Raw genomic sequence first — 72,089 nt, forward strand, 5'->3', positions numbered from 1 at the left:
TTTACCAGGGGATTGATGAAATTTGCAACGTAGGTCAACCATGATGTTACTGAGTGGCTGAGCAGGATTTGAAAGGCCTTATTGTAAATTTGCATTTTCTCTTTCACTGCAGTCTCTTTAAAACGCCAGCAATAGCTTGCACCTACAACATAATAAGCTGCTCAAAAGAGTAACATTTTCAATTCCTCACAAAGATAGACCACATCAAAGGGCATGTTTCTGGTTTTGAAGTTGTCCTGCTCCACTCATGAAGGTTTGTGGAGGGAGGAGCAGCTGCTTCACTTGGTTCCACGACGGAGAGTGGAAGAAAATGCCCTGAACCCACACCTCGTTAATGGGAGGAGAATTCAGGCCAGTGCGCCTTGTGATTTTTGAAGAGAGAGTGAATCCCTTCTCTGTTAGTGTGGTCCTGACATTAAGCCTTTTTCCTCTATATCTCACGCTGTGTTGTAGCCTCTGAACTGCACCTCGCACATCGTGAATTCATTTCTGGAAAATGCAAAATCAGCCACTCAATTAAGGATTTTCAAAAATGTGGGTAAAGAATCATAAAAGGAGTCTGACTCATAGTTTTGCCAATCTGAGATTCATTTCAGTTTCAACCTACTTAACTCAAAAAGAGCAATAGTGAAAGTTTTATTATTAGTAGTCTGGAAGAATTCTCACGAACTGTCCTGAAAAAGCTAACTTGAAAGCATACTCAGAAAGCTAACATACAGAAATAAAGTGTCTTAAAACAGAGGGAGTAAATGCTGTAAACCACTTCTTTGCTGATACTTTTTCAGTACAGTTCATGGGATTTTTCCCCCATTTGATCCTCACTCTAAATAACCCCACAGTGAGAAATTTTGTGTATCGGTTTAGTTTATTTAGACCAGTGTCATTATCTTCAGAATTGCTCTTGTCTATGGTTGGTTTTTTTAATCAGCCTGTCCAGAGGTATCATTATACAATTCTCGAGTATGTGGGACTTGAACTCGTCTCCTGATCCATGGACAGGAACAATATCACAGTATCACAAGAACCTTTATCAGTGGTTTATGTTCAGTAGTTAGTGTGAGATCATTTACTGAGAATGGTAGCTGATGAGTAGCAATGTGGCATTGACACCTGAACTAATTGTCAGCAATGTTAAACAAATAAATAACCTGTAATAACATGTAGAAATGAGACAAACCATCTGGAAGGCACCACCTAAGTATGTGCCGAAGGCAGATTCAACTGGGGCTTTTGAAAGAAAACCAAATCTGAACTGAATCTTAGGTTTGAAGGAGCTAAATGTTTGTTTAAGTGGGAATACGTTGACTGTCTCTGTCATACATTCCCGTCCTTCCTGCTCTTCTAATTTGCCCAACACATCCCTGTCCAACTCTCACTAGCTGCAGGAATGGTGCCCTCCACAGTCAGGCAAGGCCCACATTACATTGTAAAACTTGCACTTGGATTCTGATTGGATTTTCACTCAGAATCTATGCTCCAAAACACCATTAAACGTTAGGAACAAAAACTGAAGCTGCTGCAGCATCTCAGCAGGTCCGGCATCATCTGGGAAGAGGAAGCAGAGTTAACATTTCGATTCCAATGACCCTTCCTCAGAACTAATTGTAGCTAGGAAAAGGTTGGTATTTATGTTAAAGAGTGGGATGGGTAGAGATTAGATTGCCTACTGTATGGAAACAGGCCCTTTGGCCCGACAAGTCCACACCAACCCTCCGAAGAGTAACCCACCCTCTATTTACCCCTGATAAATGCACCTAACACTATGGGCAATTTAGTATGAGGCCAATTCACCTAACCTACACATCTTTGGATTGTGGGAGGAAACTGGACCACCCGGAGGAAACCCGCACAGGCAAAGGGAAAATATGCAAACTCCACACAGAGAGTCACCCGAGACAGGAACTGAACCCAGGTCCCTGGCAGTGTGAGGCAGCAATGCTAACCACTGAGCCACCATGCCACCCAACATACCCAAGCCAGTGCAAAAACTATAGGGATTTCCAGCACAAATAGCTTGCAGTAGCTTCAAACAAAATCATCCCAAAGGTCAGGCTGCCCACGATGATTTAATCACTACTCCGAGTTTTGCCTACTTTTAGATTGGCGCTGATGAGCTAAAATTCAATGTAGTCAAAATACACCTTTAAAAATCTTTCAGTTTTTTAAAAAAAATTACTTGTACAGCAGGGCAACTGACAAATGGTTCTGTATCATTTTCGAAGTGCTCTCAGTTATCGTAGAATGGATCACTCAGAGGTGGTAGATCAGGCAGTCTGATTAAAAATGTTTTTTTCTGTGTGTGAGACATACCCATTACTCTTCTGCACCAGATTAACATCTTTAAGCACATCAAGGGGTATTTTCAATGTTGCATTCCAAAATGCTTCCCACCCCTGGTGATTCATGCAAAACTTTTGTGAACGAGATTGTAGCTCATTGAAAATCCATCCAGAGTTAACTAGATTAAGCTGTGTATATCCAGCAAAATGCCATTAATTTTGAGCAGAAACTTTAGGAAAATAAGGAGTGCAAATTTGAGTACCACATTTGCATTGATTGCGATCAGAGCGGAAATTTTTTGGTATCCAGTTTGTCTTGCGAAGCATTGTTTTGAATTGTGATGTGTAATATGGACATAGTTTCATAGTAACAGAGCAGGAGTAGGCCATTTGGCCCATCGAGCCTGCTCTGTCATTCATTAAGATCATGGCTGATCCATCCATTGTCTCATCTCCTCCTGCCTGCAATATTCCCATATCCCTTAATTCCCCTAACATACAAAAACCCATCCAACTGTGTCTTGAACATATTTAATGAAGCTGCCTCAACTGCCTCCTCAGGCAGAGAATTCCATGGATTCACTATTCTTTCAGAAAAGCAGTTCCTCCTTATCTCTGTCCTAAATCTATGCTCCCTAATCTTGAGGCCATATCCCTAATCCTAGTCTCAACCATCAGTGGAAACCACTTGCCTGCCTCTATCTTATCAATCCCTTGCATGATTTTATAGGTTTCTATAAGACGCCCTCCCCCAATCTTCTAAATTCTAGCGAGTACTGTCTCAGGCGTCTCTATCTATCCTCTTAGGGTAACCCTCTCATCTCTAGAATCAGCCTGGTGAACCTCCTCTGCATTGCCTCCAAAGCCAGTACATCCTTTTACAGGTAAGGAGACCACACTGCGCACAATACTCCACTTGCGATCTCACCAACACCTTGTACAATTGCAGCAGATCATCCCTGCTCTAAAATTCAATCCCTCTAACATGAAAACCAATATTCTGTTTGACTTCCTGATTACCTGATGCACCTGCAAATCAACTTTCAGTGATGCATGTACAACAGCATGCTGCAATCTTTCACCATTTAAACAATACTCTGACCAATTATTTTTATTTGCAAAGTGGATAATCTCACATTTACCAACATTGTACTACATCTGCCAGTCCCATGCCCATTCACTTAGCCTATCTAAATCTCTCTGCAGACCCTCCTCATCCTCTGCACAGTTTGCCTTTCCACTCAATTTAGTGTTATCAGCAAATTTGAATACGTTACACTCGGTCTCTTCTTCCAGATCATGAACAGTTGCGGGCCCAACACTGACCTCTGCGGCACCCAGCTCACCACTGACCTCCAAAGAGAGAAACACCTATTTATCCCAACTCTCTGCTTTCTATTGGTTAACCTGTCCTCTATCCATGCTAGTACATTCCCTGCAAATCCATGTGTTCTTATGAATGAGTCTTTTATCTGGCACCTTATTGAACACTTTCTGGAAATCCAAGTATTCAACATCCATCTGCTTCCCTCCATCCACTGCGCTTGTTACATCCTCAAAGAGCTCCAGTAAATTTTTCAGACACGACCTTCCCTTCCTGAATCCATGCTGCGTCTGCCTGATGGAACCCTTTCTATCCAGATGTCTCACTATTTCTTCTTTAATGATAGCCTGCAGCATTTTCCCAGATGTTAAGCTAACTGGCCTATAGTTACCTGCCTTTTGCCTACACCCTTTTTTGAACAACGGTGTGACATTCTCTATCTTCCAGTCCACCAGGGCCTGCCTGGAATCCAGTGAATTTTAGTAAGTTACCACAAATGCATCTACTATAACTTTGTCATTTCTTTCAGCACCCTGGGATGCATTCCATCAGGACCAGGGAACTTATCTACCTTTAGACCCTCAAGTTTGCTCAATACTACCTCTTTAGTGATAACAATTGAATGGAGGTCTTCACCTCCCATCATGTCCTTAGCATCATTCTTTGGTATGTTAGACACATCTTCCACTGTGAAGACTGACACAAAATAGTTATTCAAGGCCTCGATTGTTTCAGCATTACCCAATATTAATTCCCCCTTCTCATCCTGCAAGGGATCTATGTCCACTTCAGCCACCCATTTCCGTTTTCTATATTTATAAAAAACCTTTCCTATCTGTTTTTATATTCTGTGCTAGTTTGCATTCATAATCTATCTTTCCTTTCTTTATCTCTTGTGGCTGTACAGGACATTGGTTAGGCCACTGTTGGAATATGGCATGCAATTCTGGTCTCCTTCCTATCAGAAAGATGTGAAACGTGAAAGAGTTCAGAAAAGATTTACAAGGAAGTTGCCAGGTTTGGAGGATTTGAGCTATAGGGAGAGGCTGAACAGGCTAGGACTGTTTTCCCTGGAGCGTCAGAGGCTGAGGGATGACCTTATAGAGGTTTATAAAATCATGAGGGGCATGGATAGGATAAATAGACAAAGTCTTTTCCCTGGGGTGGGTGAGTCCAAAACTAGATGACATAGGTTTAGGGTGAGAGGGGAAGGATATAAAAGAGACCTAAGGGGCAACTTTTTCACGCAGAGGGTGGTACGTGTATGGAATGAACTGCCAGAGCAAGTGGTGGAGGCTGGTAGAATTACAGCATTTCAAAGGTATCTGGATGGGTATATTAATAGGAAGGGATTAAAGGGATATAGGCCAGGTGCTGGTAGGTGGGACTAGTTTGGGTTTGGATATTTGATGGACATAGACGAGTTGTACTGAAAGGTCTGTTTCCGTGCTGTACATCTCTATGACTCTATCTCTTGCTTTGTGGTTCTTTGTTGTTTTTTAAAGATTTCCCAATCTTCCTGTTTCCCACTAATCTTGGCTGCTTTGTAAGACTGAGCTTTTAATTGGATGCCTTCCTTTATTTCCTTGGTTATCCAAGGCTGGCTCTTCCTACCCTTGCTATCCTTATCTTTGACTGGAAAATACTTTTTTTGAGCACTGTGAAAAATCTCTTTGAAAATTCTCCACTGTTCCTCAACTAACTTGTGTCCCCAGTCTAATTTAGCCAACTTCTTCCTCATCCCATTGTAGTCTCCCTTGTTTAAGCATCTAAGTTTGTAGAAAGCTCCAGTTCAATCAGAAATGGAGCATCATATCTAATTTTGAGCCCTGCACTTTGGGAAGGATGTGGACTTATTACAGAGGATGCAGAATAGATTCACTTGGATGGTTCCAAGGATGAGGAGTTTCACTAATGCAGATAAATTGGAAAAACTGGAGCTGTTCTCCATGGAGAAGAGAGACAAGGAGGTTTGATTAAAGGTGTTAAAGATAATGTGTGGTCTGGAAGGTAGATAGAGAGAAACTATTTTAGATCATTTTTCATCTACCTGTTCAGAGATTTTATTACACGCTTCTGTACTAGGTGGGATTTGAACCCAGGCCTCTTGGCTGAGAGGTAGGCACACTGCCACGCCACACAAGAACCCCTAGAGCATAGCTGTATTGCTTCTTGGAAGTGCTCTTACACACAACGTCATTTATCACCAAGCCACTGTGGGGGTTTTTTTTCAATTATTAACCACCACCAGTAAATTATCATACTCTCCTCTTGATTAATTTACATGCAAAAGCCCTTAAGGGCAATGCAGGCCATCAAAGATGAGGGTGAGAGAGAGGGGGCACTAAATCAAAATGGAGTTGGAATGTCACGGGTGGAATGCATCTTCTATTTCCATCTGTGGAAAATCCAAGATGGAGGATGGAAAAAATTGTGGCTGTAAGAGCTGCTCTTTATTTCAGCTATTTTCAGTGTTAGACCTGGTTCCTCGAATTCCAGGAGCAATCACTAAAAGCTGTTGCATTGTTTTGGAACTTTGGTGTAAGAAACGATCAAAACAACGGCACTTTCAAAAGGAGGGAGAGAGTCAAAGGCAGAGACCACATGGTCAAAGAAAAAAACCTACACTGCCGTCTGACACAGCAATGAATCTGCACAACTACTGCCTTTGCTGTTTGAGTTCAAGTATTTCTTGACTTCAGAGTGCGCCTAAGAAAAACAAACAAACAGTGAAAATCACACTGACCTTGGAGGAGCCGGTATGGGTGAGCTCACAGCATAGGAGCTTGGTTTTTAAGTGTAACCTTGCTGCATTTTTTTTTCTGTAAATCTACAATAGTGAGTAGAGTGGATCCTTTTTGATTATATGTTTAATTCAGATCTCTCTTGATTAAATTTTTTAAATATAAAACGTAATTACTAAGTTAGCCTGGAGCAGTTTTTTTTTAGAGCACTAAGACAGTGTTACTTTCTGGATCTGTAGATTGTTAAGGTGCAAAGATGGCCTTTAGTCGAGTGATGTACTCTTCCTGTCAGATGTGGGAGATTAGGGAGAGTTGATAATTATGTCTGCACTAAGTGTGTTTGGTTGCGAATCCTAGCAAATCGCATGGATCGGTTGGAGCGACAGTTAGAGGCAATCAGGAATTTACAGGAGCTAAGGGGTGTGATGGATGGCAGTTATAGGTAGGGAGAAAAACCGCAAATACAGTCAGGTAGATGGGTTACCTCCAGGAAGGATCAGAGAGGGAGGCAGGTAGTACAGAATCTCCTGTGGCTGTACCCATCTCAAACAAGTATGTTGTTTTGGAAAATGTAGGGGTGATGGACTCTCAGAAGAATGTAGCACGAACAGCCAAGTTTCTGATACCAAGACTTGCTCAAATGTGACAAAGGGTACATCGGATTCTAAGTGTACGAGTTGGTGAGGGTAAGTCTGGGAGGATAGAGCAGATGAATGTGTGGCTGAGGAGCTGGTGAATGGGAGCAGGATTCACATTTTTGGATCATTAGAATCTCTTCTGGGGTAGAAGTGACCTGTACAAGAGGACAGATTGCACCTGAATTGGAAGGGCTCTAATATACAGGCAGGAAGATTTGTGAGAGCTGCTAGGGAGGATTTAAACTAGTAAGGTGGGAGTTGGGATCCAGAGAGATAGTGAGGAAAGAGATCAATCTGAGACTGGTAAAGTTGGGAAAAGAAGCAAGTCAAACAGTAAGGGCAGACAGGAACAGAGCAGAAATCAAGGTAGGACTGATAGATTTAACTGCATTTATTTCAATGCAAGAGGCTAACAGGGAAGGCAGATGAATTCAGGGCATGGTTAGGAACATGGGACTGAGATGTCATAGCAATTACAGAGATGTGACTCAGAGATGGACAGGACTGGCAACTGAATGTTCCAGGATACAAATCCTACAGGAAGGATAGAAGTGGAGGGGGGTGATTGCGAAATAGGGGGAATGGTGTTTTTGTTCATGGATACTTAGGGAGGATATTCTGGGAATACACCCAGGGAAGTTATTTGGATAGAACTGAGAAATAAGAAAGGATGATCACCTTATTGGGATTGTACTATAGCCCTCCCAATAGTAAGTGGGAAATTTAGAAACAAATTTTAAGGAGATCTCAGCTATCTGTGAGAATAATAGGGTGGTTATGGTAGGGGATTTTAACTTTTCAAACATAGACTGGGACTGCCATAAATGTTAAGGGTTTAGATGGAGAGGAATTTGTTAAGGGTGCACAAGAACATTTTTTGATTCAATATGTGGATGTACCTTCTAGAGAAGGTGCAAAACTTGACCTTCTCTTGGGAAATAAGGCAAACCAGGTGACTGAGGTGTCAGTGGGGGAGCACTTTGGGGCCAGCGACCATAATTCTATTAGTTTTAAAAGTAATGATGGAAAAGGATAGACCGGATCTAAAAGTTAAAGTTGTAAGTTGGAGGAAGGCCAATTTTGACGGTGTTAGGCAAGAACTTCCAAAAGTTGATTGGGTGTGGATATTCACAGGCAAAGGGATGGCTGGAAAATGGGAAGTCTTCAAAAATGAGATAACAAGATTCTAGAGACAGAATGTTCCTGTTAAGGTAAAAGGCAAGGGTAGTAGGTGTAGGAAATGCTCAATGCCTAGAAAAGTGAAGTTTTGGTTAAGAAAAAGAAGGAAACATATGTCAGGTGTAGACAGCAGAGACTGAGTGAATCCTTAGAAGAGTATAAAGGCAGAAGGAGTATACTTAAGTGGGAGATCGGGAGGGGAAAAAAGGGGACATGAGATAGCTTTGGCAAGTAGGATAAAAGAGAATCCAAAGGGATTTTATAAATACATTAAGGACAAAAGGGTAACTAGGGAGATAATATGACCCTTCAAAGATCAGCAAGGAATTGCAAGAGATGGGGAGAAACTGAACGAGTATTTTGCATCAGTGTTTACTGTGAGAAGGACATGGAAGTTATAAAATGTAGGGAAATAGATGGTGACATATTGAAAAATGTCCATATTACAGAGGAGGAAGTCCTGGATGTCTTGAAATGCATAAAGGTGGATAATTCCCCAGGACCTGATCAGATGTACCCTAGTATCTGTGGGAAGCTAGGGAAGTGATTGTTGGGCCCCTTGCTGAGATATTTGTATCATTGACAGTCACAGGTGAAGTGCTGGAAGAGTAGAGATTGGCTAACGTGGTGTCATTATTTAAGAAAGGTTGTAAGGAGAAACCAGGGAACTATAGACTGGTGAGCCTGACATTGGTGGTGGTCAAGTTGTTGGAGGGAATCCTGAGGGATAGGATTTACATGTATTTGGAAAGGCAAGGACTGATTAGAGATGGTCTAATCATGTCTCGCCAGCTTGATTGAGTTTTTGCAAGAAGTAACAAAGAGGATTGATGAGGGCAGAATGGTGGGCGTGATCTATATGGACTTCAGTAAGGCATTCGACAAGGTTCCTTATGGTAGACTGGTTAGCAAGGTTAGATCTTATAGAATACAGGGAGAACTAGCCATTTGGATACAGAATTAGTTTGTAGGTAGAAAACAGAGGGTGGTGGTAGAGAGTTGCTTTTCAGGCTGGAGGCCTGTGATCAGTGGTGTGCCACAAGGATCGGTGCTGGGTGGATTTCATCATTTATATAAATGATTTGGATATAAACCAAGAGGTATACTTAGTAAGTTTGCAGATGACACCAAAATTGGAGGTGTATTGGAAGAAGGTTACCTCAGAGTACAACGGGCTCTTGATCAGATGGACCAATGGGCTGAGGAGTGGCAGATGGAGTTCAATTTAGATAAATATGAGGTGCTGCATTTTGGAAAGGCAAATCAGTACAGGACTTATACACATAGTGGTAAGATGAAAGTGAGGACTGCAGATGCTGGAAGTCTTGAAAAGTGTGGCTGGAAAAGCACAGCGGGTCAGGCAGCATCCAGAATGCTGAAGGGCATTTGCCTGAAACGTCAACTCGCCATCTCCTCAGATGCTGCCTGACCCACTGTGCTTTTCCAGTGCCACACGTTGCGATTTAATGGTAAGGTCCTGGGGAGTATTGCTGAACAAAGCAACCTTGGAATGCATGTTCATAGTTCCTTGGAGTTGCAGGTGGATAGGATAGTGACGAAGGCGCTTGGTATGTTTTCCTTTATTGGTCAGAGTATTGAGTATAGGAATTGGGAGGTCATGTTGCAACTGTACAGGATATTGGTTAGGCCACTTTTGGAATATTGCATGCAATTCTGGTCTCCCTCCTATCGGAAGGATGTTATGAAACTTGACAGGGTTCAGAAAAGATTTACATGGATGTTGCCAGAGTTGGAGAGTTTGAACTACAGGGAGAGGCTGAATAGGCTGTGCAGTTTTCCCTGAAGTGTCAGAGGTTGAGGGGTGACCTTATAAAGGTTTATTAAATCATGAGGGGCCTAGATAGGGTAAGTAGACAAGGTCTTTTCCCCAGCATGGCGGAGTCCAGAACTGGAGGGAATAGGTTTAGAGTGATAGGGGAAAGGTTTAAAAATGACATATGGGCCAACGTTTTCACCGAGAGGGTGGTGCGTGTATGGAATGAGCTGCCAGAGGAAGTGGTGGAGGTTGGTACAAACACAATATTTAAAAGGCATCTGGATGGGTATATGAATAGGAAGGGTCTAAAGGGATATGGGGAAAATGCTGGAAAATGGGACTAGATTAATTTAGGATATCTGGTCGACATGGATGAGTTGGACTGAAGGTTCTGTTTCCGTGCTGTACATCTCTATGACTCTATAACTGACCAGCAGAAGAAACCAAACTAAGATGATAAGCATGAGGCAAAACATATTTTAGGCAGGGAGTGATTAGGATCTAGAATGCTCAGTCAGATGTTGGGTTGGAAGCCAGTTCAATTAAGGCTTGATTGGGCTGAAAAACAAAGGGATTCAAAAGAGAATTCAGTCATTATTTGAAGAGAAATAATTTGTAGGCCACGAGGAAAAGGAGAGGGGGGAGTGAGATCTGCAATATGTTTCTTGGTCGGCAAATAGCTTCCTCATACACCATCTGTAATAATTGTTTATATAATGTTACTGCTACATGTTACAACAAAGATATTCTGAACTTTTTATTTGTTTAGTTTTCTAATTTTTTGTTTCCTGAGAATTTGAATTTGAGTATCTGTATCGAGGTACCTTTGTACCGAAGATGCGCTGTAATGTGGTGACTGTAAACTTTTCACTGTACTCATTTGAGTACATGTGGCAATAAAGCTAATTCAATTCAGCTAACTCAGATTGTGATTGTGAAACAAATGACACAACAGTGAGTCCAGTTCACAGATTTATTGTCAACATACATACAAATACACGAGTGATTACTTGGAATTCTTACAAAGTATTGAAGAAAACGTCATTAAAAACAAAATTCATTTAAAACCAGAATGAGATGGTCAAACGAACAAAATGCCGATGGTATGCAAGCTTACACTGATGAAATTTCCTCTTACCTTCTGTAAGAGAATTGCTGAAAGGTAGTTAGTTCAATTCCTTACTGTACCTGTCTATACACATCTGACCCATGTTCTGACACCAGATTCAATATTACATGTACAATGCATTTTTAAAAGTCACAGTATGTATCACCAAACAAAACGTTTAAAAATAACTTCCTTTCTGCCAGTGGACAAAGATTGCTACAAGTCATTGGCATGTATGCGGAAAGTTTAAAGTATTAAAATAGTTAAAAATCTAACTTCCTATTCAAGCATTTAATGCTAAAAAAACTAAAACTCGCAATGAATAATTAGTAAATTTCAATGCACGAGTAATGGCCACATTACTCTGAATTTTCTTATTTTAAATAATAGTCGACTTTTGACTTTTCCCCCGTCGCTAGCCAAGAGGAGCTTTTGTGAGCGTTCAGCTCCCCAGCCACGAATTTATCCTGTGAAATCACTTTGTGTGTATTTTGCTGATAGTCATAATGGGGGACTCGTCATAATGGGGGAATTGCAAGTGCCAACCAGTTTCTTTTCTGTTCACCGTTCTGCTGATTCAGTCCTGAAGCAAGTTGTCACCACACCCCTGAATGGTTTCTTTCTGCAAATGAGTTCCAGGGTTTGAGGTTTGATTGAGACTTTAACAAGAGCAATGATTTTCCCCGTCCCACTCTAGTTGTCTCTCTGAAAACTGCTTGCCCAGATCTAATTGGTGAACATTGAGTCACGTTAGAAAAAAAGAATTAAAGCAATACTCTTCAGCTGTTTTGGCTTTTCAGGTGCAGATGTTTTGATTCAACAAAAAGGTGAATTCTGTAAATATTTGTGCTCCTGACTTGCAGCTTCTTCATGGTCTGTGAATGGTGTTTACAAGGACAATGTCCCTGTTGTGTCTGTTTCTGAATGAACAGAGCTGCGTTTCCATATCGTCTGTTGTGGTCTGCTAGCTCCCCTGAAATGCCGTTGGCCCATACAGCCTATATCTTTCATAATTCTCAACAAATCTTGTCGGAATCTAACGCCAAGAAATGCATAGAGGAACGGGTTCAGGCAGGAGTGCAGGAAGGCTATGCTTTGTGTGATCTGGGTGGCAATGTCCACATTCTTAAGCGTGCCGCAATCGGTGATTGTCATGTTGGCAGCGTCCATGGCTTTCACTATCATCATGCTGTTGTACGGTAATTGTGAAAGGACAAAAACACTCACCACTGTCCCTATCAACTTTATAGCTCGGTGCTTTTGAAAGCTCTTGGCCTGGAGCAGTTTCCAAATGATCGTGGAGTAGCAGAACAGCATGACAGCAAAAGGCAGGAAGAACCCAACAGTTATCTGCACTGCCAGCCCTGCTACTTTCAGGATGCTCCCGGGATAGTCTGTTGAACAGCTCTGTTTGCTCTCATTTTTCGAACTGTAATGAAAATCGGGGAGCGACAACAATATTGCAGTCACCCAGACTACTAGAGAGATTAGTTTGCTGTGAAGAAATATTTTCTGCTTTGAGACGCGTGCCTTTATTGCTTTTACAATGGCGATGTAGCGATCGATGCTGATGCAAGTCAGCAACAGCATGCAACTGAAGAAGTTTATTTTGTAGAAGCCCCTGACAGTTTTGCACAGGATGTTTCCAAATATCCATCCGAATTTTGCGTCTAGAGCCCAGAATGGTAGAGTGCAGAGGAAAAGGAGGTCAGCGATGGCCAGGTTCAGAAGATAGACATCTGTCATGTTTCTCAATCTCTTGTAGAAAGCATATATCACCACTACCAGAATATTCCCTACAAAACCTAACAGGAACACAATGGTGTAGAAAGGTGGTGTGAAATGCTGGGCAAACTGTCTAACATCTGATTTCCTGCACATTCCACTTGATTCATCGTCATAGTCATACGCATGGCTGTAGTCAGGAATTGATGCCGAGGGAAAGTCTTCGTAGCTGCCATCTGCAGTTGTTGAAGCCATATCTGGTGTTCTTTTCTCCTGCAATTGAACAGACTATTGGTTAACTAGAGTAGCCATCGCAGTTAGACGATTAGGTTCAAGGACGGGTTTATTTAAAAGAAAACACAGCAAGGTTTATTCACATGGGAATAATTTCTTAAGATGACTTTACAACCAAAGCTTGGGTTACCAAGGTGTAGATTCAAATCTTTGAAATTTGCCTAAAATGAAGTTCTACCTTCAGCAAGAAAAGGGGCAACTTAGATCTTGAAAAGATTGAAATGATGCTGAAATTTAAGTCAATCAGTCACAAGCAAAATAGACAGCAAGAAGGCAGCTGGCCACCACATTCTCAAAGACAATTAGAGGTGAGGAATAAATTCTGGCCTAACCAGCAACACCTACATCACATAAATGATTTTTTTTTAAATATCATGTAAGTATCCTTTCATTATTACTCGTTCCCAAGATATTGGCTGACAACGCCATCATTTATTGCCCATCTGTAGATATCCAGAGGGCAGTTAGGAGTCAGTCACATTGCTGTGGGTTTGGAATCACATATAGGTCAGGCCAGGTAGGGAAGCAGTTTCCTTCCCTGAAAGACATTAGTGAACCAGATGGGTTTTTCCCTGACAATCGATTCATTGGATTCTTAATTCTATTGAATTTTTATTGAATCCAAATTCCACCATCTGTTCCCAGAACCTGACCTGGGTCTCTGGATTAATCATCTAGCAATAATACCATTAGGTCACTGCCTCCCCTAACATCATAGAAGATCATACAGTGTGGAAACAGGCCATTTGGCCCAACAAGTCCACACCAACCCTCCAAAGAGTAATCCACCCAGTCCCATTCCCTACATTTACCCCTGACTAATGCACCAAACCTGCACATCCCTGAACACTGTGGGCAATTTAGCATGGCCAATTCACCTAACCTGCCTATTGTGGGAGGAAATTGGAGCACCCAGCGGAACCTATACAGAAACAGTTGCCCGAGGCTAGAATTGAACTCAAGTGCCTGGCGCTGTGAGGCAGCAGTGCTAACCACTGAGCCACCAGGTCTCCCATATTGTGAGGTCCAATTGACAAAGAGTCCATTAATTAAACAGAGAGGGAGGGTCAAGAAAAGAAATCACTTAGTCCAGATATCATGTCTCTTTGGGTCATGAAGGATGGTGGAGAATGAGCTCCTGATGAGCTTCAATAAACAATCTTAAATTTCTGGGAATATAAGCAGGTGTTACAGCGTCCATAGAGATTCAAGACTCCAAAGAAAAAGTATAATGGACTCAAGTGGACAAACAGTGGAGCTGGAAAAAGCACAACAGGTCAAGCAGCATCAGAGGAGGAGGGGAGTTGATGTTTCAGTTCAGAACCTTTCACCAGTGACCTCATCAGGGAGGATGCAGCAGCAGATTTGCTTAACAATTTACAACCATCTTATTTGTTCATGGTATATTAATTAAATTGTGATACATGGTGAAGGGAATTTACTTACATACTGGGGTACACTTTTGAATGGCTCTTGTAATGCAATGGTAGTGTCCCTACCTCAGGCCTGTGTCCCACCTGCTCCAGTGATGCATATTAACTTTTCTAAATAGTTGGGTTAGAAACTATCAAAAGGACTTACAAAGGGAAACTAGAATGTGTTATTTCTTGATAAAACCAAATTTTAATTTGGTTTTGTCAATTTCCTTTGGAGTTTTATCCTGAGTTACAGTGTTCCTTTAAGGGGCTTTCTGGCTTAATTTGGGACATACATTTTCTAACTAACTACAAAGGAAGACTATTAGAGAATGATGGCCACAGCAGAGGCTGGAATACATAATCTCCCCAAAGTACTATTTTAATCTAAGTTTAGTCTTTAATTACAGTACTCCTGTCATCTTTTAATTTGATCCTATTTGCTTTATTTGAGCTTCTCAAAGTGGAGGTGGTTTTATGGTGCAGTGGTAGTGTCCCTACCTTCGGGATAGAAAGTTCATGTTCCAGTCCCATCTGCCAAAGGGTGTGCCATAATGTGTCCAAACAAGTTGATTCAAATAGCTATAAAATCCTCAATGGTCTTGACATGGAGGATTTGGAAAGGATCTTTAGGGGTAAGTGGGTTCTTATGGTGTTGTGATAATGTCCCTGCCTCTGGGTCAGAACACCTGGGTTCAGATCCAGTCTGCCCAAGGATGTGTACTAACGTGTCTGAGCAGGTTGAGTTTTTTTTTCAAGTCTATGAAGAGAGACTGATGTGTTGGGTCTATTGGTTAACATAGTGACTAGTATTCCTGTTTGTTACATGAAAGACCGGATTCACTTTCTGGACGGGATGATACTGCACTCTTTGGGGTTACCTATCGGAGGTGGGTATGTTTCCCTGTTTTAGTTAATTTAGTTTAATTGGTTAATTTAAAGTTATTCAAAAGAGTACAAAATGAGATTATCCAAAATCAAATTTATGTTTCGTTTGAGGATTTGGTTTTGTTGGAGCATCCCTTTAAGGGCCTGCTGCTTGTTCATTTAGTTGTCTCATTAGTTTTTTTTAACAAGTCTTGAAAAAGAGATAGTTAAAAATCATACAACACCAGGTTATAGTCCAACAGGCTTATTTGGAAGTACAAGGTTTCGGAGCATTGCTACTTTGTCAGGTGGCTAGTGGGCCAGGATCATAGGACACAGAATTTATAGTAAAAGATTAAACTGTCATACAACTGATGCTATGTTTTGAACAAACCGAGATTGCTGTTAACTCTTAATCACTTTGAGTGGGCTGCAGGCTTTGATTCATTAATATGTAAATCCATGAACCTCTTTCAAGTCACAGTCCTGAGATAACAAGGTTTTACGAGAAAGAGGTAACATCTCATCTCAGACATTGCATTAAAAGTGTGAGGTCAGAGTCTGTCTGTATTCCAACCTTGGATTAGACTGGTTCTATTTCCAAAGTAGGAATTTATAACATGTTACATGGAATGACTGCCTATAGATTGTGTGCTCTTTGAACAAAATAGAACGTATCTGCAAAGACAAATCTGCAAATGAAAATTCACCCCATAGACTTATATGTGTGTGTATGGGCGTGAGGAAAAGTGAGAGAGACAGAGAGAGGGAGAGACAGAGAGAGAGAGAGAGAGACAGAGAGAGAGAGAGAGAGAGTGTGTGTGTGTGTCAGAGAGAGAGAGAGAAAGACAGAGGGAGAGACTGTGTGAGTGTGTATGGGTGCATGCTTGATAAAGTATGATGGAGTTTATGCCTGTGAGAGGGTGTGTGTGTGTTTGTGTGTGTGCCTGAGAAAGCGTGTGTATGAGAGAAGGTCTGCGTGAGTGTGTGTGTATAAGAATATGTGTGTAGGTGTCTGTGTAAAGAGAGAGACTGTTGGGACACCGGGTTGGGAGGTGGCAGACATGTGGTAATGCTATGCTCTCTGAATAAACCCTCTATCCAAAGAAGCATACATGTCTGGTTTCATCTAGTTTAGAACTCAATTAATACAATTCTCACTCATGTTTGGTTTTTTTTATCTGCACAATGTGTATCTCAATCAATAAACTACTGACCAACCTCCATTTTTCCTATAAAAGGCCGATTTTTGACGACACATTTGTCAACCTAATCTCCAACCTTATCTTGTGCAATGGTTCAGATTTTCGCCTAATGCTTCTGTCCTGTGTTTGTAGCAGAGGTACAATTCTGCCATATTGCTAAATTTATTTCACTATTAGCAAAAGTTATTTTTAAAAATGAATGCTGTAAACCATGGAGAGGCATAGGAAGCTAATAGCTGAATTATTGGACAACAGCTTAATCACTACCCAATTTTAATCTAAAGTATTGGAAACACTCATCAAGTCGGGCAGGATTTGTAGGGACAGACAGAGAGTTAACCTTCAGGTCAAGTAATTTTCAACAGAACTGGAGGCGAGGGTACATCTTAGGAGACATTGAGAGCATTGATCAGAGAATTGCTGAACCTACGTCTACAACAAGGAGGAATCCAAAATGAGAAGGGTTAGTTTTAAACTGGAATCCATATGGAACAAGTCAGAACAGATACAGTGGCTAAGAAAAGATCTGGCTGTGGATTTAGTTTTAGCACACCCACGATCAAACATAGTACAATAAAATAAAAGACAAATTAAAAGATAAATTAAAATCTTGTAGATGAGAAGCAATGGATACTCGTCAGGGAGAAATGGCAGTAAAACTGGAAATCTGAAATAAAAACAAAACTCTGGGAACAGTCACTCGGTTGGGCAACATCTGTGGGAAGAACACAGGGTTAATGTTTCCGATCATTGACATTTCAGAGTCCTCTCAAAAGGTCAACAACCAGAAACGTTATCTTTGTTTCTGTCTCTTTCTCTATGAATGTTTCTAACTTGCTGAAGATCTTCCGCATTTTCTGTTCCCTCTTGCACATCTGCAGCATCTAATCTACAGTATTTTAATTTCGGCTTTATGAAGCTGCTATGTTCTCTTTGCTGTGTCTGAGGTGGGGGACTCAGGCGTAGCAACTGCAGTTTGATGTTGGCTACCATTACATTTTGCACAGATAATAGAATAGATTAGAATTCCTACAGTGTGGAAACAGGCCTCTCAGCCCAGCAAGTCCACACCGAGCCTCCGAAGAGTAACCCACCCAAACCCATTCCCCTATTACTCTACATTTACCCCTGATTAATGCACCTAACCCACACGTCCCTGAACACTTTGGACAATCTTGGCATGGTCAATTCACCTAGCCTGCACATCTTAGAGCTGTGGGAGGAAACCAGAGCACCTGGAGGGAACTCATACAGACACAGAGAGAACATGCAAACTCCATACAGACAGTCACCCGAGGCTGGAATCAAACCCAGGTCCCTGGCGCTGTGAGGGAGCAGTGCTAACCACTGAGCCACCATGCCACCATAATATACACAGCTCTGTCTGTACTCCTTGAAAAAAGCACAAAACGTTGTATTGTCAGCTCAATGTGGCTAATGGATTTAGAAGTACATTTAGGATAAAGTTCTTGGCAGTTTTCACTCTCCATGAGTCTGCATTTTGGTGCAGAAATTAATACACCTGATGTGAACTTTATGTCCATTAATTTGAAGTTTAAGCAATTTGGGAGGAAATGCAGCAACCAAAGAAGAAAGCCTGAAAGATCAGAATGGGATAGTGATTAAATTGTTGCTTTTGCCCTTCATCCACTAACCATCCCATTCTGTTGCATCTTTCCCGCAAATGAAAATGAGAAGTGAGAACTGCAGGTGCTGGAGAGTCAGAGCCGAAAAGTGTGGTGCTGGAAAAGCACAGCAGGTCAGGCAGCATCTGAGGAGTAGGTGGGTCGACATTTGGCATTAAGCCCTTCATCAGGAATGTGGGGAGAGGGAAGGGGCTGAGAGATAAATAGGAAGGTGGGGGTAGGGCTGGAGCGAAGGTAGCTGGGAAGGTGATAGGTTAATGCAGTTGGGAGTAATTGTGATAGACCGGTGGTGAGGGTGGAGTGGATAGGTGGGAAGGAAGATGGACAGGTCAGGTGAAGAGGGTGGTGGATCTGGGATAGGGGGAAGGGAAATTTGGAAACTAGTGAAGTCGATGTTGATGCTGTGTGGTTGAAGGGTCTCAAGGCAGAAGATGATGCTTTCCCAGTACCTTAAATGAAAATGTTTTGTTTCTACTGGTTAAAAAAAAATAAGTTGAATCCATTGTAATCATTTACCATAGAATAGTCCAAATATAATAATAGTTCCTAAAACCAAGAACTTTTCGTTATTTTCAGGGGAAACCCAACTACGATCGAAATGATATTTTGACATCCAAATTTTTGCATTGTGCTAGTACACCCAAAGAGGTTCTGATGCACTGGCATTTCCAAATCACTGAAGCATGTGATATGAGTCACCTCAAGAATTATCAGGTCCCATTGCATGAATTCATTAGCAGATCAGTGGGTGCCAATAATCTGTGTATATTTTAAGTAGGTTTCCACAATAGCTGTGGCTACCAGTCAAGGGGACCTCTAAGGAAATTCATTCCCTTTAACTGAAAAAGAGAGACATATTGTTGAACTTTTCATCTTGCCCTCATCAGGATGAATGCAAGAATGACAAATTTCAAGCAATCACAATAATTTATACAGCTGGAGAGATCTCCCTTAATATTCATGCAGAATAGTTTGGCTTTGCATTGATAATCTTGCAAAGATGTAAATCTTGTGTGAAGGTTTATTCTGACTCTATCAAAGTAGAGATTATCTCCTCCAGGCAATCTCACTCCTGTTGAGTGAGTCTGCATTTACACTAAAGCTGCAGAGTCAATGGAAATTGTTTCACATCTACAGTTTAGCAACACTCTAAGTACACTGTAAATAACCCAGGTCTATACAGGTAACTGATCAAATTAAATGGCCAGAGAACATTATCAATGACCAGAACAAAGGCAATGCCAAACCAAACTATTACACGAACAATTTCTGTATACTGTTTCGAAATATCAAATTTTCATCATGGCATTGTGCGCACGCTTATCTTAAACAATAGATGCAGACCACTTTAGTCTACATCATCACTGCCGTTAAATGCTACAGCAATTTCTTTTTGTACATTGGTGCTCAGTTAGGGTGGTTTTCAGTTAAACGTTGCATTTTTGTCATTCAAACCACTGTCATACAAAGATTTATAACCAGTCAGGTGCAGAGTTTGTGAGAACAAACCACAGGTTACCCACATCCTTAATGCTCTCAGTCACTCAGATCACCACATTGCGCATTGCATAACGTAAACAAGACAACAGGCTGAGTCCAGCTATGGAAATGATTTTTTTTTGTCTCATCTTTACTGTAATTACATCTGTCTTCAGGATGGTACTCAGACAGAAATTGTAATTTTGTAAAAAACCTATCCACTTATTGCTCTTTCGAATTTTCAGATCTTAATTGAATCTATCAGTGGGCCAATGAAAAACAGATGGGGCATTATAGGGCCATTATAGGAAATTTCAAGCAATCACAATAATTTATACAGCTGGAGAGATCCCCCTTAAAATTCATGCAGAATAGTTTGGCTTTGCATTGATAATCTTGCAAAGATGTAAAGCTTGTGTGAAGGTTTATTCTGACTCCATCAAAGGAGGAGGGCATTCAATCCAACAAGCTCGATCTGCCGTTCAACTAGATCATGGCATCTTTTACCTGAACACCATTTTCTGCCCAATCCCCATATTCTTTGATTACTTTAATATCTAGAAACTGATCAATCTTTCTCTTGGATATACTCAATGTCTGAACCTTATCAGCTCTGTGGGCTAGAGATTTTCAAAGATTCACTAGCTTCTGGGTGAAGAACTTCCTGCTTGGTTCAGTCCAAATGGCCTGTCTGACTATGCCCCTAATTTTAAATACACTATCAGGTCTAAATGGTGCCAAAGAGATGCCAACGTTATAGCTTTATATTTCTCCAATGCCGAAATAAGTTTGTCCATGGATCCATAGTTTGTTTCAGCTCTGCCCTGTTGGATTTTCCAGCCCTCCATTGGGTGAACCACCAGCAACTATTTCAGTTACGCAGCTGAACAATCTATTTCCTTTGTTGACTGTGCCTCTCCAGTACTTGGGCGTGTTGATGATCGAATGTAAAGCACCTTGATAAGGCATCTTCAACTTTAGCACCACTCATAGGTTACACTGTGGCAAACATTACCCATTTTGTGTGCATCACTTTATTCCTACAGACAACACTAGTCATTGTTGCTTCCACATGCAAACTTTGCCCATCTCATTTCATATTCCTTGAGCCATTTCTTCAGAAGCAAAATGCCCCTCCTTACGTTTTTTTTTTGCCATCTACAAATTTGAAGAATTCTCACTGAGACTCCAAAATGTTATTGGTATAGTGCCAAAATGGTATTGAGGTAAATGCTTGGGAGTTACCAGCTGAACAACTCTTCCAGTTTGATCTTGCCTCATGTTGAATTGTTATGAGCTGGTCCTTTACCTTGTTATGATGGTAATATTACCATCCTGCACAAGGTACTTTTTCAACATTGCTATACATTGCTATATATTGTCTGTTGTACAATGAGGTTTACTATTGTAGTACGCCAGAGTCAGGGCAATTGTATATAAATGACCCAAAGTGAGGTACAAAGGGCTTAATTTATAAGTTTATTTACAGTGCAAAATTCAGTGAACAGTGAGAAGTAGGTATCCTGAGGACAAAGTCAGAAATAGAAATACAAGACCAAAGGCAGACGAAATTTAATAGAGAGAAATGTGATTGAAGATTTTAAAAATAAAATGAGCAGAATTGTCATGAATACAACTGTAACAGGGTGACAGGGACAGAAAGACCTGAGACTGGATTGTACGCAACCTGTCACAGCGGGAATCATGGTGACCAGCCCCTTGGAAATGTAGGAGAGAGGCCCCATGTCAGTTTCCTAGCAATGGTAAAACTTGACCTCTGGCCCCAGTCCCACCTTCAGATAAGTCAGCGGGTGAGGCAAGAGCTGACCTGGGATTCGCCACCACGGCCTGTGGGATGTTGATTAGGTTCATTACCTTCTAATTGACATGCATTAGACCCATGTCCTCCACAATTTAATGGCGGTTCAGAGAGTAACTAGAGGCCATACAGTTCTCTCACACCCTTAGAGGGCCATCCAGCAAACCTTATTGGGTTCTCCGGTGACTTCTCTAAACAAATGATCAATAGTCCTTTGTAATTGGACACTCAGTGCCCAGTTGGGAGACCCAACATTGGGCAGGTAGGTAGCCAATGACAAGCCACCCTCCGCCATTGCCTCATGTCCTACCTTTTCTCCCTTTCCTGCAACTCCCCTCATGCCTTCATTCACCTTTAGTCCAGGCTCCTATGATGACCATGGGCACTGTGCCCCAGTAACCTTCACTCCTGTTGGCACTGGTGCCATGAGGAACTACCATCGTCTGATTAGCCAACAGCGCTTGGAAGACAGCCTAGCACCTCAAACACGAGGGATGGCTTGATGAGACCACAAGGACATTGTTTTGCCATGCTTTGTGCACAGAAACAGTTGGAATTCCTCACTAATTCTCTGACCAGTGGGCTAGGCCGCTGTCAGCCCAACAGAACCCCAGTACCTGGTGTCACCAACATAAACCTTTGGAGGTGACAGGACAAATTGTAAAGGCTGCTTAAAAAGAAAATGCTTAATGCCTCCTGAGCTTTATAAATAGAAGCATCTCATGCAAAACCTTTAATATCACGAAAAGGTTATATTCAAAGTTAATATTGATTTATCATTGTTAAGTAAATTTATAGAACTGGGCAGTCAGATGGAGTTTAAAACGAAAAGATTGCTATGATTTAATGGAATAGCAGATCAGGTTCAAGGGCTGAATAGCCTGCATTAGTTCCTCTATTTCAGTGAGGATTCCTGGCAGAGAAGGCAAATTGTAAACCATTTGCCATGTAAATAAGATTCTTCAAACTTCTTTTATCTCAAATATTTTTTTTTCCTTTTAATGTATTCAGTCTATCGAGTTTTAATATACTCAATCTACCAATGTTTCCCAGACTATAATTTCGTAAACTTGGATTCCTCAATAGGAATCTCCAGTTCAGTGAAAAAGAAGCAATCTTTCAAAACACTCTTCATAACATCAGCCCTACCTCAAGATAACTTCCAACTAAATCTGTTCCATGGCCATTTTATTTTGGGTTTTTTTCAAGTATGTCATAAAAGCCCCATTTTTTTTGATTATCTTTCTTCCGAACAACTGAAAGTACTTTGTTACCAGATGGTTTCAAGAATGAAAAAGACTAATCAGTGATTTTTGCTTCATGAGCATTTTCACGTACCAAAGGGGTTTCAATATGAGTGTTAATCACTGATTTTTACCATTGGTGACACACATTGCCCCAAATATATCCCTATCCCAACCAGGAGAGTCAGCTACAATAAGATCAGGTAGTAATGTGCAAATTGCAAAACGCACCTCAAAAACCCGGACTTAGGTTGACCTGAACTCTGAGAAAAGTTACTTGACTTAACAAACAACTTTGACTGAGAACCTCAGCAGGTCTGGTAGCATCTGTGGAGAGAGAAAGCAGTGTTAACTGCTTTGTTCAGACCTGTTCTGAAGGAGGATCACTGGACATGAAATGTTAATTCTGCTTTCTGTCCACAGATGCTGCCAGACCTGTTGACTTTCTCCAGCAAGTTCTGTTTTCGTTTCAGATCTCCAGCATCTGCAGTTTGATTAGATTAGATTAGATTCTCTACAGTGTGGAACCAGGCCCTTCGGCCCAACAAATCCACACCACCCCTTCAAAGAGAAACCCACCCAAACCCATTTCCCTGCCCTATATTTACCCTTAACTAACACACTTAACACTGTGGGCAATTTAGCATGGCCAATTCACCTGACCTGCACATCTTTGGATTGTGGGAGGAAACCCAGGCAGACACAGGGACAATGTGCAAACACCACACAGACAGGCGAGAATCGAACCCAGGACCCTGGTGCTGTGAGGCAGCAATGCTAACCACTGAGCCACCATGCTGCCCCTTTGTTTATTCAAAGTGTTTTTGATTGCTCTACTGAAAATACTTGACCGTCTCAGCATAACCCTCAATCCAGCAGAAATGTATAGAGCTGAGCTAGAGATCACGGGCGAAGAAGAAAAGTCCGCTGATGACAGATATCAAATAGCTAACACAATGAAGAATCAGGCTGAATAGAAAAGATTGATTTTGATTTATTATTAATGTCACATATACCTAAGTACAGTGAAAAGTTGTGTTATGCAATGTTGTAGAGGCAGATCATACCATACAAAGATCATAGGGTCATAAAACAGAGTGAAGAATGCACAGTTCCGGCGGCAAAGAATGTTCATAAAAAGCAAGATCAACATTAGATTTGAAATTTGAGCGGTTCACTCAGAAATCCAGTAAGAGGAAGAAGCTGTTGGTCAGTGCTTTTTAAGCTTTTGTATCTTCTGCCTGACAGAAGAGGTCGGAAGAGATTATAACCAGGGTGGGAGGGGTCTTTGATGATGTTGGCTGCTTTTCCAAGGCAACAAGAAGCATAGATGGAGATGGTTCAGAGGACAGGTCAGAAAGCAAATAAGTAAAGAAAAGGCATGAGTAGAGACTAGCATAAAAGAGAATACTAACATAGTGGGTGGACAAAGAATGTGAAGAGGAGGAGTAGGGTCAATAAAGGGCCAAATGGGACCTTAAGCATGAGGCCAGGAGAAATAGTGAGGTAGAAAATGAATACTTTGCATCTAGGTCCACCAAAAAAAAATGTTGTCAAAGCCACCGTAACAAATATAAGAAAACTACGCGAGAAGGATCTAAATTTGATAATAGATGATATTGGTAGGATGTCTGTACATAATGTTAATAACAGCAATAGGATGAGCTGCATCCAAGGATGCTGAGGGAAGTGAGGGTGGAAATTGTTGAAACATTTATCATAATTTTCCAGTATTCCTTGGACTTGGCGGTGTGGCAGCTCTTGTTTAAAAAGAAAAGTGTACAGATAAGCCCACCAGAGACAGGTCAGTCAATTTGGCTTCAGTGGTCAGGAAACTTCAAAGAACAATAACTCAGAACAACATGAACAGCCACATCGCCAAATGTGGGTTAATTAGAGAAAATCAGCACACATTGGTTAGGGGAGAAAACGATACCAGAGAGGGTTGATGAGGATGTGCAATTGATATGGTTCTTGTGTCACCATAATCTTACCAGACCATAGGGCCACTTCATTTGCAAGAAGTGACTGGTGGTGATTTAACCAAGGGCCACCAGACCTCGTGTGAGGGAAGAGGTTGAGAAGGAAAATCCTTCATGGTAACCTCAAACCAGTGATGGGAATTGAACCCACACTGTTCTATAAACCAACAATCCATCCAACTGAGCTAAGCTAATTCCCTGACATGGTACATGGACTTTAAAATATGTTTCACATAGTGTAGTGAACTTGTGAGCTAACTTATAAAAGGGACAGTAACAAGATGGGTACAAAATTGGCTGAAACAGTTAAGTATTGGTTAATGGATATCTCTTGAGCAGAAGGAATGTCTGTCGTGAAGTTCCCTGGGGATTAGTGTTGGGTCCCTTGTTCTTCCTGTTACATATATTAGTGACTTAAATCACAATGTACAGGACACCTGTTCAAACATTGCAGATAATATGAAACTTGGAAGCATTGTGAACTGTAAGGAGGACAGTTTAGAATTTCAAAAGGACTGAAACAAATTGGTGACAAGTGACAGACTGAATTCAGTGCAGAGAAATTTTGAAGTGATTTGTTTTGACAGGAAGACCATGAAAGGATTGTATAAAACAGAGGGCATTCGACAGAAGCAGATAAACCAGGAGGGGATTTGTGCATAAGCCATTGAATATGGCAGGACAGATCAAGAGAGCAGTTACTACAGCTACAATGTCCATACTACAGCTACAATGTCCTAGATTGTTTGGTTCATAGAAGCCCTACAGTGTGGGGAAACAGGCCATTTGGCCCATGAGATCTACACTGACCTTCCAAAGCACACCCCACAAAGACCAACCCCTACCCCACCCTATCCCTGTAACCATGCATTCCCATGCCTATCCACCTCACCTAAACATTCCTGGATGCTACAGGGCAATTTAGCATAGCTAATCCACTCACTCTACACATTTTTGCACTGTGGGAGGAAACTGGAGCACCCAGAGGAAACCCACACAGATAGTCACCCAAGGGAATGGCACCTAAGGTCCCTGGCGCTGTGAGGCAGCAGTGCTAACCACTGAGCAACCGTGCCATCCCTACGGGTATAGAGTACAAGAGCCAAGAGATTATGTTAAACTTGTATTAGACACTAGTTTAGCCTCAGCTGGAGCAGTCCATTCATATCTGGGCATCCCACTTTAGGCAGGTAGTGAAAATATCAGAAAGGGTACAGAAAAGATTCACAAGAATGATCTCAGGGATGAGAACCTTCAGTTATGAAGGCATATTGACGAATTGTGTCTGTTTTTCTTTGGAGAACAAAAGGCTGAGAGAAGATTTGATAGGGGTGTTCAAAATTAGGAGGGACCTGGACAGAGTAAATAATGAGAAAACATTTCCACTCTTGAAAGGATTGAGAATGCGAGAGCACAAATTTACATTGATTTGCAAAACATAAACCAAAAATTATTTGAGGAAAAAAAGACATTTTGCACAGCGATTAGTTCAGGTCAAGAGTACACTGACTAAGAGTGTGGTAAAGGCATGTTCAAGTAAGATATTCAAAAGGAAATTAGATAATTATATGAAAAGGAAGACTGTGTATTTTAGAATTAGAATTAGAACCCCTACAGTGTGTGGAAATAGGCCCTTTGGCCCAACAAGTCCACACTGACCCTCCGAAGAGTAATCCACCCAGACTTAAGGGTTATGGGGAAAAGGTACCAAGTGGATTACTCAGAGAGCTGGAGAAAACTAATGGGCCAAATGGCCTTACTCTGTGTTGTAACAATTCTGTCTTGTTGTTGGAAGAAGATATATTTTGTCAAAACATTTCATCTTGCACTCATCAGGACATTTCACAAGAGTGCCAATTCAAGAAGAAAACAAACATAAGAAGAGTGAGCTGATTAGATGGGAAGCAAACAATGATTGGTAGAGACATTGCCGTGGAGATCACACCCAGTGATGGGGATTGACAAATAACTTCCAATCTTTCTTTAAATTGAAACCCAGTAAATTGACTGATTGATTTGGGTACTGTCCCAAAAAGTGAACCAGCGAACAGCTATCATCTCAATTATCAAGTTGAAATAGGCCCAGTGAGCTTGCATCTTTTTGTCTGCAAAGAACAGAGTCCTATACATTAGTCCCTGCATGTGTAACACACTGCAGGCCCACCTGACAGTCCTAATTTGGCTGTCAGCATAATTCTTTGCACAAAAGTGTCCAATTGCAGAATTACATTGAACATTGCATTGCAATTCTTTGCAGGTTGGTACAGTTACATGTTGTGAACAAGCCTAAAGGATATGCTGTTTGACACAATTTGCCAGTATTTGGGACATACAGCATCCATATCTGGTGTCCCATCAGCACTAGAATTCCTGTACTTTATCAATTTGTGAGATAATTATTGGCTTTCCCCTTGAATTGTTATTCTTGCAAAGTATTCTGATGAATGCAAGATTCAACATTTCAACAAAATGTATCCTTTCTTTTAAAAGCACAGAAAGTGTGTACCACCAAATTTATTACTTTATTCTGTCACATTATTGAGTAATTAATTTCATTCATTGAATTACACAGAATGTGCAGCACAGAGACAATGAGGTTTGTGTTAATGTTTATGCTGAAAACAAACTTCCTCCTGCACCTAACTCCATCGGTACACCCTTCTGTTCACTTTGTCCTTACATGTTGATCTAACTTCTTCTAAATGAATCTGTGCCATTTGTCCCCCTATTGTAGTGAGTCCCTGATTAAGGGGGCAGAACTTTCTCTAAATTCTCAATGGTTTTGTTCAGGACTACCTTAAAATTATGGTCCTGATCATTGGTCTCTCCCATAACCATCTTCTCAATATTTCCTCATTAAACTCTTTCACTTAAACTGTTGCCCTCTATTCAATCACCCCTTCAGTCCTGTTCTTTCCACAAAAGAAGATACCCAAGCTCTTCATTTTCTCCCAATTGGTATAACCACTCAGTTCAGGTATAATCTTTAAACATGTTCTTCGCCTTACAAACAGTGAGGGAATCAGCTCTTACGTGTGAGACAGATCTGACTGAATTGACACTTCATCGAAAGTTTTTCTGGCTTTTACATTTTTGTGTGAATTGTTGATTTTGATGAAGCCCATTCCATTTGTTTTGGATTAGATCAAGTTGTGGAATAACACTTAGCCCCAATATTCTGCATCTTCAGAAGCCACAACCAACTTTCTTTCTCTACATAGATTGGAAGCTGTTAAGCTCCTCAAGCTTCTTTGACGATGCAATTCATTCAAGGTGTCTCACCTCTATCCACCTGCCATTATCTTTGATACTCTTTCCGACAGCCATTATCTACTATTTTGGGTTTTACCAGGCTCCTATCCCAGTCTATGCTTAAATCAGGTGGAAGAATGCAGGGGGGGTTAAGCAGTCTCTACCTGGGATTAGGCTAGTTTTATTCCAACATACTTGATGGAAGATTGGAACCAACTCTTTCAAGTTAGAAATTGAAAAATGAACCAGGTATCGAAGGAGGTATTGACAATTGGCTAGCTCATTAATGTCAGAGAGGGCTAAGTACTACCTGCTGGACTACAAGCAGCGAAGCAGTCAGGGGCTGGAGATGGTCCATGCTGGTCATACAACAGGAACCTTAACACTGCTCAATGTTAGTTAGCTACAATTTTACCTGGGTACTCCCAAGGAGTAATTCCATGCATATTTGAAACACCCTAAAACCAATTGTTGCAGACCTGTCAGACAATATGAAATGGGTAAGAAAATAAGTGGAGAACAAGTCACAACGAGTCCATAAGGCAACATAGATAGGTTAGTTGGCTATAGTGTGGCAGACGGATTATTGAGTCAGAAATCATAAGGGTTTCACTTTGGGGGAAGGGTAGAAAAGCAGAATAATATTTAAAAGGAGAGTGACTCCTCAGTGATACAGAGGTATTTAGGTGTTCCCTGCATGCATCAACAGAAGTCAGAATTTAGAATGTAATTCTGAAGGCAAATACAATGTTAGCTTTTATTGCAACTGGTACAACGGTAGAGGGCATTCATGAGACCACATCCAGAGTATTGTTTTTGGATTTGCTGTCCTCATTTAAGAAAGGATATATTTACAATTGAGGCAGTTCAGAGGTTCCCTAGGATGATTTCTGTGACTATATGGTTGCCTTCTGATGGAAGATTGAGGAAGTTGATCCTATATTCATTGGCGTTTAAAAGAATGAAATCCAATCTTATTGGAACATATAAGATCCTGAAGGGATTCATCAGAATGGATGTTTAGAGGATGTTTCCCCTCATTGGAGAATCTAGAACCAGAAAGTGCAATTTCGTAATAAGAGGTCTCCCATTTACGAAGGAGATGAGGAGGAATTTCTTCTTTCAGAGATGCATCAATGTTTGGAATTCCCCACCTCAGGCAGTAGTGGAGGCTGGCTGATTATAAGTGTTTAAGGTAGAGTCACACAGGTGTTTGTTCTATGAGGGAATGGGGTGTGAGCAGGAACTCAGACTGAGACCACAAACAAATCAGTCATGATCATATTGTACTGAGGGGCTAAGTAGCCTTCTGCACCTACCACTTGTGTGTTTTGTTAATGTCTGTCTCTGGGAACAGTGTGCCCTTTATATCAAAGCATTCTCTCCTCATTAGTCATTCTGTACTTTTACTTGAATACAGTTGTAGATTTTCACACTTATCAAACAGCCCGAGCCCAGTCCAAAGTGTGTCACCTCCGACAATATGGGTAAACAGTATTCTCTGCCTGACATTCAAAAGAAGTCCATGCACAATCTGGAAAAATAACAATTTTTCTGAAATGGAAATGTCTCCAGAAATTGTTGAGGAAACATTTGGCGTGAAATAAAATAGAGAGTGATAATCTGTGTGAAGATCTATTCTTCCTAACACCAGTAAGAAAATCAATCTGATTCCATTTGGAAGAAAGTGTAAAAATATAACAACAAATATATTCAGGCGTGGAGGCTGGGCTAGCCCTTCATCGCTGCTTTGCATTTCTCAGTCAATGTTAAAAGTGGGTCAGAAATGATAGCATGTACTGCAATGTTGTCTCAACATTAAACCTCTATGGTTAAGGCAGGGTATGAGGACCAGAACGAATAGAAAGCAAGCTGCAAAACAGGAAATGGAGAGTCAGGGTTAAAACTAGTTACTCAGCCTGGTTACAGAGGTTAAAACTAGTTACTCAACCTGGGTAATAGAGGTTAAAATGAGTTACTCAGTCTGGTTAATAGAGGTTACAACAAGCTACTTAGCCTGGGTAATAGAGGTTAAAACAAGTTACTCAGTCTGGTTAATAGAGGTTAAAATGAGTTACTCAGTCTAGTTAATAGAGGTTAAAACTAGTTACTCAACCTGGGTAATAGAGGTTAAAATGAGTTACTCAGTCTGGTTAATAGAGATTACAACAAGTTACTTAGCCTGGGTAATAGAGGTTAAAACGAGTTACTCAGTCTGGGTAATAGAGATTAAAATGAGTTACTCAGTCTGGTTAATAGAGGTTACAACAAGTTACTCAGCCTGGGTAATAGAGGTTAAAACGAGTTACTCAGCCTGGGTAATAGAGATTAAAATGAGTTACTCAGTCTGGTTAATAGAGGTTACAACAAGTTACTCAGCCTGGGTAATAGAGGTTAAAACGAGTTACTCAGTCCGGTTAATAGAGGTTAAAACTAGTTACTCAGCCTGGGTATTAGAGGTTAAAATGAGTTACTCAGTCCAGTTAATAGAGGTTACAACGAGTTACTCAGCCTGGGTAATAGAGGTTAAAATGAGTTACTCAGTCTAGTTAATAGACGTTACAAAAAGTTACTCAGCCTGGGTAATAGAGGTTACAACGAGTTACTCAGTCTGGTTAATAGAGGTTACAACTAGTTACTCAACCTGGTTACAGAGGTTAAAACTAGTTACTCAACCTGGGTAATAGAGGTTAAAATGAGTTACTCAGTCTGGTTAATAGAGGTTAAAATGAGTTACTCAGCCTGGTTAATAGAGGTTAAAACTAGTTACTCAGTCTGGTTAATAGAGGTTAAAACAAGTTACTCAGCCTGGGTAATAGAGGTTAAAATTAGTTACTCAGTCCAGTTAATAGAGGTTACAATGAGTTACTCAGCCTGGGTAATAGAGGTTAAAATGAGTTACTCAGTCTAGTTAATAGAGGTTACAAAAATTTATCAGCTGGGTAATAGAGGTTACAACGAGTTACTCAATCCGGTTAATAGAGGTTACAATAAGTTACTCAGCCTGGGTAATAGAGGTTAAAACACGTTACTCAGTCTGGGTAATAGAGGTTAAAATGAGTTACTCAGTCTGGTTAATAGAGGTTACAACAAATTACTCAGCCTGGGTAATAGAGGTTAAAATGAGTTACTCAGTCTGGTTAATAGAGGTTACAACGAGTTACTCAGCCTGGGTAATAGAGGTTAAAACAAGTTACTCAGTCTGAGTAATAGAGGTTAAAATGAGTTACTCAGTCTGGTTAATAGAGGTTACAACGAGTTACTCAGCCTGGGTAATAGAGGTTAAAATGAGTTACTCAGTCCGGTTAATAGGGGTGTTCCTTAGGATTTTGGTACTGAAGCATCATTTGCATGAATAATTTGGATTTGACAATCAGAAGGAAAATTTCAAGTTGAAGTTGACTCTAAGTTGAGGACACAGTTAATAGTTGAGGGCGAGGAGGTACACGATAAGAAGACATTAACAAATTTGTGGAAGTACGTAAGTGAGGAATGAATTTGCAATAAAGATAAGTCAGTGCAAAGGTTCACACACATCTAGGTGAATGAAAGGGTAAAGGACCAAGAGCGAGGTACAAATTAAAAGCAGAAGGACAGGTTAACACAGCCAACGTACAAGCAAAGCACTGGAGTTCAGTTCCAGAGGTGTACAATTTAAAAACAGAAAAGTTATGTTGCTCTAGTTTCCTCCCACAGTCCAAAGATGTGCAGGAAAGATGAATTGGCCATGCTAAAGTGTTCAGGGGGATGTGTAAGTTAGGTGCATTAGTTAGGGGTAAATGTAGAGTAATAGGGTAAGAAACTGGGTCTTCGGTGGGTTGGTGTGGACTTGTTGGGCCATATGGCCTGTTTCTACACTGTAGGGATTCCATGAGGCAGCACTATGGCTCAGCGGTTAGCACTGCTGTCTCACTGTGCCAGGGACCCGACTTTGATTCCAGCCTCTAGTAACTGTCTGTGTGGAGTTTGCACATTCTCTCCCTGTCTGCGTGGGTTTCCTCCGAGTGCTCCAGTTTCCTCCCACAGTCCAAAAATGGGCAGGTTAGGTGAATTGGCCATGGTAAAATTGCCCATAGTGTTCAGGGATGATTAGGTTAGGTGCATTAGTCAGGGGTAAATGCAGAGTAGTAGGAGAATGGCTGTGGGTTGGTTACTCCTCGGAGGGTCAGTGTGGACTTGTACGGCCAAATGGCCTGTTTCCCCACTGCATGGATTCGATGATCCTATGTTAAACTTCTGTAGAATTTTGATTAGATCATAATCTAACTGGGTGCCAGACACAGTGCAAAAATCATTTATGAGGACAATAGCAGAGCCAAGAGATTGTAAATACTAATAATGTCTGATACGTACAGTAGCAGAAGGCTCATGTGAATCATTAAAGCAGATACAAAAAAAGTGTCTGAGATTTTAATTCTTAGTGAAACGTCTTCCTGAAATGTACAAAATCCTGAGAGAGCTTGACCTGAGAGGGTGGATGCTAAACAGATGTTTCCTCTCCCAGGAGAGACTGAGATTAGGGGACATGTTTTAAAAATAAGGGCTCTCCCATTTAACATGGAGTCAGGGAGATTCTCTTTCTCTCAGAGAGTCTTGAAGCTATGGAACTGTTCCCCCACCCCATTCAGAGAATGGCAGATGCAGGATCACTGAATATTCTTCAGGGCTAGTTAGATAGGGGGTCGATTGACAAGGCAGCTAAAATGTTTGCAGGGGGCTAGGAGAGGCAGCTCAAGGGCTGAATGGTCTGGTCCTGCTCCTAATACCTATCTATATACATATATCTCTATCCCTCCACACAACATCCAATCCTTCCTTACTACCATTCAGCGTTTAGTGGAAGAGACCTGTATCCTCTCACAGACCCACGCATCTCTCACTGAAGATTTTCATGCAGCAGGAAAATGCTGAGTATTCATTCTGCTTTTAATGCAGTGGTCGCAGCTGGAGAGCTTCAATGAGCTCCCAAAGCCGGTTTCCAGTCAGGGTTTTTTTAATTAAAGGTGTTAGAATCATTATTTCATTTTACAAAATCTCCTCAAGTGGATTGAGAGTTGACCCTGATTCACAGAAGCACATGGTAACCACTGTGAAGGCAATAGCAGCAAACTCCTTGGAAAAGATGACCCACTCTTTATAAAAGAACGTGCCTGCCCCATTAAAATTACACAGTAAGCATGCCACTTTTTCTGTGGAAAATCGCAGAAAATCAATTCTCTTACAGGTTTATAAACATTCCAGCACCTTGTCACATCCCACTCTGCTGCCGAGTCTCCACACCGGTCCTGAAAGAAGGGTTTCACCTGAACTTTATCTACAGCTCCCCTTACACCCAGCCCCAATCCTGAAGAAGGTACACCCAAAACATTGACTTCTCCACCTCCTGTTGCTGCCTGTCTTGCTGCGTTCTTCCTGCTTATTTACCTTAGAGTTTAGCATCTACAGTTTTTTTTGTCTCTAACTGAGTCTCCACACCTTACGTTATCCCACTTTTGCCAACAAAAGAAATATTAATGGATTTTATCTTAAAAATAGCTTGTGATCAAGAATTGCACAGTCAGAATTTTCCCCCACATGGAGTCATAGAGTCACACAGCACGGAAACAAACCCTTTGGTCCAACCAGTCTATGTCAAACATAATCCCATCTGCCCACTCCTTGTCCATATCTCTCCAAACCTTCCCTATTCATGAATTTATCTAAGTGTCTCAAGAAACGTTTCAATTTTTTTGCTTAACTTTTTTTTGGTAAGAGAATTGAGACTTGTTAAATTACAAATACATTACACACAGGACAAAATGCAATCTCAATGACATCAACGCTACAGGTTTCAGTCAACATGCCTGACCAAGAAAAGTGCTTTGACAAGTGATTGTTACCTTCAGGCCGTGCTGCTGCTGATGAACTGGACCTTCTGCAGCACACTTTGCTGATCACTGCCACTTTCAGCGGAATGGCTCCTTCAGATCTAGCTTCAGCTCTTTCGTTTGAATTCCCCGCTTCGGCTTGTGGGATATATAAAATGTTAATCAGCTACAATAACTCTGTCAACCTGCCTTTTGAATTTATGTGCTTAGAATTGACCACAGCGTGTGACAGCAGTACTGAACCACAATAACACTGTATCCTCCTTTGCTTTTGCTTCAAGCAGTTTCACAACGGTACAGCTGCACTCAATGTGAGAGCTTGTAATCTAACTAGCAAAAGGTGACAGGTTCCAAAGTCCCATACTTTGGAATGACTTTCATTTAGAATTCTGTTACCAACCCCCTCTGCTGAAAATATTGAAGACACTTGTTCCTTAATACATTCAGATATATTTATGCCAGTATTAGGAGGTCTTGTGGCTCAGTGGGTAGTGTACCTGCCTCTAAGCCAGAAGCTCCAGATTCGAGTTCCAGTCCAGAACCTGATGGCCAAGAAAGTTCTGTTCGTAACATGACGAGTATCAATCTACAAATCCTTCCAGCCTATGCCAACGGCAAGTGGTAAGAGCGAGAGAGATTCCGAGTCAATCATACAATGGAAAAGAAAACTGCAGCCTCCATCATCACTGCCCACAGCTCCAGGTAGCAAGATACACACCAAACTACTTGTTGCAGGAACCCAGACTTTCTGAGTGATCTATAACACACAACCATTTGACACCAAACACGAATCTCCTCAATCTGTTAACAATGCAAGTACTCGTTTATGAAACCCCAGAGGAGATATTTACATAATTTACTTTTTTAAGCTCACAGAAGTTTCCTGCACTTATGTTGTTCTTACAGTCACTGTAATTCAAACAAAATCACTTCAGCAGCTTTCCCGAGCAAACTAGAAAAGTGTAAATGTTGAATTGGCAATTTTCAGAGGTCACCGATTTTACTTGTTGATTACAGACTCCTCAGTAACTTCCTTTAAATCCAAAGGCACAAGTTGTCTCAATGGCTAATACCTCAACTCTCAATTCAAATTGAGTTCCAACTGCATATAGTTGGAACATATGACTATATTATAATTAATGAATATCCTCACCATCTGTTCAAAACGTGATTACACTGTTCAGGCCCAACGCAGTTCTACAAAGTACTCCAAACTTAGCATCATCGTGCAACTGAAATACAAGTAAACATAATTATACTCTTCTGAATCAAATCATATTTAATGAAACCAATTTTAGCCCTTTGCTTGTGAATGAGCTTCAAGTGGAGTTTAAATCTGACGTTTGAGTCTGCAGCTCCAAAACAGATCATTCAGTCCATCTGGTATAAAAGGCACCAAAGACATTTATCCTCTCCACCTCCTCATTGAATGCTCCCAGCGTAACCTTCTGTTACTGCCTTCTTCACATAATTCATTTCTCCCTTACAGATAACTGTGTATTTAACTTAAATATGCTTTGTGGTAAAGTTTCACACTTTCACCGCATTTTGTATTAACAGACTAATGAATTTGCACAGTGACTGCTGGAGAAGGTAAGGAAGAAAGCAAGGTTGCTTTAATTCCTCTTGGAATGTGGGCGTCCCTATCTGGGCCAGTATTTATTGCCCATCTCTAGTTGCTCTTGAAAGGTTAAAAGTTTGTACAAACAGATTCAAGAACAGCTTCTTCCCTGCTGTTATCTGACTTTTGAATGGAGCTCTTGAATGTTAATGTTGATCTCTCTCTGCACCTTCTCTGTGGCTGTAACACTACATCCAACACACTGTTCTGCCACCCTGATGCACTTATATAGTACATCTTGTAAAGGGCTTAAAACACTTTTTACTGTACCTCAGTACATGTGACAATAAAAAATAAATCCATTCGAAGCTGCTGTGAGCTGCCTTCTTGAACTGCTGCAGTCCATGTGCTATAGATGGATCCACAATGTCCTTAAGCATTTTGACCCAGTACTAGTGAAGGAACAATGATATATTTCCAAGTCAGGATGGTGAGGGGCTTGGAGGGAAACATGAAAGTAGAGGTGTTGTCATTTTATGTGTTTTCCCTGTTCTTCTAAGTGGATGTGATCATGGGTTTGGAAGTTGCTGTCTAGAGGTCTTTGGTGAATTTCTGCAGTGCCTCAGTACATTCTGCAGCTGGCTGAGACTCGATGGTGCAGGGTGTAGATGTTTGTGGGTGTGGTGCTAATTATGTGGGTTACTTTGGCCTCGATGGTTTCAAGCTTCTTGAGTGTTGTTGAGGCTGCACCCATCCAGGCAAGTGGGAAATATTCCATCACACTCCAGACTTGTACCTTGTAGATAGTGGACAGTCTTTGAGAGTATTCCTAGCCTCTGACTTCTTTTGCAACCACTGTGTTTATAGGATGGTTCAGTTGAGTTTCTGGTCAATGGCAACCCCCAGGATGTTGATAATGAGGAACTCAGTGATAGTGATGCCATCAAATGTCACGGGGTGGTGGTTCAATAATCTCTTATTAGATGGTCATGGCCTGGCATTTGTGTGGTACAAATGATACTTGCCATTTGTGAGCCCAAGCCTGGATATTGTCCAAATTTTGTTGCATTTAGACATTAACTGCTTCAGTATCTGAGGAGTCATGAATGGTGCTGAACATTATGCAATCATCAGTGAATACCCCCAAATATTCTAATCATTTGATGGAGGGAATGTCATTGATGAAGTAGCTGAAGATGGTTAGGCCTAGGACACTATACCGAGGATCTCCTGCAGAGATGTCCTGGAGCTAGATGATTGACCTCCAACAACCATGACCATCTTCCTAAATGCCAGGTATGACTTTACCCAGTGGAGAGTTTGCCCCCCCCGATTCCCATTGACATCAGTTTTGCCAGGGCTCCTTGATGCCGCACTTGGTCAACTGCAACCTTGATGTCGAGGGCTGTCACTTTGGAATTCAGCTCTTTTGTCCATGTTTGAACCAAGGCTGTAATGAGATCAGGAGCTGAGTGGTCTTGGCGGAACCCAAACTGGATGTCATTGAGCAGCTGCTTTTGATAACACTTTCCATCACTGTACTCACTCGCATTGCTCAGTGCTATACTTGAAAATATTCCTTGGTGCCTTACACCCAAGAAGTGCCTTTGTAATGTTATCATTGTTAGAGTGTGGACAAACAGCAGGATTCCACAGTCAGCATTGCTGTAAATGACCAGATCAGCCGATTTCAAAATTAGTGAGATCTATATATGTTCAGCAGGACACATCACCATCTCCTCTTCACGTGTTAATTTTCCATCAAGAATAAAGGGGGGCCCTAGTTTCATTGAATCCCTACAGTGCACATAGAGACCATTTAGCCCATTGAGTCAGCACCAACTATTCAAAGGGCATCCAACAGCCCTGCCTCACTTAACCCCATAACTCCTAATTTCCCATGACTAATTTACCTACCCTCCACATCCCTGGACACTATAGAACTATTTATAATGGCAATCCACCTAACCTGCACACATTGGAACTGTGGAAGGAAACCAGGGCACCCAGAGGAAACCCATGCAGACAGGAGGAGAAAGTGCAAACTCCACATAGACAGTGACCTGGGGGTGGAATTGAACCCAGGTACCTGGTTCTGATAAGACAATATTGCTAACCACTGAGCCACCATGCAGTTTGAAAGGCAGTAGCTAGAAATTTATCCTTCCTAGCATGACATGGGCAGTGCCAAGGAGGTTGGAAATTGTAGAAAGAATGAAAAGAAAAGTCACAATCCCAATGGGTGTAAAAGTGGAATGGTGTGTGTAAACAGGCCTAATCCAAGTCCCTACACACTGTGTACAGCCTAGGTTTTGTCCCCATCAAAGTGCAGTGTGTTGGCTACAGTCAACAATATCATAAGTCCAGGATTCCTGAGCTCTGAGACTATCTGCAGCCAAGGACTCAGTGTTTGAGAGAGATGAGCAATGCTTGGTCATTTGCTGATGTATCCTGTGAGGGTATAGATCAGCACCTCACTGATGTATCCTGTGAGGGTGTAGATCAGTACCTCACTGATGTATCCTGTGAGGGTGTAGATCAGCACCTCACTGATGTATCCTGTGAGGGTATAGATCAGCACCTCGCTGATGTATCCTGTGAGGGTATAGATCAGCACCTCACTGATGTATCCTGTGAGGGTATAGATCAGCACCTCGCTGATGTATCCTGTGAGGGTATAGATCAGCACCTCGCTCTTGTATTCTGTGAGGGTATAGATCAGCACCTCGCTGATGTATCCTGTGAGGGTATAGATCAGCACCTCACTGATGTATCCTGTGAGGGTATAGTTCAGCACCTCACTGATGTATCCTGTGAGGGTATAGATCAGCACCTCGCTGATGTATCCTGTGAGGGTATAAATCAGCACCTCACTGATGTATCCTGTGAGGGTATAGATCAGCACCTCGCTCTTGTATTCTGTGAGGGTATAGATCAGCACCTCGCTGATGTATCCTGTGAGGGTATAGATCAGCACCTCACTGATGTATCCTGTGAGGGTATAGTTCAGCACCTCGCTGATGTATCCTGTGAAGGTATAGATCAGCACCTCACTGATGTATCCTGTGAGGGTTTAGATCAGCACCTCGCTCTTGTATTCTGTGAGGGTATAGATCAGCACCTCGCTTATGTATCCTGTGAGGGTATAGATCAGCACCTCGCTCTTGTATTCTGTGAGGGTATAGATCAGCACCTCGCTGATGTATCCTGTGAGGGTATAGTTCAGCACCTCGCTGATGTATCCTGTGAGAGTATAGATCAGCACCTCACTGATGTATCCTGTGAGGGTATAGATCAGCACCTCGCTGATGTATCCTGTGAGGGTATAGATCAGCACCTCACTGATGTATCCTGTGAGGGTATAGATCAGCACCTCACTGCACCTCGCTTATGTATCCTGTGAGGGTATAGATCAGCACCTCGCTCATGTATCCTGTGAGGGTATAGATCAGCACCTCACTGATGTATCCTGTGAGGGTATAGATCAGCACCTCACTGATATATGCTGATGTATCCTGTGAGGGTATAGATCAGCACCTCGCTCTTGTATTCTGCGAGGGTATAGATCAGCACCTCACTGATGTAGCCTGTGAGGGTATAGTTCAGCACCTCGCTGATGTATCCTGTGAGGGTATAGATCAGCACCTCACTGATGTATCCTGTGAGAGTATAGATCAGCACCTCACTGATGTATCCTGTGAGGGTATAGATCAGCACCTCGCTGATGTATCCTGTGAGGGTATAGATCAGCACCTCGCTGATATACGCTGATGTATCCTGTGAGGGTATAGATCAGCACCTCGCTGATATACGCTGATGTGTCCTGTGAGGGTATAGATCAGCACCTCACTGATGTATCCTGTGAGGGTGTAGATCAGCACCACACTGATGTATCCTGTGAGGGTATAGATCAGCACCTTGCTGAAGTATTTGTCAAGAGGTGTGAGGGAGGAGTGCAGGACTGCTGGGAAGGTGAGGAAAAAACATTCTTTTGAACAGTGGCGAGGAGTCAGGGCAGAGAGAAACGAGGGCTGCCGGAAAGTTTTTACGAATCACCCGGGAGGCTGAGGGAGAAATTGAGAAGGTGGTCACTCCCCAGAAACAGGATAAGGTTACAGTCAAGGGGAGGAAAGGGAACTGACGGTCGGAGCAGAGATCCGCTATGGCGGTTCCCCTCAGCAATAAGTATACCATTTTGGATACTGCTGGTGGGGACAGCCTACCAGGGGAAAGCCATAGTTGTCAAGTCTCCGGCACTGAGCCTGGCACTGTGGCTCAGAAGTGAAGGGGGTAGAATAGAAAAGTGCTAGTGGTAGGAGACTCAATAGTTAGACAGATTGACAGGAGATTTTGTGGTCAGAAATGGGACTCCCGGAAGGTTTGTTGCCTCCCCGGTGCCAGGGTCCGGAATGTCTCCGATTGGGTTTACAGGATTCTGAAGGGGGAGGGTGAGCAGCCAGAAATGGTGGTACATATTGGCACCAATGATGCAGCCAGAAAAGGGATTGAGGATCTGAAAAGTGACTACAGAGAGTTAGGTTGGAAGCTGAAGAGCAGGACAAGTAGAGTCATGATCTCAGGTTTGCTACCGGTGCCACGAGACAGTGAGGTGAGGAACAGTCAGCGAATGCAGCTTCACACGAGGCTGTGAGGCTGGTGCAGGAGGGAGGGCTTCAGATACCTAGGCCATTGGGATACCTTCTGGGGAAGGTGGGACCTGTACATGAAGGATGGGTTGCACCTGAACTGGAGGGGCACAAATGTCCTGGGTGGGAGATTTGCTCATGTGATTCAGGAGGGTTTAAACTAGTTTGGCAGGGAGATGGGAACCAGAGCCACAGATTTGAGAGGGGGGCAGTTGCAGATGGGGCAGTGACAAGATGTAGTGAATCTATCGGGAAGGTTCCTCACGTGATGAAACAAAGGGATCAGTTAAGATGTGTCTGTTTTAACGCAAGGAGTGTCAGAAATAAGAGTGACGAACTTAGAGCATGGATCAGTACTTGGGGATACGACGTTGTGGCCATAACAGAGACGTGGGTTTCACAGGGGTAGGAATGGTTGCTTGATGTTCCAGGATTTAGAAAATTTTAAAAGAACAGGGAGGGGTGGAAAAAGAGGAGGGGGGTGTAGCATTGCTAATCAGAGAGTGCATCACAGTTACAGAAACAAAGGTTGTTGAGGAAGGTTTATCTACTGAGTCAGTATGGGTGTAAGTTAGGAATAGCAAGGGAACAGCCACCTCATTGGGGGTTTTCTACATATCCCCTAATAGCAGTAGAGAGATTGAAGAACTCATAGGCGGGCAGATTATAGAAAAATGTAGCAGGTTTATTGTTATGGGTGACTTCAACTTTCCCAATATCGACTGGAACCTCCTTAGTGCAGATGTCAGGTGTGTTCAGGAGGGTTTCCTTTACTCAGTACGTAGACAGGCCAATGAGGGGAGAGGCCATTTTGGATTTGGTGCTCAGCAATGAGCCAGGACAGGTGTCAGATCTCGCGGTGGGAGAGCACTTTGGTGAAAGTGATCACAACTGCTTCACATTTAGCATTGCCTTGGAGAGTGAAAGGAGCAGTACCGAGGGAAGATATTTAATTGGGGAAAAGAAATTATGACGCTATCAGACAGGACTTGGAAGTACAGACTGGGAGCAATTGTTCCACAGAAAGGGCACAGCAGACATGTGGAGACTGTTTAAGAAGGAGTTGTTGTGAGTGATGCACGAATCTGTTCCTCTGAGACAGGTAAGAAGGGGTAATATTAAGGAACCTTGGATGACGAGAACAGAGTAGCGTCTCATCAAAAGGAAGAAGGCAACTTACGTAAGATGGAGGAAGCAAGGATCTAGCACAGCTTTAAAGGATTACAGGCTTGCTAGAAAGGAGCTCAGAAATGGACTGAGTAGAACCCAGGAGGGGGCACAAAAAAGGCTTGGCAAGAAGGATTAGGGAGAACCCAAAGGCATTTTACTCATACGTGAGAAATAAGAGAATGATCAGGGAGAAGGCAGGGCTGATCAAGGATAGCGTAGGGAACTTGTGCATGAAGTCTCAGCAGATAGGGAAAGCACTAAATGAGTTTTTTGCTTTGGTTTTCAAAAAGGAAAGGGACCTTGTTGTGAATGAGAACTTTGAGGAGCTTGACCAGATCAAGATTGATGAAGTTGATGTGCTGGAAATTTTGACAAACATTAAGATTGATAAGTCCCCAGGGCCAGACTAGATTTATCCTAGGCTGTTCCAGGAAGCGAGAAAGGAGGTTGCTAAGCTGCTGGTGAAGATCTTTGCTTCCTCAATCTTCACTGGAGTCCTACCAGAGGATTGGAAGGAGGTGAATGTCGTTCCTCTTTTCAAGAAGGGCAATAGGGAAATCCCTGGCAACTACAGACCAGTCAGTCTTACGCCTGTGGTCAGCAAAGTTTTGGAAAGAATTCTGAGGGATAGGAATTATGACTATTTGAAAAAGCAAAGCGTGATTAAAGACAGTGAGCATGGCTTTGTGAGGGGCAGGTCATGCCTCACAAATCTTATTGAGTCTTTGAGGAGGTGACAAGACAGGTCGACAAAGGTCAAGCAGTGGATGTGGTGTATATGGACTTCAGCAAGGCATTTAATATGGTTCCCCATGGTAGGCTCATTCAAAAAGTCAGGAAGTATGGGATACAGGGAGGATTGGCTATCTGGATTCAGAATTGGTTGGCTGACAGAAGGCAGAGAGTGGTTGTAAATGGAAAGTATTCTGCCTGGAGGTCAGTGTTGAGTGGGGTCCTGCAAGGCTCTGTTCTTGGGCCTCTGCTCTTTGTAGTTTTTATAAATGGCTTGGATGAGGAGGTTGTGGGGTGGGTTAGTAAATTTGCAGATGACACAAAGGTTGGAGGTGCCATTGATAGTATCAAGGGCTATTGCAGGCTGCAGTGGGACATAGACAGGATGCAGAGCTGGGCTGAGAAATGGCAAACGGAGTTCAACCTGGATAAATACGAAGTGATGCATTTTGGAAGGTCGAACTCGAATGCTGAACATAGGATTAAAGACAGGATTCTTGGCAATTTGGAGGAACAGAGGGATCTTGGTGTTCAAGTACATAGATCCCTCAAAGTTGCCACCCAAGTCGATAGGGTTGTTAAGAAAGCATATGGGGTTTTGTCTTTCATTAACAGGGGGATCGAGTTTAAGAACCGCGAGGTTTTGCTACAGCTCTACATGTCCCTGGTGAGACCACATTTGGAATATTGTGTCCAGTTCTGGTCACCCTGCTATAGGAAAGATACAGAGGCTTTGGAGATGGTGCAAAGAAGGTTTACCAGGATGCTGCCTGGACTGGAGGGCTTGCCTATTGAAGAGAGGTTGATTAAGGGTGGGTTTTTCTTTCTGGGGAGAAGGAGGAAGAGAGGTGACCTGATCGAGGTATACAAGATAATGAGAGGAATAGATAGAGTCAATAGCCAGCGGGGTAGGCTTGACTGGCATGAGGGGTCATAGTTTTAAGTTATTAGGAGAAAGGTATAGAGGGAAAGTCAGAGGAAGGTTCTTTACACAGAGAGTTGTGAATGCATGGAATGCATTGTCAGTGGTGGTGGTGGAAGCAGAGTCATTAGACACATGCACATGGATAGCAGTGAGTTGAGTAGTGTGTAGGTTAGGTTATTTTATATTACATTAGGATTAATTCTTGGCACAACATTGTGGGCCGAAGGTCCTGTTGTGTGCTGTACTTTTCTATGTTCTATGTTACATAGAAACATAGAACCATACAGCACAGTACGGGCCCTTCGGCTCTCGATGCTGTGCCGACCTTTTTCCTACTCCAAGATCAAATTAACCTACACACCCTTCAATTTACTATCATCCGTGTTGCCTATCCAAGAGTTGCTTAAATGTCCCTAATGTATCTGACTCTACTATCACCACTGGCAGTGTATTCCACACATCCACCACTCTCTGTGTAAAGAACCTACCTCTGACATCTCCCCTAAACCCTCCTCCAATCACTTTAAAATTATGCCCCCTTGTGATAGCCATTTCCACCCTGGGAAAAAATCTCTGATTATGCACTCTATCTATGCCGCTCAACACCTCTGTCAAGTCGCCTCTCACCCTTCTTTGTTCCAATGTGAAAAGCCCTAGCTCCCTCAACCTTTCTTCATAAGACATGTCCTCCAGTCCAGGCAGCATCCTGCTAAATCTCCTCTGCACCCTCTCTAAAGCTTAGAACTGAACACAATATTCCAAGTGTGGTCTAACCAGGGCTCTATAGAGCTGCAGCATAACCTCTTTTCCAGGTTGAACTCTGTCTGCCACTTCTCAGGACAATTCTGCATCTTGTCAATGTTCCGTTGCAACCTACAACAGCCCTGCACACTATCCACAACTCCACCAACCTTCGTATCAACGACAAACTTACTATCCCATTCTTCATCCAAGTCATTTATAAAAATGACAAAGAGCGGGTGGCACAGTGGCACAGTGGTTAGCACTGCTGCCTCACAGCGCCAGAGACCCGGGTTCAATTCCCGCCTCAGGCGACTCTCTGTGTGGAGTTTGCACATTCTCCCCGTGTCTGCGTGGGTTTCCTCCGGGTGCTCCCACAATCCAAAAATGTGCAGATTAGGTGAATTGGGCATGCTAAATTCCCCGTAGTGTTCGGTGTAGGGGAATGGGTCTGGGTGGGTTACGCTTCGGTGGATCGGTGTGGACTTGTTGGGCCGAAGGGCCTGTTTCCACACTGTAAGTAATCTAAACAAAACAGATCCCTGCGGAACACTACTGGTCACCAGGCTGAATACTCTCCATTTACTACCACCCACAGTCTTCTAAGGACCAGCCAATTCTATATCCAGACAGCCCAATATCCCAGAAGGAGGAGGAGAAATTCCTCTTTCCCACACCAGCTCTTTCACAGTGTGTTAATTTTCCAGATCTTCCCAAAGTTCCCTGGCAATAACACTCTCCCATTCCTGAAGCTGTGCTTTCTTCTGCCCTGTGACTTCATTCTGGATTAAGTTGTCCAGAATCACCTCCCCATTCTTTATGTGTCAGAATCACTGCAAACTAGTCTCATTCAATGCTTTTTGGCAACTCAAGTAATTTAACATCGAAACTTAGAAGCTAGAGCAGGATTAGACCAGTCACCACTTCAAAGTTGCTCCACCATTCAATGTGATCATCGTTGATTCTCTCAATGCCATATTCACTCTTCCACCCCACACCTAACTAGAGGCCTTTAAAAATCTCAAACAAAAATCCTCCCTCTCTTTCTTTAATGTATTCAGTTGATTGGCTTACACAGCCTTCTATGGTATAGAATTCCACAGGTTCACTACCCTTTGAGTGAAGACATTCTTCCTCATCTGACTCCTCAGCAGCCCATCCCGTACCCCAAGACCATGACCCCTGATTCGAGACTGCTCAAAAAGGAAAATATCCTCCCTGCATCAAGTAGTCAATCTCGTCCTGTTAGAATTTTATAATATAGAATGGGACTTAACAGACTGTGTACAAGATTGCAAAGATTTGACTTGAAGATTCCACATTCAGTGCTTGCCTTTATGTTGCTGGACTGTGCTAAACTGTTGAACATGGGCAAACTCTTACTATGAACTAGAGTGACATTTTCAGAGAAAAACACATTTTAGGAATAGATGTCAGTCTGAATAAAAAGAAACCTGATAAATAATTCTGTCCTTCATGGCTCATATGGAACACTGAGCAGTAACACAAGGAATGGAGGTTTCACTAACAGTGGCAATCTGAGACCACCTAGATGCAAGCCGACTATCAATATGAAAGCAGAGATAGAGATGCCTCTGGCTATCAAAACAGAGATTTGGGGAACTACAACAGAAGAATGAACCCCAGGAATGCTCAGAATATCGTCATCAGGTAGTTTCGATGGGACTTGAAATACCATTCTGCAATGAACTGTCTGAAACAGTAACAGCGTTTCAAAATCAAGCCTGGCATGCAAGGGTGTAGGTCAGCACCTCACTGATGTATCCTGTGTTGGAAGGAGAAGGTGATGATACTGATCAGGCACAAGGAAGTGCACTAATTACAAAAAGCTTCAGCTCGATAATTCCTGGGAAAACATTCATTCCCTGCGTCCTCCATGATTCAAATGTGGAGGATGCAATGACAGCAGCAAAGCTTGAGCCCAGTAATGAATCATGTGAGGGTCCAGGTCAATATCTCGCTGATGTATCCTGTGAGGGTGTAGGTCAGCACCTCGCTGATGTATCCTGTGAGGTTATAGGTCAGCACCTCGCTGATGTATCCTGTGTTATAGCTATGTAGGAGTGGGCGGCACGGTGGCTCAGTGGTTAGCACTGCTGCCTCACAGCGCCAGAGACCCGGGTTCAATTCCTGCCTCAGGCGACTGACTGTGTGGAGTTTGCACATTCTCCCCGTGTCTATGTGGGTTTCCTCCGGGTGCTCCTGTTTCCTCCCACAGTCCAAAAATGTGCAGGTTAGGTGAATTGACCATGCTAAATTGCCAGTAATGTTAGGTGCAGGGATAAATGTAGGGAAATGTTGGGTGCGCTTTGGCGGGTCGGTGTGGACTTGTTGGGCCGAAGGGCCTGTTTCCCCACTGTAAGTAATCTAATCTAAAAATAAAACTTGCTGTGTAGGAGGAGTAAGTGCTAACTCAGACGATGTATGGGTTAGCACTGGTATTAATAGAAGCACAGCATGAAGCTGCTGGGGTGGTTTGCCATTGAGATCTCTTCATCCCCACGCAAGACATCCTGCTCTCCTCCAGCCAAGTTCAGCATTTTCTCCTCCAGAAGAGTGAGGAGCTTTTTGCCTGACATTTACAACACATACACACGTCACACAATCACAGTCACACACAAGCACACACAGTCACATACAAACACAAACACGCACAGCCTCACACCCACAAACACACTCAGTTACAGTCAAAGATACACACACAGTTACACCCACACTCTCAAGCACATAGTCTCATACAGAAACGCAGTCACATTTACACACAGAGTCACAGTCACACATGCATGCACATGCACACACACATACACATATGCACGCACACAGACACATACACAAACACAGATACACAGACACATGGACACACATAGACACACAAACACAGATACACACATGGACACACAACACACGTGGAGACACACATGGACACACACGTGGAGACACACACACATAGACACACAAACACTGATACAAACACGGACTCACACATGGACACACACACGTGCGGATACACACATTGACTCACACATGGACACACACACATGGATATGCACACACGGACACAAACATGTGGAGACACACTTGGACACACACACGGACACGGACACAAACACATACACACACCCACGCACACATGGAGACAAACACACATGGATACTCTCTCAGGCCAGATGGGAGCCACTATTTCCTTAAATGAAACAAAAGGTGACTGAGTATGATAAAGATCAATGGAGACACATGAGAGATGGTGAGGTGCCCCCAGTGAGTAGGAAGTATAACGGCAGTAAGGTTTAATAGTTTTGGGGGCTGAAGTGAGTCAGAGCCCTTGACTGAACATGATGTGGGAATAGTAAGAGTTGTACTCCGTGGGACTGGTGAGAGTCATGTGCAGTGGCAGGGTTAGACAGAGTGGTGGCCTTGTGAGTGTGAGCTCACTAACATACTTATGGGGAGGCAATGGGATTGTGGGTTTATCATGAGACTATTAATTCAGATAATCAGGTATTGTCCTGGGAACCCAGGTTAAAATTCTACAATGACAGATGGTGGAATTTGAATCCAGTTAAAAATCTGAAATTAAGATTCTAACGATAACCATGAACCCATTGTCAATTTTCAGGAAACCCATCTGGTTCATGATTATCCTTTAGAGAAGGAAACTGCTATCCTTATCTGGTCTGGCCTATGTGACTTCAGACCCACAGCAATGTGGATGACACTTAATTACCTTCTAGGCAATTAGGCATGGGCAATAAATACAGGCCTGCCCAGTGACACCCTACCTCCTAAAAATGAATTAAACAAAAATCATAATAGGCCAATGACCTTCTTCCTGTTTTGCTGTGCTGTGCATTCCCATTGACTCAGGACATAGCAATGACCAGGTCACTCTCTGGGTTCAGGCTGGCCTTGCCTGGTCTATGGAAAGGACAGTCACCTTCCTCACTACCCTCCACGTTCCTGTTTACAATGTGTGCACAAACTTAGCTAGCTGGCCTTTTTCTTCAGTGATAGTTATTGAGGACCAGAATGGTGGTCAGTTCTTGGCATGCAATGTCAGAATTGATATGGTGTGAATGCTAAAGCTGGTATTATGATCCCAGATGATGTTCTTAATGAAATCTGGCTTGATTGATCATATTTCTTTTCATATACAGTCTTTCACTGAAACACAAGCATTTAATGCTGCCAATTTGGTTTTAACAATAAAACAGAAGTTTATTACACAAAAGTAAAACAATATAAAATAGAATAAAACATCTGTTCGCTTTACATAAATTTTGATATAATACATCTGACATGAATCATTTTTGTGATTTCTTATTTCCTCTGTTCTGGTGTGGTGCAGTGTTCATTCAGCCATGTAATATTTTGAAACACACGATTAAAATATAATCCTATCTATCCCAAAACCATCACTTTACAATAGTCAAACTACAGAGAGCATTTGTTTCTCCATCACATCAATAGGCTTAACTTAGCTGTTTCCTTTAATTCCTAGTCTTAAACTTTTCATTGATTTGTCACAACTGAGCTTAAACATTCTCAACTTTGAATAAACCCTTCAGGATTCTAACCAAACACTTGTGGTCTGGAACTGAAATCAGACTAATTCAGATCAAACAAAAACCCACCCATTGAACCATCTGAATCAATGTTGGACAAGCTAATCATTCTTAGTGATTTCAACAAAAGACTTGGTGCAAATAGTCAGATATGGGAAAGGGTCATAGGAATAAAATGGGATTAGTAGGTGGGACAACAATGGTGATCATTTGCTGCTGAAGATGTGTTAAGCATGAGCTTGAATTACTGATGGTTTCCATCTTCCTAGTTGCAATAAGATGTCCCCCTGCCCCATTCTATCCATTGGTACCAAATCAATTAAACCATTACTAGGTACTGGGACAGGTAAGGAGTGCATGTAATGAAAGCCATGCACAGTGTCGATTGCTGAACTAACCACTGTCTCATCATTTGAAAGTTGAACTTCAAGATCTAGCACCCTGTTACCCCCAGAAATGAAAGGTCCAATATCTCAAAACCCAAACAGGCATTCAGAAAGGAAATTATCTCAAAGAAACGTAAGAATGGTCTGTGCTCATTGAAACTAGACAGTCACTGCATCAAGAATGACTGGGTAACCATTGGGGATATAATGTACTTCACTGCTCCAGAGGCACTTAACCCTGCACCTTTGATCAAATAATGAGTTTACCCACTGACTGGCTGAGAAACAATGCCTCTAACTGGATTTAACTCAATGACAAGTTACCACCATCCAAGCAGTAGGTACATTAACCCAATTCCTGTACTCAATACTCTGACCAATAAAGGAAAGCATACCAAACACCTTCTTCACTATCCTATCTACCTGCAACTCCACTTTCAAGGAACTATGAACCTGCACTCCAAAGTCTCTTTGTTCAGCAACACTCCCTAGGACCTTACCATTAAGTGTATAAATCCTGCTAAGATTTTCTTTCCCAAAATGCAGCACTTCGCTTTCATCTAAATTAAACTCCATCTGCCACTTCTCAGCCCATTGGCCCATCTGGTCCAGATCCTGTTGTAATCTGAGGTAACCCTCTTTGCTGTGCACTACACCTCCAATTTTGGTGTCATCTGCAAACTTACTAACTATGCTTCTTATGCTCGCATCCAAATTATTTATATAAATGATGAAAAGTTGAATGCCCAGCACCAATCCTTGTGGCACTCCACTGGTCACAGGCCTCCAGTCTGAAAAACAACCCTCCACCACCACCCTCTGTCTTCTACCTTTGAGCCAGTTCTGTATCCAAATGGCTAGTTCTCCCTGTATTCTGTGAGATCTAACCTTGTTCACCAGTCTCCCATGGGGAACCTTGTCAAACGTCTTACTGAAGTCCATATAGATCACATCTGCTGCTCTGCCCTCATCAATCTTCTTTGTTACTTCTTCAAAAAACTTAATCAAGTTTGTGAGACTTGATTTCCTACGCACAAAACCATGTTGACTATCCACAATCAGTTCTTGCCTTTCCAAATTCATGTACATCCTGTCCCTCAGGATTCCCTCCAACAAATTGCCCACCACCAACGTCAGGCTCACCAGTCTATAGTTCCCTGGCTTTTCCTTACCACCCTTCTTAAATAGTGGCACCATGTTAGCCATCCTCCAGTCTTCCGACACCTCACCTGTGACTATCGATGATACAAATACCTCAGCAAGGGGCCCAGCAATCACTTCACCAGTTGCCCATAGAGTTCTAAGGTATACCTGATCAGGTCCTGGGAATTTATCCACTTTTCTGTGTTTCAAGACATCCAGCACTTCCTCCTCTGTAATATGGACATTTTTTCAAGATGTCACCATATGTTTCCCTACCTTCTATATCTTCCTTGTCCTTTTCCACAGTAAACACTGATGCAAAATACTTGTTTAGTATCTCTCCCATCTCCTGTAGCTCTGCACAAATGCCGCCTTGCTGATCTTTGAGGGGCCCTATTTCTTTCCCTAGTTACCCCATGTTGCAGCTGAATAGCACATTGGTTAGGCCGCTCTAGGAATATTGCGAGCAATTCTGGTCTCCTTCCTATTGGAAGAATGTTGTGAAACTTGAAAGGATTCAGAAAGGATTTACAAAGATGTTGCCAGGATTGGATGATTTGAGCTATAGGGAGAGGTTGAACAGGCTGGGGCCGTTTTCCTGGAGCGTCGGAGGCTGAGGGGTGACCTTATAGAGGTTTATAAAATTATGAGGGGCATGGATAGGGTAAATAAACAAGGTATTTTCCCTGGGGTGGGGGAGTTCAGAACTAGAGGGCATAGGTTTAGGGTGTGAGGGGAAAGATATAAAAGAGACCTAGGGGGCAACTGTTTCACTCAGAGGGTAGTACGTGCGTGGAATGAGCTGCCAGAGGAAGTGGTGGAGGCTGGTACAATTGCAACATTTAAAAGGCATTTGCATGTGTATATGAATAGGAAGGGATATGGACCGGGTGCTGGAAGGTGGGACGAGGTTGGTTTGGGATATCTGGTCGGCGTGGACGGGTTGAGATATCTGGTCGGCGTGCTGTACATCTCTACGACTCTATGACTCAGCAGCACACTTTTTGAAGCTAACTATATAGGCAATGAAACACATTTCAGAATTGCCAAAGCAAACATAACATTCAGCAAACTTCAGTCATGAATCCAGCTATGATGAACTTTCATTATGCTTTCTTGCTTGGGAACTTTAGTTCTAAAGTGGAGAAATTATATATAGCCTTATATGTTACTATATTGTTAAGAAGAGAGAACACAGTTTTTGGCTTAATTTTAGATGTACTCTGTGAGTGATGATGTGAACCTTGGAGATTTGCTTTGATCTCATACATTTAAATGAGGTATTTAGAGGAGAATAGTTAAATGCATCAGGAAAGAAAAAGACAGAAAAGAAAAACTGGTGTTGCCGAGCCACAGAAATCACTAATACACCAAGTTAGAGCCATCCAGAAGAAATCAATAGGTTCATTCAGAAAGAATAGATCTGACACAGCAGAGGTGTGGTTTGTTTGGCAATCTCCAAAACAGTTTGGGCAGGACTAGGGGAGAGGTTCTAGTTACTTCAAAGAAAATTCCAGAAGCAGAAAGCAGAGAAAGACATAAGTTTACAGAATTCATGTTAATAATATATGCAGTTTCTTTAAGGGACTCGCTATGTGTAATATTATTTCACCCATCACCTTATGAAATGGCTTTTGGAAATCCTAATAGACCTCATCCACTCAGTTATGCCCTCAAATATCTCCAATAAAGTCTTAAAACATGATTTGATTTTCATAAACCATGATGTGCCTTGGTAATACATCTCCAATAATGGATTCCAACATATTCCTGACAACGCATGGTCAGGCTAACTGGCCTGTATGTGCGGTTTTCCCTCTCCTTCCTTCTTTTGAACATTGGAATTATATTTGCAAACTCCCGTTGTGCTGAGTCTGTCCTGGATTCCAGAAGGATTTAGAGAATCATCACTCTCTGCATCCACACTCTCTGTAGCTAGCTCATTTAATTAGCTTTAATGTGTTTGTCAGGCCAGGGCAAATGATAATGCAAAGGCGATAACCCTGGATTAGAAAATTCAGAACCCCAGTCTAATGTTCTGTGAAAATGGGTTTGAATCCCACAGTGATAGATGGTGAAGTTTGGATTCAATAAAAAGATCTGAAATGGAAAGTAGTAACTACACAACCACTGTTCACACTTATTTAAAATAAAAACTGGTTCACTCATGTCCTTTAAGGAAGGGAATTACTGTCCTCACCTGGTCTGGCCTATGTGTGACTCCAGATCCACAGCAATGTGGTTGATATGGAATGCCTTACAAGGGCAGCTGGGGATGTTCAACAAATGCTAGCCTTGCCAGTGATGCCCGCATCCTATAATGAAAACTCCACTCTGCCCTAAAACCCTAATCATAAAAGCTTAAACAATGAGGTATCATTCTAGTGCACGCGTTTATGTCTGGTCGATTTTAAGTATTGTCTGAGAAATACAAGTGTAAATGGATCTGACAGCATTGATAAAGTAGCAGAACACACAAACATGGAGATTGAAGAATTGTTAAAATGAGACGGCATTAATTTGCAGGTAGACTGGAAAAGGCAAACAAGCCCGAATCCCAAAGGCATTTCTTAAATGAATTTGAGACAGTTTTCTGGAACATCGAGGATTCAGGTATACCTGGCCCCATCATTTCAATCTGTTCATGACAGTATCAGTAAGAGTGACCACCTCCTATGGAGACTAAGTCCCATCATCACATTGAAAATTGCCATTATGTTCAATGGCACTATCACTGTGCTTAATGGGACAGACTTTGAACAGATCTAGCAACTCAAGGCTGGACATCCATGAGGCACTGTGGGCGATCAACAGCAGCAGAATTGTACTCCAGAGCAATCTGTAACCTCACGGCCTAGCATAGCCCCGATTCAACCATTATCATCAAGTTAGGGGATCAACCCAGGCTCAAAGGAGAGTGCAGGAGGGCATGCCAGGAGCAGCATCAGGCATTCCTGAAGATGATGTGTCAACCTGGTAAAACCATCAAACAGGACTACTTACATGCCAAACAGGATTAGCAGCAAGTGATAGAGCTAAATGCTCACACAACCAATGGATCAGATCTAAACTTTGTAGTCCTGCCACATCAGTCATGAATGGTGGTGGACAATTAAACAACTCACTGGAGGAAAAGGCTCCACAAATATGAAGTTGAAACTTTATTGCTGGAACAGCACAGCAGGTCAGGCAGCATCCAGGGAACAGGAGATTCGACGTTTCGGGCACAGGCCCTTCTTCAGGAATGAGCAGAGAGTAAACAGAATCCCCAAGTGGAAAATGAAGTGTTGTTCTTTGAACTTGCGTTAAGGAACACTGCAACAGATCTGGGACAGAAATGTTGGTGTAGGAACACAGTGGTGTGTTGAAGTGGAGGCAGTGGGAAACTCTGGGTCATGTTTTACAGACAGAGTGTAGGTGTTCAGCAAAGCGGTCATCAAATCTGTGTTTCATCTCCCCCGATATACAGGAGACCACATTCTGAGCAGTGAATGAAATAAATGAGTTGAGAGAAGTGCAGGTAAGCTGCTGCTTCACCTGGAAGGTGTGCCTGAGGCCTTGGATACTGAGGTTGGCTGAATCGCTCCGCAAGTAGGCGGCCTGTCTCCCCAATATAGAGGAGGCCACACCGGCTGCAGCGGATGCAGTAGATGATGTGGGTGGAGGTGCAGGTCAGGATGCTGCCTGACCTGCTGTGCTGTTCCAGCAATAAAGTTTCAACTTTGATCTCCAGCATCTGCAGACCTCATCTGCAGATTTCAACCTACTGCGAATCCTCTTACAAGGATGCCTTCCTTGAAGAAGCTCTCTGCCTCTCTCTACAAAGATTTCTTCTCCTGCTGAACACTCTCTGCTCATTCCTGAAGAAGGGCCTGTGCCCGAAACGTCGAATCTCCTGTTCCCTGGATGCTGCCTGACCTGCTGTGCTGTTCCAGCAATAAAGTTTCAACTTTGATCTCCAGCATCTGCAGACCTCACTTGCTCCACAAATATCCCTATCGTCAAAGATGGAACAGTTTGGGCTGCACGGTGGCACAGTGGTTAGCACTGCTGCCTCACAGCGCCTGAGACCCGGGTTCAATTCCCGCCTCAGGCGACTGACTGTGTGGAGTTTGCACATTCTCCCCGTATCTGCATGGGTTTCCTCCGGGTGCTCCGGTTTCCTCCCACAGTCCAAAGATGTGCAGGTCAGGTGAATTGGCCATGCTAAATTGCCCGTAGTGTTAGGTAAGGGGTAAATGTAGGGGCATGGGTGGGTTGCGCTTCGGCGGGTCGGTGTGGACTTGTTGGGCCGAAGGGCCTGTTTCCACGCTGTAATGTAATCTAATCTAATCTAAAGTTCAGTACATCAGTACAAAAGAGAAGGCTGAAGCTTTCACAACAATCTTCAGCCAGAAGTGCCGAGTGGCTGATCCATCTTGTCCTCCTCCAGTGGTCCCCAGCGTCACAGAGACTAGTCTACAGCCAGTTCGATTCACTCCATGTGATATCAAGAAATGGTTGGAGACACTAAATACTGCAAAGACTACAGGCCCTGACAACATTCCTGAAATCATACTGAGGACTTGTGCTCCAGAACTTGCAGCTCCCCTAGCCAAGCTGTTGCAATACAGTTACAACACTGGCATTTACCCGACAATGTGGAAAATTGCCCAGGTATGTTCAGTACATAAAAAGCAGGACAAATCCAACCTGGATAATTACCACCCCATCAGTCTACCCTGGATCTTCAGTAAAGTGACGGAAGGTGTCATCAACAGTGCTGTCAAGCAGCACCTGCTCAGCAACAACCTGATCAGTGACGCCCAGTTTGGGTTCGGCCAGGGCCACTCAGCTTTTGATTTCATTACATGGACAAAAGGATGGAATTCCAGGGTGAGAGTGACAGACCTTGACATCAAGGCTGCATTAGACTGAGTGTGGCATCAAGGAGCCCTGGCAAAACTGCAATCAATGGGTATCAGGAGCAAACACTCCACTGATTAGAGTCATACCTGGCAGAAAGGAAGATGGTCATGGTTGTTGGAGGTCAGTCCAGGGCATCTCTGCAGGAATTCCTCAGAGTAGTGTTCTAGGCACAAACATTTTCAGCTGCTTCATCAATGACCAACCCTCCATCATAAGGTCAGAAACTGGATGTTCGCTGATGATCGCACAATGTTCAACACCATTCATGATTCCTCAGTTACGGAAGCAGTCCATGTTCATATGCAACAAGATTTGGACAATATCCAGGCTTGAGCTAACAAATGGCAAGTAACATTTTAGCCACACAAATGCCAGGCAATGACCATCACCAATAAGAGATAATTTAACCACTGCCCCTTGACATTCAATGATATTACTATCACTGAATCCCCCACTATCAACATCCTGGAAGTTACCATTGACCAGAAACTCAACTAGATTCACTGCATAAACACAGTGGCTACAAGAGCAAGTCAGAGTTGAGAATGTGGTGCTGGAAAAGCACAGCAGGTCAGGCACCATCCGAGGAGCAGGAGAATCGACATTTCGGGATTCATGATGAAGGGCTTATGCCCAAAACGTCGATTCTCCTGCTCCTCGGATGCCGCCTGACCTGCTGTGCTTTTCCAGCACCACATTCTCGACTCTGATCTCCAGCATCTGCAGTCCTCACTTTCTCCAGGAGCAGGTCAGAGTCTGCAGTGAGTAACTACCTACAGAGCCTGTCCACCACTACCAAGGCATAACTCAGGAGTGTGATGGAATACTCTACGCACCGATGCTCAGTAGCAGCAGTGTGCACTGCAGAAATTCACCAAATATCCTCAGACAGCACCTTCCAAACTCACAACCACTTCCATCTAGAAAGACAACAGTAGCAGATACAAGGAACACCACTACCTTCAAGTTTCCTTCCAAGCCACTCACCAGCCTGACTTGGAAATATATCACCATTCCTTCATTGTCACTGAGTCAAAATTCTAGAATTCCCTCCCTCAGGGCATTATGGGTCAACCCACAACAGGTGGACTGCAGCAGATCAAGAATGCAGCTCATCACCACCTTCTCAAGGGCAACTAGGGACAGGCAATAAATGATGGCCCAGCCAGCAACACCCACATCTTACAAATAAATTTTAAAAATGCAAGACTTGGTGACGAATAATGCAGCTGAATTAGTCAACAAAGTAACGATGGTGGAAAGTTCGCTAACTGTGAGAAAATAATGATTGAGTTAGGAGGGTGAGTCACAAACCTAGTTTTAAATTTAGCTGCAACAGACTTTGAAGATATAAGACAGGCGCTGACCACAGTAAACTCTGCAGAACAGCAGATGAGCAGGCTGAGTAAGATGGTTGAAGTTTGTTGTGCAAGAGAATGGTTCTGAAAGAGTTAAAGCTAAACTTGCATTAAGTTCTACCCAGTCTGATGATGTCTCACCGTCTTTGGGAAAGAATCCAAGCTGTCTAACGTAAGCTCCTGATGGGAACAGTCACATTATCTCAACTCCTGATAGTCTTAAGTAATTGTGCCCAAGTGATTATTGTGACTTGTAACTATTGCTATCATGCCTCTTGCTGAGTAAAATAAGTGTCTCTTTTTGTTAAGACTTACCAATAACTAAACAAGCCCTTAGACTCAGACAGCTTAGTGGTTCAGTGGTTAGCACTGTTGCCTCGCAGTGCCCGGGACCCAGGCTTGATTAGACCCTCAGGCGACTGTGTGGATTTTGCACATTCTCCCTGCATCTGCATGGGTTTCCTCCCATAGTCCAAAGCTGTGTAGGTTAGGTGGATCAGCCATGTTAAATTGCCTATTGTGTCCAGGGATGTGCAGGATTGATGAATTAGCCATGGAATATGCAGGGATAGGGTAAGGGGTGATGGGTCTAGAAGGGATGCTCTTCGGAAGGTTGGTGTGAACTTGATGGGCTGAATGGCCTGCTTCCACACTGTGGAGATACTATGACTCAGCATAGAAAGGAGCATTTTACCCAGTGAATGTTATTTTGATTTGGTAAGTTTTCATTTCTTTATATTATTTTCTGTTAGCAGTTAATTTGTTACAGTGCCCCATCAGAGTCTGTTTAACCCCATTCTGTTTGGTTTAACAGAGTAGAAAGGAGGATTTCAACTGGGAAATGTAATTTTGGTTTCATAAGTTTCCATTCATTTTTAATAAGTTCCTGTTGGTTGTATGACAACCCATGAAGGTGTGCCTAACCATTTGTTAATTTGATGTTTAAATGAGTGGAAAGGAGGGCCATTATGGTAGCGTACCTAATTCTGGGCCAGGATTCAAATACCCACCTGCTCCAGAGGTATGTCACAACAACTCTGCAGAAGTTATTCAGAAATATCTAGAAAAGGATGATGATGGCAGCACTATACTGAGCCCAATATAATATGGTGATCAACGGTGGGCACCATTGAGGAGCTGAAAATGTGTTGCTGGAACAGCGCAGCAGGTCAGGCAGCATCCAAGGAGCAGGAGAATCGACGTTTCGGGCATAAGCCCTTCTTCAGGAGCTACCTCAAAGTAACAACGGTAGAGATAATCCATTTGACAAGCTTCCTGAAGAAAAAGTGGTTTACCGCTTTAAATACATAAGAGAATAAATAAATGAATAAAAAGACACAGTCATCAGCTAAAGCACAAAAACTTAGAGATAGTCAGCAGAACCTATGGGAGGGAATCTTGTTGCACAGTGGTTGTGTCCTTACCTCTGCACCAAGAGGCCCAGTTTCAAGTCCCCCCTGCTCCAGAGGTGTCTAATAACATTCCTGAGCAGTTGATTGGAAAACAAATATCAGCAGGATCAGTGGAGGGCAATGACAGGGTGAAAGCAATATTCCAGAAGGAAGCCTTCATCTCAAATCTGATTAAGAGGAAAACAGTGCGGGCCAGAAAGAGATAAAAGTTAGTCACACTGGGCGCACACACAGTCCTGAGAGAAGAAGCAATGTAGAAGTGATTGGGAACCCTCAAAGCTGAGAGACCTCTGAGGGTGAGGGGGAGAAAATACAACAACAATGTACTAGACCAGCCTGGGAAAGACAGGAGGGACAAAGGCCTTACTCACCTTTCAAATGAGCGTAGCTACCATCATGAGTAGACTCCACAAGGCAGGGCTACAGTAGACAGAAGGGCTGAAGAAGGGCTTATGCCCGAAACGGCGATTCTCTTGTTCCTTGGATGCTGCCTGACCTGCTGCGCTTTTCCAGCAACACATTTTCAGCTACAGTAGACAGAGCAAGGGCCAGAAAATTAATTTATACTGAGGCCACAGTATCAGAAAGTTCATGGAGTTTACTTCAGAGTTTTTAAAAATATTGCACATTTAAGCATCTTGAAGATACTAACAGAAGAAAAACTTGGGTCATTTATAAAATTGGTACATTCTTGATCTAAGCTATGGTTTTGACAGAAACATTTTATCACGGTTGCAGATGCAAAATCAGATTATGTTTTTAAAAATGTGCAAGGGGTCATGCATTGCATTTTGGACTGCGAAAGGCTGGAAAATGTCCATTTTGTTTGTGAAAATTGCCGCCGAGGCTGCAAGAGATGGAAGAACATTCCAGAAGGTGGGAAACCACTGTTAACAGCTAAGAAAAAGGTGCAAAAACCACAGTAAACAGTATACAGAAACAAAACTGCTAATTAACACAATTTAAATCTTCAAAAGAAGTAAAGCAGGGCAATTTTGCGACTTAATTTAGAGCTCTATGGAAAGATATCATATAGCATTGCCATAGTACAGAATTTAAAAGCATACACACAAAGAAAACACTGGTGGTAGCTTATTGAGATGGTAGACAGGATGCAGAGAAGACAAAATGGGTCTTTTTCTGATTGGCAGGCAGCGACTAGTGGGGTACCTGGTGCTAGGACCCAGGTATTCGCCAAATGTGTTAATGATTCAGATAAGGGAACTAAATGTAATATCTCACAATTTGCAGATGACCCAAAGCTGGGTGGGAGGGTGAAGTATGAGAAGGATGCAGAGATGTTGCAGTGTGATTTAGACAGACTGAGTGAATGGGCAAATGCAGTATAATGTGGATAAATGTCAGGTCATCCACCTTGGGAGCAAAAATAGGAAGGCAGATTATTAATGAATGGCTGTACATCGAGAGATGGGAATGTTCAACAAGTTGACCTCAAACAAGTGTTGCAGACTGGCACATTCTAGGGTCCAGGACTATGTGCTGAGGGATGCGCTGAAACCTGGGACAGCTGCCCCCAATTGCAGTGGGGAAAGACCACCATCTGAGGTCTTTCTGCTAAAGTTAATGGGGTTCCATTCAGTTGTTGGAACCTCCTATAGCTTCAAATATATGTGCATGTAATCTTGTACAAGTAAGAAATGCCTTTGATTTGTTTGCAGGATAGAGTCAAACTCCAATGTTTGCTACTGTACACAACCAGACTGCTTGAGTGACCATGTACGTATATAAAAATATTTTTATGAATAAAGTATATTTTCAAAATAAAAAAAGGTCAAGTTCAATGAGACCTAGGTGTCCTCATGCACCAGTCGCTGAAAATAAGTGTGCAGTTTCAGTAAGCAGTAAAGAAGGCAAAATGTATATTGTTAAAAATCACACAGCAGGTTATAGTCCAAATAAACTTGTTGGACCAGAACCTGGTATTGTGTAATCTTTAAATTGTACACCCCAATCCAACACAGGCATCTCCAAAAAATGTATGTTAGCCATCATAGTGAGAGGATTCAGGTACAGGAACAAAGATGTCTTGCTGCAATGATGCAGGACTCTGGTGAGAGCACAGCTGGAATATCGTGTGCAGTTTTGATCTCCTTATCTTGAAGAAGGATGTTCTTGCTATAGATGGAGTGCAGGGAAGGTTTGTCTAATTAATCCCTGGGACGGCAGGACTGATGTATGAGTGAGTTAGTTGGGATTATATTCATTGGAGTTTAGAAGAATGGGGTTGGGGGAAAATTTGCAGAATCTCGTTGAAGCTTATAAAATTCTCACAGAGTTAGATAGGTTAGTTAAAGCAAGGAGGTTCCCAATAGTGGGCAATCCAGAACCAGGTGTCATCATTTAAGGATAAGGGGTAAACTTTTCAGACTGAGATAAGTAGAAGTTGCTTCACTGAGAGAGCGGGGAGCCTGTGGAATTCACAACCACAGAAGGTGGTTGAAGCCAAAACATTATGTATTTTCAAGAAGGAGGGAGATATAGCTCTTGTGCCTAAAGAGGTAGAGGGATATGGGGGTGGAGAGTGGGATTAATGTATATATGATCAGCCATGGTCATCCTGAACTGCGGGGCAAATGCAAGATGTCAAATGAGTTACTCCTACTCCTATTGTCTATGTTTTAAATTACACAAGTTTTCAGACCTAGCCCCTACATTTGCCATGGCTAAGCCACCTAGCCTGCACACTATGGGCAATTCAGCATGGCCAAACCATCAAACCTGCACATCTTTGGACTGTGGGAGGAAACCAAATCAAACACACACAAACACTAGGCAAACATGCAAACTCCACCGAGACGGTTGCCCGAGGGTGGGATCAAACCTGGGTTCTTGGTGCTGTGAGGCAGCAGTGCTAACCACTGAGCCACCATGTCACTCCTGAAGCACTCATCTCCTCAGATACCTTGATTTAAAAAAAAACATGATCAGTCATTCTCCTTAGTTTTTGTCCTAAGACATCCGCACCTAGTTCACACCGTGATGTATGTCCTGGTAGAGGATTCAGTTACTAACCTTCAGATTGATCCATTTCCAAAGTGGGGATCATTCTGCAGTTTGGTGCTCCTTTAGGCATTGCCAGGATCCCATATCTGCCTGATAAGAATTTTGCACATTTGAATAAGATCACCTGTCATTCTTCTAACTCCAGAGAAGAAAAGCCCAGTCAATTCAAACTTTCCTCATGGGACAATCCCTCCATCCTTTGAATCAGTTTGGTGAACCCTCATTGCTCCACATCCATTAGTTCCTCCTTATCTATTCCACCAGTTACATCCTCAAACATCTCCAACAGACAAATCTATGCTGACTCCATACAATCCTATGATTATTTTCTAACTGTCCTGTTATTACAGCCATTGTTATAGATTCCAGCATCCCCCCTGTGACTGCTGCAATTTATGATGTGGTGAAGCTGATGTTGGACTGGGGTGGACAAAGTTAAAAATCACATAACACCAGATTATAGACCAACAGGTTTATTTGGATCTGAAAGCTTGTGCTTCCAAATAAACCTCTTGGACGATAACCTGGTGCTGTGTGATTTTTAATTTGGTGACAATTTGCTCCAAGTTCTATTTTCCTTTTCTTCACCTTTTTCTTGGCCTTCCTTTGCAAAAATTCTAAAATCTTCCCAATCATCAGCCTTACCATGCTTTAGGCAACTTGACAGGCCTTTTCCTTGAGTAACTTTTTTATCCATGTTTGGAACACTTACCTTGCTGGGTTTTTGTGCATTAAAGAAATATATTCTTGTTCTATACTAAACATTCATTCTTTAACTAATAGCCTTTGCCTGCCTACCTTTCAGCATGGTTTTCCAAAATATTGTAGCCAATCTTGCCCTCTCATGACTTCTCAGTTTTCCGTGTTTAAATTTAAGACTTGAATGTCTTTTTGAACGAGACAAATTTCAGATTCTGGAGCTGACATACCAGTCATCATTCACTAACCTACTGTTCTGTTCCTCATACCCAAAGATCATGTAGCAAGGTGTATAACTGGTGATTAGAACTACTCCCTCTAAGAGATCTTGTTGATGCAGTAAGTAGTGTTCTGAAATAGAAGCACAGAGTTCAAATCACACCTCAGCACTTGGTGGTAAGAAACATACATTTTTTCTCTGAAGTGTGGGTAGTTGAGGGCTGATCTTATAGAGGTTTATAAAATGATGAGGGATATAGAAAATGGTGATTGGCAAGTGTCTTTCCCTAGGTTGAGGGTGTTCGAGACTAGGGAGTATATTTTTCAGGTGAAAGGCAAAAGATTTTTTAAAAATATGAGGGACAAATGTTTACACAGAGAGTGGTTCATGTGTGGAATGAACCTTTAGAGGAAGTGGTGGATGCGGGTGCAGGTACAACATTTAAAAGACGTTTAGATAAGTACATGAATAACACATTTTGGAGAGATATTGGCCAAGTGCAGGTAGGTGGGACTAGTTTAGTTTGGGATTATGGTCAGCATAGATTGGTTGGGCTGAAGGGTCTGTTTCCCTGCTGTATGACTCTGTGACACTACAATGTAGTCAATCAGCTCAACAATCAACTTGCAAATCCTTTCAACACACACTAACAGCAAATGGTGAGGATGGGAGGAATGCATGGTCAGCCATATGATTAAAAGATTGATACCTTTACTATCATTGTCCATAGCTCCAGATGAAAACTTACAGGGAAAGGTGTATGTTGCCAGAGCAAGACAGATTATATCACAACACATCGCGACTACCCCCTCCATTTGTGCCTGTCTGTTCCAGTGATTATCTTTCACATACATTTGGGCTATTAGGTATAATAAGATCCACTTAACCGCAAGAACTGATTATAGCTAAGCTGCAGTTTTGTTTCAGGCGCCTGAATACATTGGTCCAGCAAATTTTTCCAGAAGCAATGTACAGATTGTGTGATTTATAACATTGTTATGACAAAGGTTTATGGAACCTGACGTTGATGTGAATGAAAAGGGGGAAACACCTGCAGAACCACATCACTCGGAGGTTGGGCAGGGAGGAGAGAAAGTGGAACAAGGCAAACAATGGTCGCTTTACTGAAATAAAGTCACTTTGCACCTGTCTGATTCTCCCACATCCTCACACCTCAAGCCTTTGGTGTCTGCATTTCCCTGTCATTATCTAACTGCCAAAGGTTGAAAGCAACATTATAAGATTCCGGTGGGGTTCTAATGAGACCATTCCAGCCACCCTCCTGCCCACCCCGAACTGTTTGCAATTTCACATTGGGTAGTTGCAGCCTAGTACTACCCTTATGTAATGGATTTTCAATCCCCAAGAAATTTAAATCCCTAAGGCTTTAGTATTTTTATAAAAAAGAGCAGCCTACTGTGTCTATCACCAATTTCACCGAGCACTATCGTTGTAGGATTGGAGCTGCATCAGTGATTCCACAACCTATCATTACCAGACCGAGCAGTGCGGGGTTATGTTAATAGTTTCATCGACTCTAAGACTTAGACGCAAAGTTTTGAATTTAACGGTGCGCTTTCATTACAGGCTAAATATGTGTCGAAACGTAATGCCATTTTTTAAAATCAAGGAAAGCCTTTCTATTTATGAATGGTGAAGTTATCAATCGATATCCACAGTGTAATCTATCAGTCGGAATGGTGCCCATGGTGGATACTGGGTGAGCTGATGTGGAAAATGTAAAGACAAACGGTTATAGGTGGGACAACATGGTTTGGCACTTTTGGCGTAGGGGTTATGAGGAGCATCATTTGGCCTGGAAGGTTTAAGGGTCCATGAGGCTTAGTTGAAGGGGCATAAGTTGACATGGAAGGTATGGTGATCCATGAAGGTATGGTGGATGGGGACATGAGGTCACATGACCTGGCAGGCTTGGGGCATGGGAATCCCTGGGTGAAGCTCAATACTATCCAAGGTAAGGCAGTCTGATTGGCACCCAATCCACCACCATCAACATCATCAGGAGCACACAGTGATGCAGTGTGCACCATTTACAAGATGCACTGCAAAACTCACCAAGGTTCCTTTCACAGCATTGTCAGAAGCCACAACTCCACCACCAAGATGGACAAGCTCAGCAGATGTCTGAGAAAACCACACATTGAAAGTTCCACTCCAAGCCACTCACCATCATGATTTGGAAATGTAATGCCCTTCCTTCACTGTCACTGGGTCAAAATCCTGGAACTCCCTTCATAACTACGCAATGGGTGCACCTACCTCAGATGAACTGCAGGGGTTCAAAAAGGCAGTTCATCACGACCTTCTCAAGGACAATTTGGGATGGGCACTAAATGCTGGCTCAGGCAGTAATGCAAATTTCCCCTGAATGAACATATTTGAAGGCAGTGTGAGGATTGACAGTCAAAGAGGTTTGTTTTTAATCTAACTGAGACAAAGTTCAGCATACTGAAGTGGGCCTTTAATACAGCCCACTTCCACACTGACCCACAGACACACTTCGTTGTGTCTGCCTCAGCACTATATCCTGATTTCAGACACCAATTAGCCTTCCTAACTCAGGAGTGAAAATTCAACCCCAAGCTTGTAGTTGACTCAATATCTTCTTGTGTGGTTCAGTGTTAAATTTCGCTTTTATAATGCTTTGTTCAAGTGCCTTGGAGCGTTTCACAGAGTTAAAGAGGATTATACAAATACAAGTTGTTGCTGTCCATATCCAATGTGTTGGGCAGCATGTATCCAGCATGGAGTGTTTTGTGGTGCAACAGTAGTGTCCCTGTCACTGAGCTAGGAGGCCTGTGTTCAAGTCCCGCCTGTTCCAGAAGTGTGTAATAACATTTCTAAACAGGTTGATTAGAAAATATTTCTATCTATCTCATGTGTTTGCCAGTTTCCGGTCTGCTGCTTTGGATTTAAGGAGTCTAAATCCCCTGCATTGTGAGTTTGCAAATGCACAGAGATAATGAATTGTCTAATTATGAATACATTGCATTTTGATGATGTGTTTCTGTAATGTCAGTTAGAAACCAATTCAATAGTAAAAGTGAAGAGTCCTAGCTGAAAACTGCCATTGGTGGTGAGTGTGAGAATGAGCTCCATTTATGATAAGTGATTGTGCCTAAATGATTTAACCACTACAGGCGTTCTTAGAAAAGGACATGTGTAATCTCTCTTACAGAGAAGCTGCAGAACAAAGATTTGTAATTTTTTTGCAATTTGAAAAGCCACAAGTGCAAGTCTAGAGAGACAAGTACGAAAATGATAAAGACTTAAGATATTCCTAATCATGGAATCAGGGAACACAATGATTAGCCCATTTCTGTTCAGAGTATGATATCATGTCAACATGGTACTGCATGATCATTGTTATTATATGTAGACAGAAATCCCTGTGCAGTTCACTAGCTCCAGAAGACCAGTGTCATTAGTGGCTAAAGCTATTTAAATCTACTCTGGGCTTCCTAAATGGGAGGTGGGATGGGTGCAAGGGGGCCATTCTGTAAAATGAACATGACCAACAGAGTGGAGAATGGTTGACGATGGAAGAACCTTACTCCATGGTTTCCAGGTTGCTCAGGAAGTCTTCACTGATATATCCTACTCCCTCAGGGGAGAGCTGGAAACCCTTCAGTAACATCCTGAGATAATTGTGGTGAAAGATAGTCAATGCCAGGACTGTAGCTGCAAGAGGATAGATGCAATTTAACCATCTTATACGAGTAATCAAGGTCACTGCCGAAATTGCCATATTCTCTGCTACTTACAAGGTGCAGCCATCAAGAATGTACAAACAACCCCTGCAAGGCAAGGTCCAACGCATCATAGCCCTGTTACGAAGTGCTATCCAACAGAGTGCTAGATTGCTGAGGTGTAACTCGTGAAAAATAATGATGGAGTTCGAACTTGCTGCCTTCTCTTCAGATAAGACATTTCCAATGCCCCATCAGCCAGCCAGCCCATGCTGAGGTGGGACAATGCAGTAACTGGGCCTCCCCAGAGAGCCATGTGAGAACACAGAGCAAGACCTCATGTTGTCCTCAACACTGACAGCAGCCAGTGAAACAGTTATAGTCACTGGGCTAGCACTTTGTAAGAGCACCAGGATAGGCAAAACCTTCTCAAAATGTAATTGATATCAATATTGTATACCATGTCATTCAGATTAGTACCATTAATACTTCAATGACATTAATATAATCCTAAAGCCAATTGAATTTTATTGTATTGATATCATCAATTCCCATCCTGTTGTTTTACCTGATGGTTAGGATGGGTTGGCTTTTATCAATTCTTGAGGAATGAGCTGGGGGAGGGGAGCAAGCAGTAAAACGGTGTGCAAAGACTGGCCTGGTGCGTCCAAAGTCATATGGCCAGCCGACTTTTAGAAAAGTGGAAGACAGCTCCGTGCACACCCAGAGGCCAAATGAAGGGTCTCTTCCCAAGGCCTTTGTTACTTCCACATCAGTGGGAGTGCCATCTGCTCTATGGGGAAACAAGAGAACTCTAATCACCTGTTGAACACTGATGGTCTGTTGACACTGATGGCCTGTTGAACACTGGTGGCCTGTTGAACATTAATGGCCTGTTGAACACTGATGGTGTTGTACGCTGATGGCCTGTTGAACGCTGATGCCTGTTGAACACTGATGGCCTGTTGAACACTGATATCCTGTTGTACGCTGATGGCCTGTTGAACGCTGATGCCTGTTGAACACTGATGGCCTGTTGAACACTGATATCCTGTTGTACGCTGATGGCCTTTGAATGCTGATGTCCTGTTGAACACTGATGGCCTGTTGTACACTGATGTCTTGTTGAATGCTGATGTTGTGTTGAACACTGATAGCCTGTTGAACACTGATGGCCTGTTGAACACTGATGTCCTGTTGAGCGCTGATGTCCTGTTGAATGCTGATGGCCTGTTGAACACTGATGTCATGTTGAACACTGATGTCCTGTTGAATGCTGATGGCCTGTGAACACTGATGGCCTGTTGAACACTGATGTCCTGTTGAATGCTGATGGCCTGTTGAACACTGATGGCCTGTTGAACACTGATGTCCTGTTGAATGCTGATGTCCTGTTGAACACTGATGGCCTGTTGAACACTGATATCCTGTTGTACGCTGATGGCCTGTTGAACGCTGATGCCTGTTGAACACTGATGGCCTGTTGAACACTGTTGGCCTGTTGAACACTGATGGCCTGTTGAACACTATTGGTCTGTTGAACGCTGATGTCCTGTTGAATGCTGATGTCCTGTTGAACACTGATGGCCTGTTGTACACTGATGGCCTGTTGAACACTGATGGCCTGTTGTACACTGATGGCCTGTTGAACACTATTGGTCTGTTGAACTATGACGGCCTATTGAACACTGATGTCCTGTTGACGCTGATGTCTTGTTGAATGCTGATGTTGTGTTGAACACTGATAGCCTGTTGAACATTGATGGCCTGTTGAACACTGATGGCCTGTTGAACACTGATGGCCTGTTGAACACTGATGTCCTGTTGAATGCTGATTACCTGTTGAACACTGATCATCTGTTGAATGCTGATTGCCTGTTGAACGCTGATGGCCTGTTGAACACTGATGTCCTGTTGAGCACTGATGGCCTATTGAATGCTGATGGCCTGTTGAACTATGATGCCTATTGAACACTGATGTCCTGTTGAACACTGATTGTCTGTTGTACACTGTTGGTCTGTTGAACACTGATGGTCTGTTGAATGCTAATGACCTGTTGAATGCTGATGGCCTGTTGAACACTGATGGCCTGTTGAACACTATTGGTCTGTTGAATGCTGATGTCCTGTTGAATGCTGATGTCCTGTTGAACACTGATGGCCTGTTGAACACTATTGGTCTGTTGAATGCTGATGTCCTGTTGAATGCTGATGTCCTGTTGAACACTGATGGCCTGTTGAACACTATTGGTCTGTTGAATGCTGATGTCCTGTTGAATGCTGATGTCCTGTTGAACACTGATGGCCTGTTGAACACTATTGGTCTGTTGAATGCTGATGTCCTGTTGAATGCTGATGTCCTGTTGAACACTGATGGCCTGTTGAACACTATTGGTCTGTTGAATGCTGATGTCCTGTTGAATGCTGATGTCCTGTTGAACACTGATGGCCTGTTGAACACTATTGGTCTGTTGAATGCTGATGTCCTGTTGAATGCTGATGTCCTGTTGAACACTGATGGCCTGTTGAACACTATTGGTCTGTTGAATGCTGATGTCCTGTTGAATGCTGATGTCCTGTTGAACACTGATGGCCTGTTGAACACTATTGGTCTGTTGAACTATGACGGCCTATTGAACACTGATGTCCTGTTGAACACTGATTGTCTGTTGTACACTGTTGGTCTGTTGAACACTGATGGTCTGTTGAATGCTAATGACCTGTTGAATGCTGATGGCCTGTTGAACACTGATGGCCTGTTGAACACTGGTGGCCTGTTGAACACTGATGGCCTGTTGAATACTGATGGCCTATTGAATGCTGATGGCCTGTTGAACTATGATGCCTATTGAACACTGATGTCCTGTTGAACACTGATTGTCTGTTGTACACTGTTGGTCTGTTGAACACTGATGGTCTGTTGAATGCTAATGACCTGTTGAATGCTGATGGCCTGTTGAACACTGATGGCCTGTTGGACACTGTTGGTCTGTTGAAAATTGTTGGCCTGTTGAACACTGTTGATCTGTTGAACGCTATTGGTCTGTTGAACACTGTTGATCTGTTGAACACTGATGGCCTGCTGAATGCTAAGGACCTGTTGAATGCTGATGGCCTATTCAATGATGATGGCCTCCCAGCAGGCTCCAGGAGTGGGTGGCCCTCCTAACTTCCTAATTCCCTCCTAACAGAAGAGACCCTGGTGACAATGGGCCATCCCTATATCAATTCTCCCACTTCCCAAGTTCCACCAACCAGCACCTCCAGCCCATTGGCTGACTGTCCCTACTAAACCCTGTTCCCAGTAACCTTCTTCCTTGGCTGATGTCCATCACTATACCTCTCAGTGGAGACTGAAGTTTGTCTGGCATTTCAATGGCTGGTTGCTCTTGGTGGGTTGCTGAGGTTGGTGACGGTGGTGGGGGTTGGCAATGAATTCCTCTCTATAATGCCAAGAGAGTTAGGCTGGGACCTGGGGACCCTGAAATGGTCACCTTAGGGCTCCTCCTCCCCTGACAAATATCAGTCAGTTATGTGCAACGTGGAGATTGAATTACAATGAAAAATCAAACCACAACACTTGCAAAGATCGTAGGATGATATCAGCTTGACATTTACTTCTGTTATATTGACCATGGTTCAGGTCAGAAGTCACTCAACACCACATTGTAGACCAACATCTTTATTTGAACTCACAAGCTTTCGGAGCGCTGCTCCTTCATCGATTCACCTGACAAAGGGGCTGTGCTCTGAAAGCTTGTGATTTCAAATAAACCTGTAAGGCTATGACCCGATGTCGTGTGACTGCTGACCTTGTCCACCCTAGTCCAACACCAGCACCTCTACATAATGAGCATGGTCCATGCAGGGAAGCATTCAGACACAAAGGAGGAGAGGGATAGTATAATGGATACTTATTTTAGTTCACAAAATTTCCAAGTACCTAGTAGCAGGTACACAGTACAACCAAACCAAACCTGTGTCAAATTAGACTTCCAATTGAACAAAGACGCACTGAGCCCTGTAGATCCTGCCAGGATTTCCTCACTAAAATTGGGGGGTTTGCGCAAAAATGGGGACAGCTACCCCATCCCAAGACTGACAAGCAATAGCCTGATGTAATTGTACTCAATGAATCATACCTCACTGACAGTATCAAGTCCCACCATTGCCTTCCCTGGGCTATGTCCTGTCCTGGTGGCTGGACACACCTAGCAGAAGTGGGGTACAGTGGCATACATCCAGTTCCCCTGGCAGTGCTTAGCATTGACTCTTAAAGCCTTCGAAATTTCATGCAAAGTGGTCAAACATGAGCAAGGAAACCTGCTCCCACTGATGAACATTCACCCCCAACACCTCCCCGAAGAGCCAGTTCCCCTCCCATACAGAGCATCTCCTGGAGAAAGCACTGAGGGAGCAAGTGTACACACTGTACTCTGGGGAATGTCTGTGTCTATCACCAAGAGCAGCTCGGAGGCCCTGTGGCTGACCGAGCCGGTCAGCTCCTGCAGGACACAGGCTGGGTCTGTGGCCAAATGGTGAAAAAACCAACAAGAGAGACAAACAAACTTGACCTCATCCTGTTTCAGATGTATCAGTCTATCACAACACAACACAGTTCTTGAGAAGGAAATGTTTCATCCTTACACTGAGGAAACACTCCATCATATTGTGTGGCACTATCACCATAATAAATGGAACAAATTCAGAACAGATAAGGTTACCTCAGAGTACAACGGGATCTTGATCAGATGGGCCGATGGGCCGAGGAGAAGCAGATGGAGTTTAATTTAGGTAAATGTGAGGTGCTGCATTTTGGAAAGGCAAATCAGGGTAAGACTTAAGCATTTAATGGTAAAGTCCTGGAGAATGTTGAAGAGCAAAGAGACCTTGGAGTTCAGGTTCATAGTTCCTTGAAAGTGGAGTTGTAGGTAGATAGGATAGTGAGGAAGGCATTTGGTATGTGTGCCTTATTTGGTCAGAGTATTGAGTACAAGAGTTGGGAGGTCATGTTGCAGCTGTACAGGACATTGGAATGGCCGCTATTGTATATTACATGTAATTCTGGTTTATAGAGGTTTATAAAATCATGAAGGGCATGAGTAGGGTAAATGGACAAAGTCTTTTCTCAGGGGTGGGGAAGTCCAAAATGAAAGGACACAGATTTAGGATGAGAGAGGAAATATTTAAAAGGGACCTAAGGGGCAATATTTTCCACACACGTACATGTATTGAATGAGATGTGAGAGGAATCGGGGGAGGCTAGTACATTTACAATATTTAAAAGGCATCTGGGGGTATATGAATAGGAAGGATTTGGACGGATATGGGCTAAATGCTGGTACATGGAACAAGATTAATTTAGGATATCTGGTCAGTATGAATGAGTTGGACCAAAGGGTCTGTTTCTGTTCTGCATATCTCTATGACTCTATCTACTTGCTCAAAATGGGGATCCATGAAGCGCTATGGGCCATCAGCAGTGATAGAATTATATTGAACAATCTACAGTCTCATGGCCCACTATATCCGTCATTGTGTCATTACTTTTAACCCAGGGAACAACCTAATTTAATGAACAATGCAAGAGGGCATTCAAGGACCAGCACCAGGCATTCCTGAGAATGAGGTGGCGACAGGACTACTTCCACACCAAACAGCTGAATCAGCAAGAGCTAGACAGAGTTTAACAATTAGGCTACAACAGATCAGATATAAGCTCTGCAATCCTGCCACATCATGAATAGTGGTGGACAATTAAACAACTGAACACAAAAGAATGTTTCAAAAGTATCTTACCCTCAATGAGGGGACATCAGTGCAAAGTTCAAATAAGGTGTCCACTTCCATCTTCAACCAAGTCATGGTCCATCTTGGCCTCCAATTTAATGTCCATAGCATCACAAATGCCAGTTCTTCAGCCAATCTAATTTGCTCCGTGTGATATCAAGAAAACAGCTGATGCAGCCAAGGCTATGGATCCAGACAATCCCCTGGCTGTTGTACTGGAGACTCCAGAACAACCCATACTCCTGACCAAGTTGCTGCAGAATGGTTACAACACTGGCATCCATTCAACATGATTGAAAGTTGCCCGGGTACATCATCAATAGCAAGTCACATCCAGTTACCGTACTATTAGTCTCCGCTCAGTCATCAGCAAGATAATAAAAGATGGGATCTGCAGTGCCAACAAGTGGTACTTACACAGCACTCAGTTTGGGTGCTGCCTGGGCCACTCAGCTCCTGACCTCAGTGTAACCATTGTCCAAATATGGACAAAAGTGCTGATCCTAAGGTGAACTTAGAGTGACCGTCCTTGACATCGATACAGCGTTTGATTAAATAAGGCATCAAGGACCCCTAGACAAGTTCAAGTCAATGAGGAAAACTATCCACTGACTTGGAGGAGTATTTGGCTCAAACAAAAATGGTTGTGGTTGTTAGACATCATGCAGCTCAGGTCCAGGACATCTCTGCAGGATTTTCTCATGGTAATGTCGTAGGCCCAACCATGTTCAGCTGCTTCACCAATGACCTTCCCTCTATCGTAAGGTCAGGAGTGGGGATGTTCGCAGATGATTGCACAATGTTCAGCACCATTCGTAATATCTGAAGCCACCCAAGTTCATTTTCAGCAAGACCTCAACCACATTCAGACTCACCGTGATCTGTGCAAAGGGAGTTAGTTGGGCAGTAAATGGAGATCTTGCCATCAACACAAACAAACACAGACACAGACACAAACACACACACACATTTTTTTTTCTCTCTCTCTCTCTCTCTCTCTCTCCCTCTCTCTCTCCAGGGCCCTGATGACTCCAGGGTTCAAGCAATGATATAGTCCCAGGCCCAAGTGCAGTGCTCGTGGTGAACAGTGCTCCTGGTCTCTCTGTCAATGCAGGAGAGCTGCTGGCCTCGCAGTATCAGGCAGATGGTGTACATTCCTCCTGAAGACACCAAAAGCATCATCATCAACCGGGGAGGGGGGGGGAGACTTGATTGGAGTTAGACAGGGTCGGACGGT

General features: G+C 42.7%; 1 protein-coding gene across 1 annotated transcript; it reads right to left on the reverse strand.

Annotated features, from left to right (window-relative positions):
- Positions 1–10,900: 10,900 nt before the first annotated feature.
- On the reverse strand, positions 10,901–34,131 carry LOC122564489 (C-C chemokine receptor type 9-like). Its single transcript, XM_043719443.1, has 2 exons — positions 33,857–34,131; positions 10,901–13,047 (listed from the first exon to the last, which is right to left on the reverse strand). Exon 2 carries the CDS (start codon positions 13,027–13,029, stop codon positions 11,938–11,940), a length of 1,092 nt encoding a protein of 363 aa, XP_043575378.1. The 5' UTR covers positions 13,030–13,047; positions 33,857–34,131; the 3' UTR covers positions 10,901–11,937.
- Between the last annotated feature and the right edge of the window lie 37,958 nt (positions 34,132–72,089).

The sequence above is a fragment of the Chiloscyllium plagiosum genome, chromosome 29 (assembly GCF_004010195.1).
Source record: "Chiloscyllium plagiosum isolate BGI_BamShark_2017 chromosome 29, ASM401019v2, whole genome shotgun sequence".
Lineage (NCBI taxonomy): Eukaryota > Metazoa > Chordata > Chondrichthyes > Orectolobiformes > Hemiscylliidae > Chiloscyllium > Chiloscyllium plagiosum.

What these genes read in the sequence shown, in the direction of transcription:
- LOC122564489 (XM_043719443.1), bottom strand. Translation starts at nt 13,029, where the DNA reads ATGGCTTCAACAACTGCAGATGGCAGCTACGAAGACTTTCCCTCGGCA.